This window comes from Triticum urartu, chromosome 6 (genome assembly GCF_003073215.2).
Source record: "Triticum urartu cultivar G1812 chromosome 6, Tu2.1, whole genome shotgun sequence".
NCBI classification, from domain to species: domain Eukaryota; kingdom Viridiplantae; phylum Streptophyta; class Magnoliopsida; order Poales; family Poaceae; genus Triticum; species Triticum urartu.
Window position 1 is genome coordinate 122,617,949 of NC_053027.1, and position 72,089 is coordinate 122,690,037.

Here is a 72,089-nt window from a genome sequence, read left to right on the forward strand (position 1 = left end):
TGCCCCTCTACGGCAGGTCTTGGCTCCAGAAATTCTTATTATTGATATAAAAAATCCTCGCTAAGTTTTGTTCCATTCCGAGTGAGGGAGTCCTGGACTAAGGGGTCCTCGGGCGTCCGGCCTGTTATCCATGGGCCGGACTGATGGGTTGTGAAGACATGAAGGTCGAAGACTGTACCTGTGTCTGGATTGGACTCTCCTTGGCGTGGAAGGCAAGCTTGGCAACCGACTATGAAGATTCCTTCTTATGTAACCGACTCTATGTAACCCCAGATTCCCCCCCCCCCCCGGTGTCTATATAAACTGGAGGGGTTAGTCCGGAAAGGACAGATATTCATTACCATAGTCATACAGGTTAGACTTCTAGGGTTTAGTCATTAAAATCTCGTGGTAGATCAACTCTTGTAACACTCATATTCATCAAGATCAATCAAGCAGGACGTAGGGTATTACCTCCATAGAGAGGGCCCAACCTGGGTAAACATCGTGTCCCCCGTCTCCTGTTACCATCGATCCTAGACGCACAGTTCGGGACCCCCTACCCGAGATCCGCCGGTTTTGACACCGACATTGGTGCTTTCATTGAGAGTTCCACTGTGTCGTCGACGAAAGGCTCGTTGGCTCGCCTTGTCCTTAAAGACAACATCACCTCCGGGGGAGCTCTGGCCCCGGGCCAAACCCTCTGGTAGAGCGGCTTTACTATGATCGCCCATTCGACCGTTGAGCCGACGATGACCTCTCGGGCCACCGAAAACCACCTTCGCATCAACTCCGAGCACTCCAAGCAGATGGATCCGATAGAGTTTTCGTCTTTGAATGAACTCCTAGATCGCATTGCCGCTTTGGGAATAGCCACATACTACGATTGGATCGGGCCTAAAACCGATCAAGGAGAAATCGAGACCCTACCGATCACCCACCAGATCGTGGTAGTCGTGGAGCAGGACGGCGAGTCTTCTTCTATACCAAAGATGGATTATGTTCGGATCGCCGATCAGGAAGAGCTGGATACCCACCCGCGAAAGGATGCGACCAGCCCTCTGAACATAGCATCGGACAGCGGTCCTAAACAATCAGAAGATATTCTGGAACCCAGACTGTTAAGCCCAGAAGGTCGTCAGACTCTGGATAATCGGTCAGGTCGGGGTTCAGATTTAATTCCACCCACCCACCCGGATATAGACGCTCTCATGAGCATAAAACAGCAGTCTCAAGAAACGGTCCATCACTTCTGGGCCAGATTCCTCCTTGTCAAGAACAAGGTAAAAGATTGCCGTGACGAGGACGCAATATCAGCGTTCTGCAACAATTGCGCGGACGAAGGAATCCTCAACGCCATTAATCGCCGCCGCATACTAAAACTCGTTGACTTAGCAACCATCATACAAAATTACAGCACGATGGAGAGCACCTGGAAAACTCAGGCAGCTCACTGGGAACCGTCAGTCCCAACTCAACTCCCCCTATAGGCGAAAAGGGCGCACCCTCACGGCACGCCTAGTCCAACAGTCAAGAAACACAAAACCACTATGCGGCACGGCACCGTTCTGGTGGGGTGGCTCGATGGCCCATGCAAAATACATACAACGCCAGATACCGTGGCAACCCACAGCCTTAGAGCATGCTGGATACTATCACAGGTAGCCAAGAGCGGTGAGGACATCCTTATCAAGGACGACCCATAACGGCATCCCCCAGGGGATGATAACTCAAGAGTATTGACGGTCTTTGAGACATTCGCTTCAAACAACAAGCGCAAAAGGGCGCTTCGTGAGCTCACCGAAGTCTGCCAAATTGCTGCGATAAACCCCTGGAATGACACGGCTATAACATTCAACGCCGGTGACGAACCAAAGTACAGAACAGTACGAGCGCCAGCCGTGTTAGTCCTTAGTCCCATCGTGGATGGGTTTCGACTTACCAAGGTCCTCATGGACGGCGGCAGCGGACTAAACCTCATCTATGAGGACACACTCCATAAAATGGAAATAGACAGGAGCCGCATCATGCAAAGTAATACAACCTTCCGAGGAATGATTCCCAGTCGGGAGGCGCGGTGCGCGGGCAAAATCACACTTGACGTAGTATTCGGCACGCTGGAAAACTATCGGTCCGAAGAAATAACTTTCCAAGTGGCCCCTTTTAGGAGCGGATATCACGCCCTGTTGGGGCGGGATGCTTTTACACGCTTTTAGGCCATACCCCATTACGGGTATATGAAGCTCAAAATGCCCGGACCAAACGGTATAATCACTCTCGTTAGTGATCTGGACATAGCACTCCACGCTGAAAACAAAACCGCATCCCTGGCCCTAGAAGAGCTATCCGAAGCCCTCGCGGCCGACGAATTAACCGCACTATGCTCCACGGTGGACAGGGACGACGTGATCCTCGACAAACGTCCTAAATCCACATCCTTCAAACCACTAGAAGAAATAGTCAAATTCCAGGTCCACCCAACGGACCCCAAGAAGACAACATCTATCGGAGCTCAACTGAACCCAACAGTTGACACCGCACTACGAGAATTCCTGCGTGAAAACTGGGACATATTCGTGTGGCACCTTTCAGATATGCCAGGGATCCCACGCGAGCTAGCCAAACATAGCCTCAATATATTAAAGGGGTTTAAACCGGTCAAGCAATCATTGCGGCGCTTTTCCGAACCCAAGCGAAAAGCCATGGGGGAGGAGCTGGCCAAACTCATCTAGGTCGGATTCATTAGAGAAATCAAACACCCGGACTGGCTGGCAAACCTGGTGATGGTACCAAAGAAGGACAAATCCTGGCGCCTATGCATCGATTTCAAAGACCTGAACAAGGCTTGCCCTAAGGACCCCTTCCCCCTCCCCCGCATTGATCAAATCATCGACGCCACCGCAAGACACGAGTCGCTGTGTTTCCATGATGCATATTCCGGATACCAACAAATCAAAATGAAGGAGTCCGATCAAGCCGCAACAGCATTTATCACCCCATATGGACCATTCTGCTTCAACACCATGCCCTTTGGGCTCAAGAACGCCGGCACCACATACCAACGCATGATTCAAACATGCCTGGAGAAATAGATCGGCAAAATAGTAGAAGCTTACGTCGATGACGTCATCATAAAAAACCAGGCACGTCGAAACACTAATAGACGACTTACGTCTTACATTTGATAACCTCCCGGCTTATGACATTAAGCTCAACCCGGAAAAGTGTGTCTTTGGTGTCCCTGCTGGAAAACTACTGGGCTTCATCGTTTCCAATAGAGGAATCGAAGCTAACCCAGCCAAAATCCGAGCTTTGTCACAATTGGCTAAGCCAACAGACCTTAAACAAGTTCAAAAGCTTGTGGGTTGCGTAGCAGCTCTAAGTCGCTTTATCTCCAGATTGGGAGAAAAGGCACTGCCACTCTATCGCCTTCTACGGCGAACCGACCACTTTGAGTGGACGGACGCGGCAACAGCCGGACTGGAGGAAATAAAAACCCTTCTTGTGAGCAATCCAATCCTGGCCGCACCAAACGTCGGCGAACTGATGTTATTATACATATCGGCAACACACCAGGTGGTGATCGTCGTACTCGTCATTGAACGAGAATAGGACGGACATAAATTCCTGCTTCAGAAGCCAGTACACTATGTATATACTGTCCTTACACCATGCAAATCCCGGTACCCTCATTATCAAAAAATAGCATATGCGGTCTTCATGGAATCCCGAAAGCTCTGTAACTACTTCCAGGAGTGTTCGATCACGGTGGCCTCCGAAGTACCACTCAATGACATCATAAACAACCGCGAGGCTACGGGCCGGATTGCCAAATGGGCCATTGAACTCCTCCCATTTGACATTATATATAAACCACGTCGAGCTATCAAATCCCAAGTACTGGCTGACTTCATCGTTGAATGGACAGAGGCCGAACTCCCTAAAGAGTACGACACATACTCCAATTGGGTCATGTACTTCGGCGGCTCCAAAATGCTGGCAGGGTTAGGAGCGGGCGTCGTTTTAACGTCCGCTACTGGATACATCATCCAATACATTCTCCAAATACTATACACAGACTCCAATAACGCAGCCGAATACGAGGCCTTATTACATGGTCTCCGGATGGCTGTCTCCATGGGAATACAACGCCTAGAAGTACGCGGGGACTCCAACCTTGCAATATCTCAAATAAACGGAGATTTCGATGCTAAAGATCTGAAGATGGTAGCATATCATAACGCAGTCATAAAAATGTCGGCCCGGTTTGAGGGACACGAGTTCCATCATGTGGCTCGAGAAAGTAATCAAGCGGCGGATGTTCTTGCTCGTATCGGCGCTAAGTGCGACCCCATCCCACCTAATATTTTCCTGGAAAGGCTCTTTAAGCCATCCGTGCTGTGACTCAGCCAAAAATAATCCAAGATCCCGGAAACACCAACGTCGTCGGGGGCTCAGCCATCGAAATAACACCGTCGGCGCATCTCATCATGGCAGTCATTGCCCCATGGACCGAACCCTTCCTGGCCTACCTCAACAAGAAAGAGCTTCCTGAGGACCAGAACGAGGCCCGCTGCATTGTCCGGCGTTCAAAGGCCTACATGGTTCATGATGGAGAGCTCTACAAGAAAAGCACCACCAGAGTCCTTCAACGATGTATATCTGAGGAAGAGGGGCGGCAACTCTTGGCTGAAATTCATGTCGGACTCGGCGGTCACCACACCGCAGCTCGGGCCCTTGTTAGCAAGGCCTTCCGTACAGGGTTTTATTGGCCGACGGCCCGAGCAGATGCACTGGTCCTTGTCCAACGTTGCGTCGGATGCCAACTCTTTGCCAATCAAAGCCATATGCCCCCCACCGCCTTACAAACAATCCCCATCACTTGGACTTTTGTGGTCTAGGGACTCGATATGGTTGGACCCCGTAAAGGGGGAAGCCATAAGAAAAAATATCTACTGGTTATGGTGGACAAATTCACTAAATGGATAGAGGCTAAGCCGGTAAAAACGGCTGAGTCCGGCCCGGTGATAGACTTCATATCCGGTGTTGTGCACCGTTATGGTGTCCCACACAGCATCATCACTGACAATGGCTCCAATTTCACTGCCGACGAGGTAAAAACCTGGTGTACTAATCTGGGTATTAAACTCGATTACGCCTCTATCTACCACCCACAAACCAACGGGCAAGTCAAACGAGCCAACGGTCTTATTATGAGCGGCATCAAGCCCAGACTAGTGCGATCTTTGAAAGAATCAGACAAGCACTGGGTTGAGGACCTCGACTCCGTACTTTGGGGGCTGCGGACCACGCCCAACCGCACTACCGGATACACACCTTTCTTCATGGTGTATGGCGCAGAGGCTGTATTGCCCTACGACATTATTCACGACTCACCTCGAGTGCGTATGTACGAAGAGAGAGAAGCCGAGCTCGATCGGCGGGATGGCCTAGATGCCCTGGAGGAGGAACGTGATGTCGCAAAAGCCCGTTCAGCATTTTACCAACAGCAGGCTCGAAGATATCAAAGCAGAGAAGTACGGGCCAAGACTTACAACGTTGGCGAACTCGTTCTACGCCTGCCGGAGAAGAAAAAGGACAAACTCAAGCCCAAATGGGAGGGTCCCTTCATAATTGACGAAGTTCTCACCGGAGGAGTGTACCGTCTTCGCGATGCATCAGACAATCGCCTCGAGCCGAACCCCTGGAATGCGGCCAGACTCTAGAGATTCTATGCCTAGCGCCAAACCCCTTGTTCATCTCCTCCTCCCCTGTAGTTTCCATTATTTTTTCTCTCTTTTTCGATTATTTTCTTCTTTCTTGCTTTAACTCTTTGGTATGGCTAGACCGCACACCATCGACACATACATCTCTAAATATGTATGTCACTTGTACCTGGGGGCTTCTCGGATAGAAGTTCGTGTCATTCTTTGAGCATTAAGCTCCTCACATATGAGTTTTTTCATATGTACCTTTTCTTTGCCACTATATGCATCGATATGACTTAAGTTTTGGCCATGCTGGGTTGCCTGGCTCCTGTGCTTATGCCCTACATTCCCGTTAGTTCGGCTAGGGCATAAAGGGAGCACCTCTGCGATTGTTACTGTCGGGTCATCCGGATGTGTACCTCAGACTGGGTGAAGCCGAAAGCTAGCGTTCTTAAGGGAATATTCGGTCAGTGAACTAAAGATGTTTTCTAAACTCACTCCATTGTGCACCCCTAGAAGTTATACAAACTGTGGTGCTCGCATCACAATTCGGACATGTACATTAAATGCATGCACACCCAGGGAAAGGAACCCTTAATGGAACTATTCTCTCTGGAAGATGTTTCTTACGATATCAATGTAATATAACATAGCTAGCCGGATACAACTTGTCTGTTCAAGCAACTATGACCCTTATGCCTAGTTTTCTAGGCTTGCCCCGGCCTATTCGGCTACGACGGTATTCAGAAACACTCTGCACCTTCGGGTCCGGAGGTTCAAGCGAAAAGGTCTGTCATGACAAATGATATACAATTCAGCTAGATGAGGAAAGTACACAGTCACTTGGACTCGAACACCTCTTCCTCTATACCTTCCAACAGGCAGTCTAACTTACAATCCTGTTGGGAATATTTGGAGGCCACCTCTACTTGGTCATATACTATACTAACAGGAATTTCTTCCCCATTCGGCCCTACCTGTCCGACACGAGCCATGTGATTAGGATCCAGCTTGGTATATCGCGTCTTCACCATGGCCTAGGCCTCTCGCGCACCCTCTCGGCAGGCAGATATCTTCCACAGCCGGATACGCCGCCGCGCTCCCTTGAACAGCTCTACCAGCTTCTCCATGCTTCCTAGAGGGGAGTCGGATGGCCATAAAGCCTTGGTTACACTCCGCATAGCCTGCTGAGCTTGCTCGTGCAACTACGACAGCCCTTGCAGAAGATCATTTGATGATCCGGACACCTCCTCTTCGGGGCGGTTCGTTAATACACCTGCAATTATAGCTATATCAGCTACCGTTACCTCCAAACTGCTATAAGATAAAAGCGGCCACGTACTGAATATGCCGCCTCACAGCTTCTTGTTCTCCTTCACAGAGTCAGCTAGCTGCACTCGCACATCTTTTAGTTCTTCGCCCAGTTTGATGTTGGAATCCTAGAGTTTCTTTTTCTCTTCAACGACTTTTGTCAATACACGCTCGCCCGCTGCTAGTAGCTTTTTGGCTCCGTGTTCTTTGCTTCGAGCGGCATCTAGCTGCTCTCGTACTTGGTCTAACGACCCAACACAAATATTAGAACCCAGATTCACACTATCGGTGTATCATTATGAATTTTCGATAGAGGAAAATATTACCGGGAGATGCCTTGTATTTCTCCAGTTCGGCATTGGCAGCAAGCAGCTGGCGCTGACACTTTTCTAGTTCCTGAGCTAGCTGGGTATTCCTCTCCGTAAGCACCTGGTTGTACATTGATCCTTAAATCAGTTGTTTCAACTCCTTTAAGTCTCGGGGGCTACTGGCATATGGTTATCATAGTCAGACAAAGCTAATTTACCTGCACATCTTTCAAATGTTCCTTTGTGGCCCTGTTAATCCCATCTCGAGCAGCCCGGATGTATGCATCGGCTGAGTTGAAGGCATTAAACGACTTTTCTGAAAAGCCAGGGTCTTGTAAAATGGCCCGATGGCGCCGGTGATTCATGGCACTCTCCACTTCCGAGTTGGTGACAGATACATCATTCGAGTCCTCGGCTAGAGGACAGTCCGGCGTCGCCCCTGCATTAGCCCCTGTCTGCACGATAGGATTTGAATCCCGGTTGCGGGAAGTACGGCCGCTCGAACCTCCGGATATAGTCCGGCGCACCTTCCTCCTGACACGTGGAAAACGGGAAGGTCACGGTTGGACGTGACTGCTCAGGTGCGGGTTGGCGAATTCATACCTCTTCGACGAAGGCACGGCCGTGTCTTCGTTTGCTTTCCTCTTGGAAGGCTTGCCTGACGCGGGAGCCGATCTCTCCGAAATCGCCGAGCATCTCCCCTGTGAAGCATGATACAGTGCGGTGGGTGAGGCGGAATAAGTGTACTCTTTTAGAGAAGGTGTTTCTTAATTATTTACATGTGAGGCAGGAAGAAGGCCAAGATAGTCGGCGGTGATGGCCACTTCTGTGCCGTCATAGCTTGTCTGGTAAAACACTCCCCCCTCAAACACCACAAATATATCCGGATCCTCTTCAAACCCAGGATCTAGCTCCCGGTTGTGGATCTCCGGCTGTGGGGCAGGACTATGAAGTCCTTCCGTGACCTTCTGCCAGTGCTGTCATAAACAGAATTGAAATTTATCAAAAGTAATCCGGAAGGGGAATGAGTGGAATAGAGGGGTCAAAGCTTACCCAATTGGGAGGGTCATACATAGAATATCCATCTCTGCGCTTAATGCGAAGAAACTCCTCTTCCTCCCCTTTAAACAGCTCGGCCAATATTTTGGCCAGAGCGGTGGGGGTATCCGGACCCTTCCGACCATAGCGGGAGGCATCATCCTCTCCATTATAGTGCCACATGGGCAGCCTCTGTATTGTAGTGGATGAACCCCACGCACTATGGAGATCGCCATTACCTCGATTATTGTGTGAGCAAGCATCTTTATCTTGCTCATAAGCTAGCAAACTTCTGCGCTGTCATCCTCTTCAAGACTCCAAGGACACCAACTATGGCGTTTCTTCAGCGGAACACTCGCAAATTCAGGAAGACCCTTTCGAACTGGGTCGGGAAGCGCGACGTCCTCAATATAGAACCATTCGGAAGGCCATTCTTCGGACGCCCTCCTTGATGTGCCAGACAGATATCCGGTATCAGCGATACGCCATACTTCGGCTCTGCCCACTTCAAATATTGACCCCTCGTGATTATGCGGGACAAGACAAAACAACTTCCTCCACAGCTCGAAATGAGCCTTGATACCCAGGAATAGTTCACATAACGCGACGTAACTCGTAATGTGCAGAATGGAGGCAGGGGTGAAGTTGTGCAGCTGGAGGCCATAGTATTCCAGAAGCCCTCAGAGGAACGGATAAATGGGAAATCCAACGCCCCTTAGCAGGTAGGGGACGAAACATACTCGCTCTCCCTCGGATGGATTGGGGAAGTCCTCTGCCTGAATCTCACCGTTGAAGGAATCTAGCCCCGCTCGAACATGAACTAGATCTGCGGGGGGAAGAAATCCCTGTGTCTGCAGCTTCGTCAATTGACTGTGCGACACTAAACACCTCTCCCACTGGCCTTTCTCTGGGCTGAAACGGGTGGAGGAGTTGGGGGCGCTAGCCATGCTGGAATGGTTTCTCCTAAGAAGTTTCCGGGGATTTCCTCTACGTGGTGCTAAATGGATCTACGATCCAATCTCTTTAATAGGTGCTCTTCCTTGCATGGACGGGGTGTTATCTACAAAAATACCCTGACCTTCCACCTTCGCTTGACACGTGGGAGGCGAAGTTATTTAACGCGCAGAAGCCGAGGGGAGCGACATTGAACCGATGGCCGAATACATCACCTGAAGATCATTAAAGGAGGAAGCCGCCTTGCAATGCCGAAGACAATTTGTGTGCCGAACACCTCGCTATTGAAGACTGGTTCGGGGGCTACTGAGGGAGTCCTGGACTAAGGGGTCCTCGGGCGTCCGGCCTATTATCCATGGGTCGGACTGATGGGCTGTGAAGACATGAAGGCCGAAGACTGTACCTGTGTCCGGATTGGACTCTCCTTGGCGTGGAAGGCAAGCTTGCAACCGACTATGAAGATTCCTTCTTATGTAACCGACTCTATGTAACCCTAGATCCCCCCCCCGATGTCTATATAAATCGGAGGGGTTAGTCCGGAAAGGACAGATATTCATTACCATAGTCATACAGGTTAGACTTCTAGGGTTTAGCCATTACGATCTCGTGGTAGATCAACTCTTGTAACACTCATATTCATCAAGATCAATCAAGCAGGACATAGGGTATTACCTCCATAGAGAGGGCCCGAACCTGGGTAAACATCGTGTCCCCCGTCTCCTGTTACCATCGATCCTAAACGCACAGTTCGGGACCCCCTACCCGAGATCCGCCGGTTTTGACACCGACACCGAGAACTTTTATTTCTACACAAAAACAACACCATGGTAGTTTTGCTGAAAACAGCGTCAGTCCGGGGTTAGTTTCATTCAAATCATGCAAATTAGAGTCCAAAACAAGAGGAAAAGCATTAGGAAAAGTAGATACGTTGGAGACGTATCAGCATCTCTCTCAAGAACATAAGATATGGTGGGTAAACAAATTATTATCGGGCAATTGATAGAATAATGCATAGTTATGATGTTATTCATGGCATGATAAGTACATAGGCATTACGTCCATGACAAGTAGACTGAAACAATTCAGCATCTACTACTATTACTCTAGTTCGAGAGTGCTTTTATGATTGCCTCTCTAGGTATTAAGTTCATGACAAACAAAGTAATGCATGAAGCATGGTGACATAATGTAGATAGAATAAAACAATCAATATGATCAAACCCCGTCGTCTTATCCGTAGTAGCAATAATACAATACGTGCCCTGCTACCCCTACTGTCACAGAGTGAGGACACCGCAAGATTGAACCTACCACAAAGCACCTCTCCCACTAAAGATAAATCAATCTAGTTGGCCAAACCAAACAGATAGATCAGATAGATATACAAAGCTATAACAGTCACACACAATAAAGTTCAAAAATAACTTACTTTCAATGAACAATTTGATCATAAAACTAACAATTCATCGGATCCCAACAAATGCACCGCAAAAAGATTACATCGAATCGATCTCCGAATAGAACAATGTACTGAAGATCAAAGAGAGAGAGAGAGAGAGCCATCTAGCTACTTCTATGGACCCATAATTCCTGTAGAAACTACTCAAACATCATCAGAGGTGCAGCAAGGTTGATGTAGAAGCCCTCCATGATCAATTCCCCCTCCTGCAGTGTGCCAACGGAGGTCTCCAAATGGGATCGCAAAATAACAAAGGCTTGCAGTGGAAGAATAATTTTTTTGGGTCTCGCTCTGCGGGTTTTGGAATATTTGGGAATTTATAGCACTGGCATTAGGTCAGACGGAGGCACAAGGGGCCCACAAGACATCAAGGCGTGCTTTGTTGTCTTGTTGAATCCTCGTCTAGATTCTGGTCCTGCCCCGAAGCTTCTAGGGTCCCACCTGGTCCGTAAAAAATCATCAAAAAATTCGTCATGTTTGGACTCCGTTTGGTAGGGATTTTATGTAAACCCAATAACATGCAGAAAATAGCTACTAGCACTAGGCACTGGGTTAATAGGTTAATTAGTTCCCAAAATGATATAAAATAGCATATAAAGCATACAAGATTGATAATATAATATTATGAAACAATCAAAAATTATAGATACGTCGGAGACGTATCACACTGCTTTCGAAGCAGCTATATATTCCACTTCACATGTAGATCCTGCTACCACACTCTGCTTGGAGCTACTCCAATTGACTGCTCCACCATTCAAAAGAAATACGAATTCAGTTTGAGACTTATACTCATCCGGATTAGTATCAAAGCTAGCATCGACGTAACCCTTTACGATGAGCTCTTTATCACCTCTATAAATGAGAAACATTTTCTTAGTTCTTTCTAGGCACTTAAGGATATTTTTGACTGTTGTCCAGTGTTCCACTCCTAGATCACTCTGGTACCTACCAGCCATACTTATGGCAAGTCACACGTCAGGTCTAGTGCACAACATGGCATACATGATAGAGCCTATGGCTGAGGCATAGGGGGCGACTCCCATCCTTTCTCTATATTTTGCCACGGTTGGGCATTGAGTCTTACTCAACTTCATACCTTGCAACATGGGCAAGAACCCCTTCTTTGACTGGTCCATTTCAGCATTTCAAAATTCTTCAAAACTTTGTCAAGGTATGTACTTTGTGAAAGTCCTATCAGGCGTCTTGATCTATCTCTATAGATGTTAATGCCCAATATATAAGATGCTTCACCGAGGTCTTTCATTGAAAAGCTATTGTTCAAATAACCCTTTACACTTCCCAAAAGTTCTATATCATTTCCAATCAATAATATGCCATCCACATACAGTATTAGAAATGCTACAGAGCTCCCACTCACTTTATTGTAAATATAAGCTTCTCCATAAACTTGTATAAATCCAAAAGCTTTGATCACCTCATCGAAGATTTTAACTCCGAGATGCTTGCACCAGTCCATAAGTGGATCGCTGGAGCTTGCATACCTTATTAGCATCCTTAGGATCGACAAAACCTTTGGGTTGCATCATATACAACTCTTCATTAAGGAGACCATTAAAGAACACAATTTTGACATCCACCTGCCAGATTTCATAATAAAAAAATGCAGCAATTGCCAACATAATCCTAACAGACTTCAGCATCGCTACAGGTGGGAAAGTCTCATCGTAGTCAACCCTTTTAACTTGTCAAAAACCCTTTGCAACAAGTAGAATTTATAGATGGTGACTTTGGCATCAGCGTATGTCTTCTTCTTAAAGATCCATTTGTTCTCAATGGCCTTACAGTCATCAGGTAAGTCCACCAAAGTCCATACTTGGTTTTCGTACATTGATCCTTTCTCATATTTCATGGCCTTAAGCCATTTTGTTGGAATCCAGGCTCGTCATTGCTTCTTCATAGTTTGTAGGTTCACCGTTGTCCAACAACATGACTTCCAGGATAGGATTACCATACCATTCAGGGGCCGTATGTGTCCTGGTTGACCTACAAAGTTTTGTAGTAGTTTGATTTGAAGTGTCATGATTATCATCATTAGCTTCCTCTCTGCCTGGTGTAGGCATCACATGAACTTCTTTCCATGGTGCGCTACTCTCCAATTTGAGTGAAGGTTCAGTAACCTCATCAAGTTCTACCTTCCTCCCACTCACTTCTTTCGAGAGAAACTCCTTCTCTAGAAAGGATCCATTCTTGGAAACAAAGATGTTGCCCTCAGATCTGTGATAGAAGGCATACTGAATGGTTTCTTTAGGGTATCATATGAAGACACACTTCTCCGCTCTGGGTACGAGCTTATCTGGCTGAATCATCTTGACATAAGCGTCAGACCCCCAAACTTTAAGAAACAACAGGTTAGGTTTCTTGCTAAACCATGATTCATACAGTGTTGTCTCAATGGATCTAGACGGTGCCCTATCTAAAGTGAATGCAGCTGTCTCTAATGCATAACCCCAAACTGATAGTGGCAAATCAGTCAGAGACATCATAGAACGCACCATATCTAATAGAGTACGATTACAACGTTCTAACACACCATTACGTTGTGGTGTTCCAGGTGGCATTAGTTATGAGACAATTCCACATTTTCTTAAATGCATACCAAACTCGTAACTCAGATATTCACCTCCATGATCAGATCGTACAAATTTTATCCTCTTGTCATGATGATTCTCCACTTCACTCTGAAACTCCTTAAACTTTTCAAATGTTTCAGACTTGTGTTTCATTAAGTAAATATACTCATATCTACTTAAATCATCTGTGAAGGTTAGGAAATAATGATATCTGCCGCATGCTTTGACACTCATTGGATGGCATACATCGGTCTATATTACTTCCAACAAGTCACTTGCCCACTCCATTGTGCCGGAAAATGTGGTTTTAGTCATCTTGCCCATGAGGCATGGTTCATATGCATCAAATGATTCAAAGTCAAGTGATTCAAAAGTCCATGTGTATGGAGTTTCTTCAGGTGCTTTACACCAATATGACCTGAGCGGCAGTGCCACAAGTATGTGGTACTATCATCATTCATTTTGCATCTTTTGGCATCATTGTTATGAACAAGTGTATCACCTATGATCGAGATTCAACCAGAATAAACCATTCATATTGGGTGCATGACCTTAAAATATATTATTCATATAAATAGAATAATCATTACTCTTGGATTTAAATGAATAACTGTCTCGCAATAAACAAGATCCAGATATAATGTTCATGCTCAACGCGGGCACCAAATAATAATTATTGAGATTTAAACTAACCCTGAAGGTAGATGCAGAGGGAGCGTGCCGACGGCGATCACATTAACCTTGGAGCCATTTCCAACACGCATCATCATACTTTCATTGAGTTGTGTGATATGCAAAAGAAGAAAGATGTGGATGATGATGTTGTTAAATTGAAGCTATTTCTGTTCTCACTTCCAGATAGAGCTAAAACTTAGTTTTCATCTTTGCCTAAAAATAGTATTGATTAATGGAACAAGTGTAAAGATGCTTTTATTTCCAAGTATTTTCCTCCCACTAAGATCATCTCCCTTAGGAATGATATTATGAATTTTAAGCAACTTGATCATGAACATGTTGCACAATCATGGGAGAGGATAAAATTGATGATAAGAAATTGCCCTACGCATGGTTTCAGTTTATGGATGATTATACATAAAATTTATGCCAGATTGAATTTTACTTCTAGAAATCTTTTAGATTCAGCCGCGGGAGGTACTTTTATGGAAATAACATTAGGAGAAGCTACTAAACTCCTAGATAATATTATGGCTAATTATTCTCAATGCCACACCGAAAGATCCTCTACTAGTAAAAAAGTGCATGGATTGAAGAAATTAATGTTTTGAGTGGAAAGATGGATGAGCTTATGAAATTGTTTGCTAGTAAAAGTGCTCCTATTGATCCTAATGATATACCTTTGTCTACTTTTATTGATAATAATAATGAATCTATGGATGCGAATTTCGTTGGTAGGAACAATTTTGGTAATAACGCGTATAGAGGTAATTTCGACCCTAGGCCGTTTCCTAGTAATTCCACTAATAATTATGGTAATTCCTACAACAATTCTTATGGAAATTATAATGAGATGCCATTTGATCTTGAGAACAATATTAAAGAATTTATTAGTTCTCAAAAGAATTTCAATGCTTTGGTTGAAGAAAAATTGCTTAAGATTGATGATTTGGCTAGGAACATGGATAGAATTTCTCTTGAGATTGATTCTTTAAAAATTAGATCTATTCCATCAAAGCATGATATTAATGATTCTCTAAAAGCTATGATGATTTCTATTGACGAATGTAAAGAAAGTACCGCTAGGATGCGTGCTAAGAGAGATTGGTTTGTAAAAGCATGTTCTTCGATTTCTCATGAAAACAATGATGAAGATCTAAAGTGATTGATGTGAATCCTATAGAATCTTTGTTTTCTAATATAAATCTGTATAAAGATGGGACTGGAGATTATTCTACTTTATCTAGAAGGCGTCCCAATGATTCGGAGTTTAGAGATCTTGATGCAAAAATTGGTAAAAGTGGGGTTGGAGAGATCAAAACTTTAAGTAGCAATGAACCCACTCTTTTGGATTTTAAGGATTTTAATTATGATAATTGTTCTTTGATAGATTGTATTTCCTTGTTGCAATCCATGTTGAATTCTCCTCATGCTTATAATCAAAATAAAGCTTTTACTAAACATATTGTTGATGCTATGATGAAATCTTTTGAAGAAAAACTTGAGTTGGAAGTTTCTATCCCTAGAAATATTTATGATGAGTGGGAACCTACCATTAAGATTAAAATTAAAGATTATGAGTGCCATGCTTTTGTGTGATTTGGGTGCTAGCGGTTTCCACGATTCTGAAAACATTATGTGATGTGCTAGGTTTCCGTGAACTTTATGATTGTTCTTTAAATTTGCATCTTGCGGATTCCACTATTATGAAACCTATGGGAAGGATTAATGATGTTCTTATTATTGAAAATAGGAATTATGTGCCCATAGATTTCATTTTTCTTGATATAAATTGCAATCCTATATGTCCTATTATTCTTGGTAGACCTTTTCTTAGAACGATTGGTGCAATTATTGATATGAAAGAAGGAAACATTTTCAACTTTCATTAAGAAAGGACATGGAACACTTTCCTAGAAATAAAATTAAGTTTCCATATGAATCTGCTATGATATCTACTTATGTATTGCATACCAAAGATGACAATACCTAGATCTATTACAATATGCCTAGCTAGGGGCATTAAACAATAGCGCTTGTTGGGAGGAAACCCAATTTTATTTTTGTTCTTACTTTTTTTGTTCTATTTTCAATAAAATTTTCATCTTGCCTCTGGTTAGATGTGTTTTTATGTTTTAATTAGTGTTTGTGCCAAGTAAGACCTTTGGGATGGCTTGCGGTGATAGTTGGTTTGATCTTGCTGAAAAACAGAAACTTTTGCGCCCAGTAAAATAATTTTCATTTTTAACAGAAGAGCGATAAAATACTGATTCTTTTCGCACAAGGTTGACATACAAATTTCCTCTGTTTTCCTAATGTTTCAGAATTTTTGGAGTTACAGAAGTACCCGAGATTTGCAGATTTCTACAGTCTGTTCTGTTTTTGACAGATTCTGTTTTCTATGTGTTGTTTGCTTATTTTGATGAATCTATGGGCAGTGTCAGGGGGTATGAACCATGGAGAAGTTATAATACAGTATATATTACACCAATATAAATAAAGAATAAGTTCACAACAGTAACAAAAGTGGTGATTTATTTTCTTATACTAATGAATCTCAAGAGTTCTCTATTGAGTTTTGTGTTGTGAAGTTTTCAAGTTTTTGGTATAGATTTGATGGACTATGGAATAAGGAGTGGCAAGAGCCTAAGCTTGGGGATGCCCAAGGCATCCCAAGGTAATATTCAAGGACAACCAAGAGCCTAAGCTTGGGGATGCCCCGGAAGGCATCCCCTCAGACGTCTTCGTCTATCGGTAAATTTACTTGAGGCTGTATTTTTAGTCACCACATGATATGAGTTTTGCTTGGAGCGTCTTGTATAATATGAGTCTTTGCTTTTTAGTTTGCCACAATCATCCTTGCTGTACACACCTTTTGAGAGGGACATGCATGAATCGTGATTTATTAGAATACTCTATGTGCTTCACTTATATCTTTTGAGCTAGGCAATTTTGCTCTAGTGCTTCACTTATATCTTTTTAGAGCACGACGGTGGCTTTATTTTATAGAAATTATTGAATTCTCTTGTGTCACTTATATTATTTTGAGAGTCTCTCTAAACAACATGGTAATTTTCTTTGGTTATGAATTTAGTCCTAATATGATGGGCATCCAAGAGGGATATAATAAAAACTTTCATATAAAGTGCATTGTGTTAAAGTTTTGTTCTAGTGCTTCACTTATATCTATGAGAAGTTTGATTCCTTATGATTGTTTTGAGATATAAAGATGGTAATATTGAGTCATCAAGTGAGTGATTGTGGATTGGTAGAAATACTTGTGTTAAAGTTTGTGATTCCCGTAGCATGCACGTATGGTGAACCGTTATGTGATGAAGTCGGAGCATGATTTATTTATTGATTTTCTTCCTTATGAGTGGCGGTCAGGGACGAGCGATGGTATTTTCCTACCAATCTATCCCCCTAGGAGCATGCTTCTATTACTTTGTTTTGATAACTAATAAATTTGTGCAATAAGTATGTGAGTTCTTTATGACTAATGTTGATTCCACAGATTATGCACTCTCACCCTTCGACCATTGCTAGCCTCTCTGGTACCGCGCAACTTTCGCTGGTGCATTAAACCCACCGTCACCTTCCTCAAAACAGCCACCATAGCTACCTATTATGGCATTTCCATAGCCATTCCGAGATATATTGCCATGCAACTTCCACTGTTCCGTTTATTATGACACGCTTCATCATTGTCATATTGCTTTGCATGATCATGTAGTTGACATCATATTTGTGGCAAAGCCACCTTTCATTTTTATACATGTCACTCTTGAGTCATTGCACATCCTGGTACACCGCCGGAGGCATTCATATAGTCATATTTTTGTTCTAGAAAGTTGTAATTCTTGAGTTGTAAGTAAATAAAAGTGTGATGATCATCATTATTAGAGCATTGTCCCATGTGAGGAAAGGATGAAGGAAGCTATGATTCCCTCCCAAGTTGGGATGAGTCTCCGGACTTTACAAAAAAAATAAAAGAGGCCAAAGAAGCCCACACAAAAAAAGAGAAAAGAGAGAAGGGACAATGTTACTATCCATTTTCCACACTTGTGCTTCAAAGTAGCATCATGATCTTCGTGATAGAGAGTCTCCTATGTTATCACTTTCATATACTAGTGAGAAATTTGCATTATAGAACTTGGCTTGTACATTCCAATGATGGGATTCCTCAAATTTCCCTAGGTCTTCGTGAGCAAGCAAGTTGGATGCACACCCACTTAGTTTCTTTTTGAGCTTCCATACACTTATAGCTCTAATGCATCCATTGCATGGCAATCCCTACTCACTCACATTGATATCTATTGATGGGCATCTCCATAGCCCATTGATACGCCTAGTTGATGTGAGACTATCTCCTTCTTTTTGTCTTCTCCACAACCACCATATTCTATTCCACCAATAGTGTTATATCCATGGCTCACGCTCATGTATTGCGTGAAAGTTGAAAAAGTTTGAGAGCATAAAAAGTACGAAACAATTGCTTGGCTTGTCATCGGGGTTGTGCATGATTTAATACTTTGTGTGATGAAGATGGAGCATAGCCAGACTATATGATTTTGTAGGGATAACTTTCTTTGGCCAAGTTATTTTGAGAAGACATGATTGCTTTGTTAGTATGCTTAAAGTATTATTGTTTTTATATCAATATTAAACTTTTGTTTTGAATTTTATGGATTTGAATATTCATGCCACAATAAAGAAATTACATGGATAAATATGTTAGGTAGCATTCCACATAAAAAAATTCTGTTTTTATCATTTACCTACTCGAGGACAAGCAGGAATTGAGCTTGGAGATGCTTGATAGGTCTCCAACGTATCTATAATTTATATTATTGTTCCATGCTATTATATTATCTATTTGGGATGTTATATATGCATTATTATGCTATTTTATATTATTTTTGGGACTAACCTATTAACCTAGAGCCCAGTGCCAGTTTCTGTTTTTCCTTGTTTTTGAGTTTCGCAGAAAAGGAATGTCAAACAGAATAAAACTTTGCAATGATTTTTCTTGAACCAGAAGACACCCGTAGGACTTGGAATCCAAATCAGAAGACCCGCGAGGTGGCGGCAAGGGTGGAGGGCGCGCCCTAGGGGGTGCTGTCGGCGTTCTGGGAACGGGGGTCCCCAGACTTGCCTGCCTGCGACCTGCGGCGTGGCTCAAAGGGGGGCCCAGCACGGCCCATCTTCACCAACACAAACTCAAGACCCTCGCGAGGGGCCAAGCCTCGTGGGGCGGAAGACACGGAGCTTCCTCAGGCACGGCCTCGTCAGGCTGGCTCACGAGGAGGCGGAGAGATCAAGGCGGGGTACCTCACGAGGTGCCCGTGACGCAAGCCATGACGACTCAGGGCGCCAGGCGGGTGCCAGCCCACGCAGCGTCCTCCTTTCCTCTTTGGTGCAAAGGGGGCAAGCGCAGCCGCGGGGTACCAAGGCATCAGGCAAAGGTTGCCGTTTCAGTGCAACGAGACCAAGACCAGGAGGACTACGAGACGGAGGTCACCGTGGAGCCCAAGACGGCGTCATCACCAGAGCTTTGCGCAGGTGAAGACTACTTTTGTCAGGATAGTTGATACTCGCTGTCCCCCTTCAAATTAGCCCGCCATTGTTGGCTCCCTTCCCGCTCAATATTTGGGGAGAGGACCAGGGCCACTATAAATAGGACCAGCCACCCGCGTAGCAAGGGGTTCGGCTCAGTCTCCTCCAAGGGCTCGACAAGTAGAGAGGTGGTAAAGACAGAGAGAGAGATAGAGAAAGGTGGCTGAACTCCTCCCAGCAGTTCATCGCCCCAGCCAAGAACAGACCCTCGCGAGGCTGTTCTTCCTTGTACTGTCCATTATCATCAGCCCAAGAGGCAATCCACCACACCACACACTGGAGTAGGGTATTACACCACAACGGTGGCCCGAACCAGTATAAACCCTGTGTCCCTCGTGTTGTTCTTTTCGTAGCTTTGATCCTAGCGTGGCGGAGGGGTGCAGGGAGGTAGGAGGCGAAATCTCCACGCGCACCCCAGTGTTCGAACCTCAAGGGTCTGCCGGAACCCGAAATCCGACATTTGGCGCGCCAGGTAGGGGTGCGCCGGAGTTCGTCTTCCACCGCTCCGTTCTCCTCCGACCATCGCGCCCATGTCTGACGCACGTCGGGCCCGCACGGAGCGCCGGGCCGCCCTTGCTTCCCACGTTGCCCAGACGGCCGTGTCGGCGGGCGCCCTCGCCATTCCCCGTCACCTGCCGTCCACGCCGCCACCGGCCCGGCGGGGGACGAGCGGCAAGCATCGTCGCGGCATCTGTCCGTGCAGCAAGACGGCCGCGCCGCAACTCACTCGCTCACCCCAGCTGGTTCTTCGTCCCGCGCGCTCCGCGCGCCCACGGAGCCCCGCGACCTCTTCCCCGCCTATCACGCTGCACCAGCACCCCCAGTCGTCGCGGCCCTCTTGGGCGGCTCGCAGGCGCCGCCTACAAGTTACCACGCCAAGCCGTTCATCCGCCGGGTCAGCGCCGCCTCCACACGGCAGGGGGCTCCCCTGGATTGGGCGGCGCCCGAGACCAGCCTGAGCTTCAGCCCGGAGGACCACCCCTCCAACTCGGCCGACTCGGGCGCGCTCCCCATGCTGTGCACCCCCACCATCTGCCAGGTGGCCGTCACCAGAACTTTTATCGATGGCGGGGCGGGCCTGAGCGTGCTCTCAGTCGAGGCCTTCAATCTCCTCTGCATATCCCTGGAACGGTTGCAGCCCAGCCGGCCCTTCTCAGGCGTTGGGGGCAGGTCGTCCAGCTCCTTGGGGCAGATCCGGCTCCCGGTGACCTTCGGCACCTACGACAACTTCCGCACGGAGCTGGTCGACTTCGACATCGCCCCCATCGGCCTCCCCTACAACGCCATCCTCGGCTATCCAGCGCTGGCCCAGTTCATGGCCGCGACGCACCCGGCGTACAACCTCATGAAGATGCCCGGGAGCAGCGGTGACCTCACCGTGCATGAGGATACTGGTGACGCTCTGCGGGTGCTCAAGCTCGTCTTTAGGACAACAGCGTCAGCATAGCCTGCCGACTCGGGGGCCCCCGAGCCCAAGGGGGCTGCACCCGCCAAGAAGAAGCAGTTGTTCACCCAGGACAAGGCAGAAACCAAGCAGGTGCCCGTCGATGAGGACGGGTCCACCAACGCCACTTTCACCATAGGCACCCACCTCAAACCCGAGCAGGAGGAGGCCCTAGTCGCGTTCATGCACGCAAACAAGAAGGTATTCGCTTGGGAGCCGGACCAGTTGGCAGGGATCCCCAGGAGCGTAATCGAGCATCACCTCAACGTGTGCCCCAACGTGCGCCCTGTGAAGCAGAAGGCCAGGCGGCGGTCCATAGAAAAGCAGGCCTTCATCGTCCAAGAGACCCGCAAATTAGAGGCCGCTGGGGTCATTCGCGAGGTCCGATACCCAGATTGGTTGGCCAACCCTGTCGTTGTGCCGAAGAAGGGAGGGAAGGAATGCATGTGTGTCGACTTCACCAACCTCAACAAAGCGTGCCCGCAAGATCCGTTCCCGCTCCCCCGCATCGACCAGATCGTTGATTCCACCGCGGAATGCGACCTGTTGTGCTTCCTGGATGCCTTCTCCGGGTATCACCAGATCAAGATGGCGGTGGAAGACGTCGAGAAGACGGCCTTCCTAACCCCGTGCGGGGTGTACTGCTACACCTGCATGCCATTCGGGTTGCGTAACACAGGGGCGACCTTTCAGCGGCTGATGCATATCACCTTGGGCCCGCAGCTCGGGAAGAATGTTGAAGCTTATGTCGATGACATCGTGGTAAAATCTCGGGAGGCTAGGACCTTGATACAAGACCTGGAGGAAACCTTCGCGAGCCTCAACGCAGTGAACCTACGGCTCAACCGAGAGAAGTGTGTGTTCGGAGTCCCCTCGGGCAAGCTCTTGGGTTTCCTCGTGTCCCACCGAGGCATCGAGGCTAACCCGGAGAAGGTCAAGGCAGTGGAAGACATGAGCCCGCCAAAGACCCTCAGAGAAATGCAGAAGCTCACGGGGCGCGTGACCGCGCTAGGGCGCTTCATCTCCAAGCTGGGGGAACGAGCCCTGCCCTTCTTCCAGCTAATGAAGAAAAAGGGGCCCTTCGAGTGGACTGAAGAGGCCGACAAGGCATTCCAAGATCTCAAGAGATACCTGACCAGCCCACCGGTCATGGTGGCCCCGCGCCCTCAGGAGCCCCTGGTGCTCTACCTTGCCGCCACTCCCTACTCCGCCAGCGCAGCCTTGGTAGCAGTCAGAGAGGAGCGCCGGATCAAAACCTCAGCAGCAGCCCGGGATAAGGCAGAACAGGGACAAGGAAGGCCCACAGAAACCGCCATCGTGGCCGAGGAGGATCAGCCGCCGCAGAGGGGCGCACTAGAGGCGGAAGAGGCCCCTCTTCCAGACGGCCAGTCTCAGGAGGCCCCATTGCCCCAAGGGGCGCCACGGTCTCCGAAGGGAGCCACCTGCACTGACGCACTCCACCTTGTTGAGCACCCGGTGTACTTCGCCAGCACAGTGCTGCGGGATGCAAGGGCACGGTACCCCATGCCTCAAAAACTCCTCCTCACGTTACTGGTGGCTTCGCGCAAACTGCGGCACTATTTTCAGGGTCACCCCATCAAGGTCGTCTCGTCATACCCCCTGGAGAGGGTGCTCAGGAGCCCCAATTCAGCTGGGAGGGTCGCTGAGTGGAACATAGAGCTGCAAGCGTTTCAGCTTGAATTCAGCACGACCAGAGTCATCAAGGGAGCAGTGTTGGCAGATTTTGTGGCGGAATGGACGGAGGCGCCAGGCCTCAAGGCTGGCGAGGATTGGTCCCTGTCCCCGGGAAGCGAGGGGCCAGAAGGCTGGGTTGTGTACTTCGATGGGGCGTTCTCCAGACACGGCGCAAGGGCTGGGGCGGTGCTTATATCGCCCACCCAGGACAAGCTCTATTACGCCGTGCAGCTTTGTTTCCAGCAAGGCGAGAAGGTCTCCAACAACATAGCGGAATATGAAGGCTTAATAGCGGGCATGAAGGCCGCAGCTGCCCTGGGGGTGAAACGCCTCACCATCAAGGGCGATTCGCAGCTCCTTGTCAATTCCTCCAACAAGGTGTACGAGTCGAAGGATGAGCACATGGAGGCCTAGCTTGCAGAGGTCTGCAGGATGGAGAAGCTATTCTGGGGGTTGGAGTTGCAGCATGTGCCCCGTGGCACCAATCAGGAAGCCGATGACATCGCCAAACGCGCGTCCAGGCGGTTACCTCAGGAGCCTGGCGTTTTCGAGGAGCGGCTCTTCAAGCCTTCAGCCTTACCGTCATTATCAAACACGGCTCAGCCCAGGGAGGAGCTCCCTCAGCCACCTGCCTCAGGAGCTCCGGCTTGTGGCCCGGCCTCGGGAGCACGCCTGCTCCTGACAATGGAACCTCAGGAGGGATGTTGGATCACGGAGCTTCGGAGCTACCTAACGCAAGGGACCCTGCCGGAGAAGGAGGAGCAAGCAGAGCGAGTGGCGCGCCAGGCCACGGCATACTGCATCAAAGATGGGGAGCTCTACCGAAAGCGACCAAACGATGTATCCCTGCGCTGCATCTCCAGGGAGCAAGGGAGGGAACTACTGGAAGATATACACGGAGGAGACTGCGGACATCATTCGTCATCACGGACCCTCGTTGGCAAGGCGTTCTGCAGTGGGTTTTACTGGCCCACCGCGCTCAATGGCGCCATTGAACTAGTGAAGGCTTGTGAGGCCTGCCAGTTCCACGCCAAGCAGATCCATCAGCCGGCAGGGGGCTTGTAGACTATTCCCCTTTCGTGGCCATTTGCAGTCTGGGGGCTCGACATCTTGGGTCCGTTTCCTCGGGCGCCAGGGGGCTACCGCTACCTTTACGTTGCCGTGGACAAATTCACCAAGTGGGCTGAAGTGGAGGCTGTCCGCACCATTCATGCGGGTTCTGCAGTCAAGTTCATCAAGGGCATCGTGAGCCGGTTCGGGGTGCCGAATCACATCATCACAGACAACGGTTCACAGTTCACCAGTAACCTCTTCAAAACATACTGTGCTAACCTTGGAACGCAGATATGCTACGCTTCAGTGGCGCACCCCCGGAGCAACGGCCAGGCCGAGCGAGCCAACACGGAGGTCCTGAGGGGCCTCAAGACCAGGACGTTCAAGAAGAAGCTGGAGGCTTGCGGCAGAGGTTGGTACGACGAACTGCAGTCTGTGTTGTGGTCCATCCGCACCACCGTGACCAAGTCGACTGGAGAGACCCCATTCTTCCTGGTCTACGGAGCAGAAGCAGTCCTCCCTCACGAGGTCAGACGTCGCTCCGCGCGGGTCCTGGCGTTCGACGAGGCGCAGTAGGGCGCCATGCGGGGGACGAACCTCGTGCTGGGGGAGGAGCGTCGCCGGGAAGCCGCGCTGCGAGCGACGAGGTACCAACAAGCACTGCGGCGATATCACTGCCGCAACATCCGCCCCAGGACTCTTGAGGTAGGAGACCTAGTGCTCAGGCGGGTTCTCTCCAGGGAGGGATTGCACAAGCTCTCTCCCATGTGGGAGGGCCCGTTCAAGGTTGTTCATGTTTCCAGGCCCGGCTCCGCGCGCTTGGAGACTCAAGAGGGAGTGCCGGTCCAGAATGCATGGAACATCCAACACCTCCGGAGGTTCTACCCCTGAAAAGGCCCGGAGCCTGTGAAGCAAGGCGAGTGCTTGTGAAGCTATCGCATTTCGGAAAAGGCCCGGAGCCTGTGAAGCAAGCCGAGTGCCTGTGAAGCTATTGCGTTTCAGAAAAGGCCCGGAGCCTGTGAAGCAAGGCGAGTGCCTGTGAAGCTATCGCATTTCGGAAAAGGCCTGGAGCCTGTGAAGCAAGGCGAGTGCCTGTGAAGCTATCGCGTTTTGGAAAAGGCCCGGACCCTGTGAAGAAGGCCAACGCCTGTGAAGCTCGCCGCCCGTGACACTCTCACGTAATAATGAGTTGGGGCTGTACACGCCCCGGAGTCTCAGGAGCGCCGGCCTCAGGCCCTGGGGATCCCTCCCACGCCCAGTGGCAGCACTTAGCTCCGCGCTGGTGAGAAGACGTCGAAGACTAGACTAGGTGCCGGACGCGGCTTTTCATTTGCTTTCCGCAGTTGGCTTGTTCCTCTTCGTTTGGAGTTTTGTTGAAGTTGTTGCCGTCTTTGGCTTGCGGTTCTTCGGCTTTTCGCTCTCCTGCCTCAGTTTCTCTTGTGCAAGGCCTCGCGAGGGGGAGAGCCGGGCGCCCTCGCGAGTGTTCCTATCCTATTCACTCAAAGAGTTCGCGACCTGGGCCCCTTACAGGAGCACCCCTCCAGTCCGTGCCCCACGGGCACCGCGACACAAACAAAGGGCCTGGGTCGGTCGCCCCCCACGCCCGGCGCCGGGAACTATCCATGCTCGAGCACATAGCTGGAAGGTACGGTAACGACAGCAAAATGATGATTAATAAGCAATAACCCAAACACGCCCCCGCGGGGCTCCACACTATTGTCTTTGTTACGCAGGAAAAAGGGAAGAGGAAGAACAAATCCGGCGCGGCTCGCCTCACACCGGCCCGCGGGGAAGGCCCGAGCTGCCTTCGGAGCTCAGGCGGACTCCCTCTCACGCTTCACCAGGGCGCGGCGGCGGGCGGACATGTTACCACCCCCAAGCAGATACGACAGCGTGGAGGCTGATCGCGGCCACCGCTAGAGGAGTCGCCGCCTGAAGAAGAACCGGAGAAGCTTGGGGAACCCCGAACGCCGCCAGCCGTGCGAGCGCTGCTCTCTCCACCATCACCGGAGCTGGGTTCCCAGCCGCGGTCGTCACCCTCGGGGCAACACCCTGCGCGGCGACCATCTTCCCCAAACACCCTCACGTAGAGGGTGGCGTCTCCGTCGAACTTGAAGTGTAGGGTGCACCGACAGCTCAGGCCACGCGCGCGGGCAAACGTCTGCCAACCGCGGGCCAGGGATAGGCTCCCCGCCCGCGGAGGCCTCCAGAGAGACCCATGAGGCCCGGCTGCAGCAGCCGTCGGCCTGGAGCCAGAGGCCGCCCGGGGCGCTGGCCGGGAGCTCGCCGAGGAGGAAGCGAGGAAGCGGAAGCCGGGTGCTAGCCGGCTCCGTCGACCACACGATGAACTCCGGCAGCACTTCAGCAGCACGAACGCGCGGCCTGGGGGGACGCGCAGCCGGAGCGCGCCCCCGGCTGCAGCAATCCGCCCGTCGCCGTGCTGAAGATTGCCTCCACGGCCGCGGGGAGCCACCGCGGTGGCCACAGGATGCTTGCGAGGGCGCCCTCGGCCGTGCTTGGGTGTGGGAGAGGCGGGCTCAACCCGGCAAGCCTTCCCCTTCTCGGCGGCTGAGAACCTCCTCGACGGGGCCATGAAGAAAAAAGAGAAGCAAGGGGGGATGAACTGGAAGGGCGAGTGCCGGTCCATACTTATGGCTGGCGATGGCCAACCAACGGCCCCCACGATCGCAGGTAATTACGACCTGCTTTGCATGCAAGGGCTTGTCCAATCCATGCAGTTGCCGAGGCGCCGTGGGGAAGTGGAGACGCCCACGTCCAATCAACCGCCACGCGGCGCCCAAGGCCGCAGGCTGTTAGGGCCCGCGGTGCTTTGCTCTTGCCCTTCCGCCTCCCTGCACGGACAAGTCCGGGCGCGCCTTGGGCCCGGGGGCTACTGTCGGCGTTCTGGGAATGGGGGTCCCCAGACTTGCCTGCCTACGGCCTGCGGCATGGCTCAAAGGGGGGCCCAGCACGGCCCATCTTCACCAACACGAACTCAAGACCCTCGCGAGGGGCCAAGCCTCGCGGGGCGGACGACACGGAGCTTCCTCAGGCACGGCCTCGTCAGGCTGGCTCACGAGGAGGCGGAGAGATCAAGGCGGGGTACCTCACGAGGTGCCCGTGATGCAAGCCATGACGACTCAGGGCGCCAGGCGGGTGCCAGCCCGCGCAGCGTCCCCCTTTCCTCTTTGGTGCAAAGGGGGCAAGCGCAGCCGCGGGGTACCGAGGCATCAGGCAAAGGTTGCCGTTTCGGTGCAACGAGACCAAGACCAGGAGGACTACGAGACGGAGGTCATCATGGAGCCCAAGACGGCGTCATCACCAGAGCTTTGCGCAGGCGAAGACTACTTTTGTCAGGATAGTTGATACTTGCTGTCCCCCTTCAAATTAGCCCGCCATTGTTGGCTCCCTTCCCGCTCAATATTTGGGGAGAGGACCAGGGCCACTATAAATAGGACCAGCCACCCGCGTAGCAAGGGGTTCGGCTTAGTCTCCTCCAAGGGCTCGACAAGTAGAGAGGTGGTAAAGAGAGAGAGAGAGAGAGATAGAGAAAGGTGGTTGAACTCCTCCCAGCAGTTCATCGCCCCAGCCAAGAACAGACCCTCGCGAGGCTGTTCTTCCTTGTACTGTCCATTATCATCAGCCCAAGAGGCAATCCACCACACCACACACTGGAGTAGGGTATTACACCACAACGGTGGCCCGAACCAGTATAAACCCTGTGTCCCTCGTGTTGTTCTTTTCGTAGCTTTGATCCTAGCGTGGCGGAGGGGTGCAGGGAGGTAGAAGGCGAAATCTCCGCGCGCACCCCAGTGTTCGAACCTCAAGGGTCTGCCGGAACCTGAAATCCGACAGGTGCCCCTACCTTGTGGCCCCCTCGGGAGTCCCCTGACCTAGCTCTTTGTCCTACAAATTCACATATATTCCAGAATCCTCAAGGAGAGCCACGAAAATACTTCTCCACCGATGCAACCTTCTGTTCCCGTGAGATCCCATATTGGGGCCTTTTCTAGCAATCTACCGGAGGGGGATTCGATCATGGATGGCTTCTACATCAACCCTATTGCCCTTCCGATGCAGCGTGAGTAGTTTACTTCAGACCTACGGGTCCATAGCTAGTATCTAGATGGCTTCTTCTCTCTCTTTGATTCTCAATACCATGTTCTCATCGATGTTCTTGGAGATCTATCCGATGTAATCTTCTTTTGCGGTGTGTTTGTCGAGATCCGATGAATTGTGGATTTATGATCAGATTATATATGAGTATTATTTGAATCTTCTCTAAATTCTTATATGCATTATTTGATATATTTGTATTTCTCTTCGAATTATTGATTTGGTTTGGCCAACTAGATTGGTATTTCTTGCAATGGGAGAGGTGCTCAATTTTGGGTTCAATCTTGCATGACTTCACCCAGTGACAAAGTAGGGGTAGCAAGACACATATTGTATTGTTGCCATCAAGGATAAAAAGATGGGGTTTTCATCATATTGCTTGAGTTTATCCCTCTACATCATGTCATCTTACTTAAGGCGTTACTCCGTTCTTTATGAACTTAATACTCTAGATGCATGCTGGATAGCGGTCGATGTGTGGAGTAATAGTAGTAGATGCAGGCAGGAGTCGGTCTACTTGACACAGATGTGATGCCTATATGCATAATCATTGGCTTGTATATCGTCATAACTTTGCACTTTTCTATCAATTGCTCGACGGTAATTTGTTCACCCACCGTATGATTTGCCTTCATGAGAGAAGCCTCTAGTGAAACCTATGGCCCCCGGGTCTATTTTCTATCATATTTGTTTCTGATCTACTATTTTGCAATCTTTTATTTTCAGATCTATACACCAAAAAACCCAAAAATATTTAGTTATATTTTATTTAGTTTTATCTATCTCTATCAGATCTCACCTTTGCAATTGACCGTGAAGGGATTGACACCCCCTTTATCGTGTTGCGTGCAAGTGTTTGATTGTTTGTGCAGGTGCATAGATTGGGGACTTGCTTGTGCCTCCTACTGGATTGATACCTTGGTTCTCTAACTGAGGGAAATACTTATCTCTACTTTGATATATCACCCTTTCCTCTTCAAGGGAAAAACCAACGCAAGCTCAAGAAGTAGCAGTAATCCTACCCGACATTCGCACGATGATTAGCTGATCTTCTTAATTAGTTATTGCATACGGTTCGGGCAGAGTAAATGTGTGTGATTTTGTGCTATCATACACGTTCTATAATCGTGAACTGTTTGTGATGGGTTGTGCATCGTAAACGTAGCACCACAGAATACCAACACACACGAGTAGCAAGGATGGAGCGTTTGGGATATTAGATATATCCCAAATAGTTGTATGAAGAATCGCGTTTGGGATAGGTGCGGGCATCGCATACGCTTTGTTCTGAAAAACGTATGCATTCCTACTCCCTATCCCCGACAGTTTCTAGGTCGTGTGGGAAAGGCCCCCCTATCACCCACACTCACTAGGCGACGGTTTAAAATGCCATTACGGAAAGGGGTTAAAAACCGTTTGTATAGCAGCTCGCTGTACCAGTGTTTATTGGGCAATCAAGAATATTAATTTTAATCTTAAGGAAGCAAGAAAGAAAGATTGCTAGATATACATGCTCAAGGAGAACTTCGCAACAGTGCTTACGAGAGTGGCAGGTTATTAAAGAAAAGGTTAAGATGTGGTATGATCGTGAGGAATTGAAATGAACTTTCACTACGAGGGACAAGGTCCTCCTATTTAATTCTCATCTAAAGTTTTTTCAAGGAAAACTCAGGTTCCATTGGGAAGGTCCTTATGAGATAGAAGAAGTATACAACTCCGGGGCTATCTGGTTAAAAGGAGGGAAAGATGGACCCTGAATCGTGAACGGGCAACGCTTGAAGCCATACCTTGCAGATGAGCAAAAAGAAGAACGGAAAGTAGAGGAGGTAAGTTTTCTCACGATCAAGCAGGCCGAAGCCCTTTGGAAAGAGCAGTGGGTGTGAAATAGCAACTCAACATAGTGGCTGTAAATATAGGATTAGAGTTTATATTTTTGTTTTGAAAAAACCCTCTTAATCTTGAGTCTGAATTTTTGGAATTTTCGTCTATAGTTGGAGGCTTTGTCACTGCTACTTGTGAGCTGCGTTGGAATTTCCTCGAAAAGAAGAGAATGATGCAGTATAGTAGAGATAAGTATTTCCCTCAGTTATGAAACCAAGTTTATCAATCCATTAGAAGAACCAAGCAACACTATGTAAACAATGCCTACACACAAACAATAAATACTTGCATCCAACGCGTAGAGGGGTTGTCAATCCTTCGGCGGTTATGAGCAAGATTAAAAGATAATAGTTTTTGATAGATAGATATGACAAAAATACAAAATAAAATAAATAAAAGAAAATACTCAATTACATAATATATCTTAAAATTTCTATATGTCCACTTATTTGTGGATGACAGAAGTATGCACATATGTGATTTTATTTAATATTTTATAAAACTCACAAAATACATTTTCACGTGAGTTTTTCTATAACTACTTCCTTCGTTCTATAATGTAAAACATTTTTTGACACTAGTCCTATATTACCGGACGGTGGGACTACTTGATTCGTTACAAGGCTAACAAGTACGTTCTATCCCCATCCTCATGGTGCGTCTAACTTTGTCGGAGGGTGTGTGGAGGCGTGTCTCCGTCGAATCTCGCGGGATTCGGTCGGTGCTTGTCTTTGCTGGATTTGTTTAAGTCCAGTCTTCGTTCGTCTTCGTTTGGGTGTTTACATGTTTGATCCTTCCGACCTACGACTTTTATCATTGATGATGGTTGCTACTCTGGTACACTGTTCATATGTGGTCTTAGCATGACGACTTCCCGACTGTCTACTACAATAAGATCGGCCGACTCCAACGAGAGAAGGGCAATGACGGCAGCGCGCCTTCGGCTCGCTCCAGTGCTTATAATCGTCGTTAAGGGCCTGTTTGGTTCCAATAAGTCATCTGACTTATAAGTCGGGTTACTTAAAACCAGTGACTTATAAATCACACCCGTTTGGTTGTCACCTAATTTATAAGTCATCTGACCACACCTTTTCACCTTATTTTTGTATGTAAAGGTGGTGGGACCCATGCAAAAAGGGGTGACTTATAAGTTTTAAGTTGGGGTGAAGCAACTTATGACTTATAAGTTGGGGTGACTTATAAGTTAAGTCTGTTTGGCAAAATAAGTCACTTTTTTCACTTTTCAACTTATAAGTTGGTGACTTATTTGAAACCAAGCAGAGCCTAAGTGGCTCAAGGACCTGGTTATAATTTTTATTACCTGACATTTTTTGTATTGTCGTGATTGAAAATCAATAGATCAAAAGTTTCTAAAAAAACAAGTAAGCCAGTACGCATACCACAGCTCCAGATTTCAAGAAAGGCAGACCAGATCTCAAGAAGAGAGGTGAAACAAGAAGATCGACCAACTATGCAATTACGCTCATCATCCGCGAAACTTCCGCAGCAGCAGCAACAAACAGAGGAGGCCACAGCGGAAGGCACCGCAGCGCATCCGGTCCAACGCGGAGGCCGATGCACGTCACGTGAAGGCGCCTCCACGCATTAACCTTGTGTCAGACGCCCTCACGTGGAGGCCACCAGCAGGCCGGCCCCATGGCCCGCCACCTCGGATCCCGCCACGTGTGCGCGCCATGGATTCTCTACGCGAAAGGGCGTACGTGCACACGTGCGGCGCTGCACATGCGGACGTGCCTGCGTGCGTGCGACGAAAGATAAAGGGGAGAAAGAGGAAAATGTTCGGGCCGGGTTGGAACTCGGGGTTGGGATCTCCATGGACCATCACTTGCTAAAGCTAACCCACTCCAGTCTCTCCATTTCCATTACCACCGTGCGGCGCCTCTCGAGCTCACCGCACAGCCACTGGCCGTGTAGGCAATTCGAGCCGTGTGGCCCGCGCGTCATGGACTAGTGCCCGAGATCAGTGGGTGAAGTGTTCTGACTGAAGGTAAAAATATTCGGATTCGGCGTCCGTACAATTTGAATAGCTTTCCGGTACACTGGAGCAAATTTGACCGGGGTTTAGGGACCGACAAAGCGGTGTTTAGAACCGTGAAAGATCGCCGGTTAGAATAGAAAATACAGGGGTGGGTCGACTTGGGTTTGTGGTGTGAGCGAGCCTGTGACAGCCCAAGCTGGATTAATGATTACACATATGGCTACAATCGCAAGCAAGAAACAACATCCGTTGCTTAGACACCACTCTTGAGATCATTAAAAAGAAACACGCACACACCGCGCTTCCGGCGAATCAAATTAGCAGCCAGTCCTAGTTCAGGTCAAATCCTAGGAGATGGAAGGAACGCGAGTTTGAGGGGCGTAGGCTTTGGAGCCTTGCCGTTGCACGTATGCACGCACGCGGCTTCGGTTTTGAGGGGGTGCATGCTGCTAGGAAGAATCGACAAGAACTATAGTTAGTATAAAAAGGATTTAGCCTGCGTTCTCTTTTACTTGTCATCTTCTTGTACGCCTGCACAATCTCCAAAATAGTTTCGGTATTTCGGCTACCACTCTCCCTAACTGAATGCTACTAGTGGTAAAATTCATAGTACTAGTTGTCAAAAGAAAAAGAGCAGTACTAAAAATATATCAAGATACTTGTATATTAGGAGCCAAAGCTTATCAAAGTAGGCATAAAAAATTTCGAAACCGATACCAGAAAGTATACATAGATATAGAAATAAAAAGATGTTAAATGTATTAATCTCTTTGGGCCATTTGATCACAGTCTGATCAGCGTAATGTTCAGCTGCTTGTCATGTTAGTTTCCTGGAAACTTGGTTGAAGAAAGAAATGTTAATTAAAAAAGGACAACTCACTGGAACTAAGCGTCAGGCATTATAGTATGGAAGCAAAGAGTCTCCCTGTAGCAGTATAGCTTCCCAGATTAATTATCATAAATCAGCATTAAACATCGTCATCGAGTACCACAAAAAAGGTAATAAACTGTCTTTTCCCTGAAATCAGCGAACTGAACCAACCTACATGAACTGATCAATAGAAAGAAGTTGTTACATAGCGAGATAGCGATAATGGCCAATTGGCCATGACACAACTTAAGGCTCTTGCAAATGCACCAATTACAGACAATATCAAAAAGTATCAGAGATGAAACCGAGCAAACCTTGTTTCTCTTAGAACTAGCTATCACCAAATATTTTGTTTCACCTCCAGAATTGAAAGGTCAGTCAGACATTTTAAGGTGGAGCTGTCCATCAGCTCACCTCTGCAGGGATAGTGGACCAATATCTGCAAGGAAGTAAAGGTTCTTTTTCGATGAATCATTAGAAAAAACATACACGGCTCGGATCAACCAGAAGAGTACCATCTTAAACTTCTAAATGGACTATACACATCTACATATAATTGATTCTTTGCAAAACCTCATCGGATCCACACCTGGGACAAGCCATTTCGTGCCTCACTGAATCCACGCCTGGAACAAGCCAAGCTAGATATTGGAATCTGTAACCCTTGCATGTGAAAACTAAACATAGACAACATACCCAATGTAGTGCAAACTGCAAAAGGCAGTAACTAGGCCACAGCAATTACCAGGAAAAAGGTTTCATAGCACAAAGTACATAATAATAGTCCATACTCCATAACAAGACTCTGTTGATCCACAGAAAGTAATTGTAGCCTGTCACTTAGGATACCCATTCAAAATTAACAAAGATATAAACCACACATATTTGTGCTCGGAACAAGAACAGTCGAAGAGTAAAACAGAATGTAGATTCCCCAAAAGTTACAGAGTGCGCTTCCGTAACAGATTTGAGCTACTATAGCTCACCATTTGAGATATAATACTCGGGTAAAACAACACCTAGCCTGTGGCAAACACGATGGATGGGGCAAAGCCCAAGGCAGTAATTTGTTAGTGGAGACCGCAGATTTATATTGTATGCATGGGTTGCCCAAGAAAGGCCATCCCCTCCCCCCCCCACATAAGGCTCCAAACAAGGAATCAACGCGTCCTTGGGGACTGCATTTGTTTAGAGGGGTGAGCTCAATAGCCAAGGCTAGAGATTTGAGCTTTGGTCATAAGTTAAAAAGTTGGCACAAGGGTTGGGAAACACTAGAAACAGCATCCACGTTCTCCTCACCTCCCCACCTCCCTTTCTTTCCTTTAGATTTGTTTTTGTGTGCTTTGTTGGTTCCCTGTGTACATCAGTACATGTCATGCACATCAGCCCAATCTCCAAGAGATGCAGCAGATTTTAATGCTAAAACTTCAGACCTTGCCGTTTGCATGCCGCCCGGAACCAGCATCTGTGAAATATATCTTGATTCATTCTTGAAGAAATAAACATTTCTTGTTTACAAGGAAAATTAAAGTGACTGAAATTTTACAAGAAACACTTACCGGCATCAATCAGGCTTACCAGCTAACTGTAATGATCTGTTTTATTTTGCATGGTATTTTCAGATTTTCATAATTTCTCCAGAGAAGAGCCACCGTTGTAACTTATTAGTGCACACAGTAATTCAACCTGATACTGAAATTACAAAATAGATTGAAAACTTATGTTCATGCAGGTAATTTACCTGTAGAAAACTGTAATCAATGTCATGGGCTCACGCAGATACTTATTAGTTGACTTTTTCTCTGAGAAGTAAAAGCCACTTTATGCTATAAATTGGAAATTTTAGAAGGATCAACTTTACCACAGAGTGCATGGGCAACCCATACGAAATGATTTTGCAGCTCCTTAGAATGGGTAATTATATTTTGTGAAACAACTTTCCTTTTTGAAATATGACATCCCGGCACCTACAAGGCTACAACGGCAATTCAGGAACATGTTCTTAATATGATGCACAAAGTAACTACACATGCCTATCACTACTCCTTCATAAAGCAAGGCTCCTCGCATGATAGTTCCATATATTAAGGAGTCAAATGTCAAAAGCTCTAGCAATGCAAGTATATAACCCCCTTCTTCTGGCTGGTCTAATCCTTCTTAGCCCACTAAACACCCCATCTCTCATTCTTCACAAGCTACACGTACTCTCTTCGTCAAAGCTCCCCACTCCTCTTCCAACAAAGAACACATAGAACACCGAAGGCTTTACACCGACATACATAATCATGGTGAGAATTCCCACCTTTTTCATGCTTCCTCATTTAAGTTCATCTTTTAGTGATGCAAAGATCGTTTGGAGTTTTGCAGCATCAGCAGGCAATGTGGAAGCCAGCATGGTTAGAGGCCCTCAGCACAGAGAAGTTCTTCGTGGCATGCCCCTTCCATGAGCACGCCAAGAAGAACGAGAAGAACATATGCTGCCTTGACTGCTGCACCAGCATCTGCCCACACTGTGTGTCGACACACCGGGTACACCGGCTCCTGCAGGTCCGGCGATATGTCTACCATGACGTCGTTCGGCTGGAGGACCTTGAGAAGCTTATTGACTGTTCCGGTGTTCAGGTAATATGCATAGTCTACACAGTATGCATGTGAGTCTGATAATTGTTGTCTGAGATGCATGCATGCTCATAATTCTGTATCTACATGGTGCAGTCATACACGATTAACAGCTCTAAGGTCGTTTTCCTGAAGAAGAGACCACAGAATAGGCAATTTAAGGGGTCAGGGAATATTTGCACCTCCTGCGACAGGAGCCTTCAAGAGCCCTATTTCTACTGCTCTCTGGATTGCAAGGTGATTTAGTAGAACTCGCGATCTAGTGTTATTCCATGTGATTACATGCAATTTAATTCTGATTGCTGAGAAATAATGTAGTTATATTGAGTTGAATTATGATGACTAACAAAATAATTATATTCGACTGAATTACGATGGCTGATAGAATCGCAGAATATAATTCATACTAAATGAGAGAAGCAGCACAATTTTGATCTAGATTCTAAAAGGTACTTAGCTACAATAGCATCTGACCTCATTTGCCATGCAATATCCCATATCAGAGTATTTAGCTACCTGAAGAATCTGATTGGAGAATCAGCTGGTAGAAGCACTATAAAGTAAAAATATATGAAAATTAATGTTAGCAAATTCAAAAATATGTTCAGATAGGCATTAAATGCATTTAAAGCGAACTGTCAATTTCTGGACATACATATGAAAACTACCTGTCAAGTTCACTCATATGCATCCTTTTCAGGTTGAGTACATATTACGGAAGAAGAAAGACTTGTCAGCATACCTGCGTCCATGCAAGACCTTGCAGCTTGGTCCTGACTTCTTCATTCCTCATGACGCTGATGATGAGACAACCCAATCAACACTTGTTGATGCTGATGAGCCTATGGGATCATCAGACTCCGATAATTTGAGCATACCATACACAAATTTTGTCCGGAAGAAGCGCAGCGGACCATATATCTGTGCACGATCTGCAAACCGGGTCTCTGACGATGACATGGCCACAAACATGAGCAGAAGGAAAGGGGTGCCTCAACGATCACCTTTGTGCTAATAAAAATAAAACACTAAATAGTCTTTTTTTTTTACTTCTTTGATGCTCTTTATCTCTTGGACTAAGCCGGTGCACTACTGACAGAATTTTGTCTTGATGGAACCATGTAATTTCAATGTACATCACCAGAGGCAATTGTACCCAAATTCTTCAGGTAGATGCACCAGTTCATATATATGTACGCCTTAACATGGTTCATATTATTCCTTTATCTATTAGTTTTTCTAAATGTTGTTATTGATCAAATACCAAATGCACTCAACAATTTCTGTGTAGGTCATTAATTAAGATTTATGCCTAATTATGCAAGCGATCATGTTATCACTCTCAATTCTTGACACACCTAGAACCATGGTAAAAAAATCAATCAATACATGAGTTTAAATATTCAATAGACTAGTCCTAAGAGTGTATTTTTGGCTAAGCAGAGGGGTTGTTTTTGAATAAAGTTTACAATATTGCCTTACCTCCACAATCTGGATAAAGCAGAGGGGTTGTTTTGAAATGTAATGCTCTTTTTTGGCAGCCATAGCTAAATTTAATAGGTAATAACCTGCCAAAAAGAAGCATTCTGTTGTAATCATCATATTTACCACACAAGGAATCTACCGTAGATTTCTGTGGAATCATGGGCAGTTGCAGTTTTTTTAACGAAATAGCAATTGACCTAAAGTATTTCATGTAATGGAAAACATATAGTGGTTAAATATTGTATTATTTATGACCAATATAAGATCAACGAATTTTCTAGTCTCATACTCTCATGTCAATCAACAATATTCTAAGCCCTGTTCTGAGCACTAGCAATTATTACACAAAAACACTAGGAAACAGATTCAGAGCTAAGCATAGCAGATTTAGTAAAATGATTAGTCATGAAACAACAGCGACGAAGGAAAAAAATAATAGGAAAATATTTTGAGATTATCTTCTACTACCCTGATTTCAGAAATGAAGTACTCTACTCAATTATTATCTTCTTTAAACTGAAAGCTCATGAAGCAATGTGAATCCATAACAAACATGCATTCTAGATGCTAAAAATGGAATCCTACAGACGTTTTCTTATTGTAAAAATATGCAAGCCTAGTTGATATATATTTTCATAGGCAATAGGTCTGTCAAACACAAAAAAGGTGCAATTGTCATCGCAAAAAAAGGTGCACCTGTACAGATCAAGAGACAGAAAGAGCAAAGTTTCTCCTACCAAACAGAAGTTTGCACTGATGGGGTGATGGTTTACCTTCCATTGCCCATTTCATGCCTACCTACGAAACGTCAGAAAAAAAAGGAAACATACTTCTCAACATTTTAGTAGTCATGCAATCAATCATATTGGTGCACAAAAACACTGGTTCGTCTTATTTGCTAACATATTCCTTTGGAAGGAAGGGTTAAGAAATAAAAGTTAAAAAAACTTTAAACCATTGGAAGTTGAGCAATTGCAGTTTAACTAATGAAGCCCTCAGTAATGCCTAGTCAGATCATCTCGAGATCAGCATGCGAGATTAATATTTTTTCCAAGCACCTCGTGATATGATTCGGCGCATATAGCTGGAAAGCTCGGGAAGTGCACTCGTGCGCGTCATCTACTAAATATTATAAGCATACTAAAGATAATCAAATGTCTACTTAAACAGTAAAATCTGTCATCCTCCAATGATGATGAATTATATAAAAAAGGGATTGGCCTAGTTACAGGTAAGGGAACTCTCTCTCCTTGACTTTGACTGGAGCTAACCATATTATTTTCCTTGGATTTTCTGGAACTGCTTAAGTTTTAACCACTTTAATTGCTTAGTACCTTCTATTGTGTTGTCTTGCCACAATACAGATGCATGAACCATCAAGTTTGGTTGTAGATCTCAAATTCATGCAAACTGGTAGGTTCAAAGTAAATAAAATTTAGTAACTGAGGACTGAGGTAACATGCAAGTTACAGAAGAACAAGTTCAGAAGTAACATTGAAATGTCAACTAAATGGTCATTGTCTTGTAGATGTCTCGTGATCCAGACTATTTAAACTGGCATTTAATGGAAAAAGAGAAGGAAGTAAGCAAATAAGTGACAGCTAGCCGATCGCTAAGCTAGCTAAGTTTCGTCAACCATTCTGATCAGATCAAATAGGCTTAATATGACTGAGTTAAGTAGTCATACTAGAACGAAATCATGTACTCAACAAGACAATAGTTTAATGGTAAAAACAATAGAATGACAACACAATTAGCAAATAAAGTAGACCAAATCTCGATATATGTCCCCGCAAAAAAAAAATCTCGATATATGTGTAATTTGATGCGCAAAACCAGCAGTGTTTCATTCGGTTCTTAACTTCTTATGATGGAAAAAAAAATATAAAGATTGATGGAAAAAGGAACTGGAACAACCACACGATTGAGAAATTTGGAGGTAGAAACAAGTTTGTGTAACCCTCAAGAACGAAAGATGAAACTCAATGTATTTGGCTTTTAAACACCAAAGTTCAACAAAGGCCGCAGCAGTATGTAACTACTAATTCAATAAATGTACGTTTCCAACTAGGGATGATACATAAACACATGTACCCCATCTCTAGTCAAATGATTCTAAGGAACGGATCAGATGTGAATTCAACTTAAAAGATGATGTGGAGTTGCAATTTAATCTGCCTGGCCAATGTACTAACCAAGGGCTCAGAATCAAGGCTTGCTCAAACGTGTTCTCTTTTTTCTGGGTGCAAAGAAATTTCTCGCCACGAACTGAGCCATTGGACGACCAACTGGATGCTTCATATTTCCTATATTAGGATGCAGCCGGACTTAAGCAACCCCAATGGTTCAACATATAGAGGGCAATGATGCATTATCATTAATTCGCAAAAAATAATTTGTTTAAAAATCTCAACAGTTTCTGGTTTATGCTCATTGACTTCCTCCATTGTTCCAAGATAAGATCCTTTTTGTATTGTCCCTACAACTTCCAGTTCCCAAATTCCACTTTGAATTCATGTCGGCAGAAACTGTTATGTATGGGCGGCGCGAGCAAGAAGATCCTGAATATATTTCTCCTGGGAGATGTAGAAGCCATCAGACGTCGAGGAGATCTCAATCCCAAGAAAATATCAAAGTGGACCAAGATCAGACATGAGGAACTGGTTGCAAAGGCGAGCCTTAACAAAGGCAATGTAGTCAGAGTCGTCATGAGGAACTGGTCGTATGTTTGGATGTGTGTGCTATGTCCTTCTTGCCCCGTGAGAACGCACCAAACTGACTGCTCAGTCGGTTGAGTGTGTTTTCCTTGGCTACAGCGATGAGCACAGGGGCTATCGCTGTTGGGATCATGTTGGTCGTCGCCTGCGCATTTCGCGTGATGTGACTTTTGACGAGTCTCGTTCTTACTACCCACGTCCTTCTTCCTCGAGCTTCTCTGTGGACGATATTTCTTTTCTTCTCCTTCCCGATACACCCCGTTATGTGCCTCATGTCCCACCTCTCATTCATTCTCAGTCACCACCGACACCATCTTCCTCCTCCTCCACCTCTCCACCATCATCTCCAGTCTGTCGCCCTCTCTCACCATTTGCTCTCCACTATACTCGCCGGCCTCGTACTGAGGATGTTTCCCCTGACGCGCCTTCCACCTCCGGTGCGCCTCCGCCTCCCCCGGTTCATAAACCTCCGTGCTCGGCCTCGCCCTCCGCCTGATCGCTATTCTCCTGCTCGGTACGGTCTCTCCGTTATTGCTGAGCCCACTTCCTATCAGACTGCCATGACTCAGCCTGAATGGCAGCTTGCGATGGCCGAAGAACTTGCTGCCCTTGAGCGCTCTGGCACATGGGATCTGGTTTCCCTTCCTTCCGGTGTTCGTCCCATCACCTGCAAGTGGGTCTACAAGATTAAGACTCGCTCCGATAGCTCTCTTGAGTGCTACAAAGCTCGGCTTGTGGCCCGTGGTTTTCAGCAGGAGCAGGGACGCGATTATGATGAGACATTCGCTCCCATGGCCCACATGACCACTGTCCGCATTCTCCTTGCTGTGGCTTCTGTTTGTCATTGGTCTATCTCTCAACTTGATGTTCAGAACGCTTTTCTCAATGGCGAGTTGCGTGAGGAGGTCTATATGCAGCCACCACCGGGGTACTATGCTCCTGATGGCATGGTCTATAGACTTCGCCGCTCCCTCTATGGTCTTAAACAGGCCCCTCGCGCCTGGTTCGAGTGTTTCGCCTCTATGGTGACTGCCGCTGGCTTCTTGCCCAGTGATCATGATCCCGCGTTGTTTGTTCACACATCTCCTCATGGTCGGACTCTTCTCCTTCTCTATGTTGATGACATGATCATCACTAGTGACGACTCTGACTACATTGCCTTTGTTAAGGCTCGCCTTCACGACCAGTTCCTCATGTCTGATCTTGGTCCACTTCGATATTTTCTTGGGATTGAGATCTCCTCGACCTCTGATGGCTTCTACATCTCCCAGGAGAAATATATTCAGGATCTTCTTGCTCGCGCCACTCTTGGTGATGAGCGCGTTGTTGTGACTCCTATGGAGCTCAACGTTCAGCTTCGTGCCTCTGACGGCGACCCTCTTCCTAATCCCACTCGCTATCGCACCTCGTTGGCAGCCTTGTCTATCTTGCTGTTATGCGTCCTGACATCTCCTACCCTGTCCACATCCTGAGTCAGTTTGTTTCAGCCCCCACCTCTCTCCGCTATAGTCATCTCCTCCGTGTTCTACGATATCTTCGTGGCACGATCTCTCATCGCCTTTTCTTTCCCCGCTCCAGCTCTCTCGAGCTCCAGGACTGCTCCGATGCTACCTGGGCTAGTGATCCCTCTGATCGACGCTCGCTATCTGCTTACTGTGTCTTTCTTGGTGGCTCTCTTATTGCCTGGAAGACCAAGAAACACTGCAGTTTCTTGCTCGAGTACAGAGGCTGAGTTGCGAGCAATGGCTATGTTGACGGGTGAGGTGATCTGGTTACGGTGGTTACTTGATGATTTTGGTGTGTCTGCTACTACCTCGACTCCCTTACTGTCAGGCAATACCGGTGCTATCAGTATTACACGTGACCCGGTGAAGCATGAGCTCACCAAGCACATCGGTGTGGATGCCCACTTTGTGCGTGCTGCTGTGCAGGATCAGACTCTCGCTCTTCACTATGTGCCTTCTGAGTTACAGTTGGCGGACTTCTTCACGAAGGCACAGACTCGAGCGCAGCATGCCTTTTTTCTCTCCAAACTCAGTGTTGTTGACCCACCATGAGTTTGAGGGGGGTGTTCGATGTGTATACTCTCCTTTCTGTATATCCCCATTGTATAAGGGGTTTTCTGCACTTTACCACACATGTATATGTATTGGCCTTTGGCCCTCAGTGAATACCAGTTGCTCATTATCCAACAGTACATAAGGTCACCATGGCAAGGAGATGAATTCCAAATTTTAGGATAAGATCACCAATCCCTCGGTTACATAGTTTATCATTTAAATTAGAAAGATATATTTTTGTTTGGGCCTTAAGGGAGAGATAAGATTTATGGCTTATTACTTTAGATTGGACTGTTAGGCCTCTATAAAGAAATAGAAGAGTCATTCTTCTATCCCCTTCCCATACCTCTCTCCTAAGCTCAGCAGAAATAATATTGTGATGTGGCTCTCTTCAAATTCATAACATTGATCGTCATCAACTGGAGCTCTTTGCATATAGGTTATGAAACCTAAAGACCAGTGATCATTGTGTCCTATCTTTCCATGATCATCAGGGAGCACTGATATATTTCCAAAATACGTTAAACATTCATGTACCTTTGCATTAAAAGAAGGTCGAACATTAGGGCATCTACTTGGTCAACCAGAATACCAAGAATGCACATTCTACTCCTACGCCGGCCAGCAGACATCATACAGGATCTACAGCACAATAATTACTGCCCAAGCATATAGGTGTTCTAAAAGTCAACCTAGTGTAACTTTTATTTAGATTAATATATATTTGGCTTTCGATATACTTCTATGTGGGCTTCGCAGGATGCCCTCTTGCATCCTTACGCCCAACAACCTGAACACCGAGAGGCCTAGCAAAGGCCATCTCCACAATTCACATCTGATAAATCAACCACACGAACTCATTGACTAAAAGCAGAGGTAATCACCTCAAAAAGTCAACTAGATTCACAAGTAATACATTTTTTTTGTTTCTGGGGATGCTCAGTCAACATATTACTAATAACCAAATAGCAGAGGATTGGTTGAAACCAGATTTGTGAAGATCTCTAGGCATGTTGACTGCAACCTTGGTAGGTACATTATTGGTCCATAGTTTTGCGAATAGTAAAACAAGGTTGGTTGATTAGATTTCCCCTAATAATTAGCCCGACCATGTTTACATATTTAACTAATACAGTTACTTGTCCTGCCATTATTTCCAAACAAATATGGACTACACTCATTAACAACTCTTTTTTTAAAACAGGGCAGAAAATATGCCTATATTTTTACGCGATTATCATGCACAAACATTTGAATCACTTCAAAGAGATTACGACTTTAAGGTGAACATGTAAGCTGAACGAAAGCCATGGCTATCGCTTTGATGCATCAATACTGAGAGCATGATAAGCCTCTGTACCTTGCTCGGTAAGTAACCAAGACTACAATATAAGCACACATCTTTTAGCTCCACACCAGTTTAACTGTATATATGGACATAACTGGTCAATTAATCTACAAGATAAATTACACCAGAGTAGAATAGTATATAACATAACATTTCAGCTGACACAGAATGTAAACGGTAGGAAAATCAAAATTTACCTGTCCCATAATGGGTGAACAGACATGCTTTTGCCCATGGACAAACTTACTGTACTCTGAACACCTGAATTTCATGCCTATGAGTTGCTAGCCAGGTTGACACATGAGGCCAAACGAACAAGGAACTGATCTAACTGTTAGAAAACGTGAGGAAGAGAGAATGACCGAACAGTTTTCTGTATTGAGGAGGAGAGAGATATATACAAGGTTACATGGGCCTGGGCCTCACTCTAGACTATGGGCCTGGGCCTGTACAAGACAAACACAACATATATACTTAACACCCCCCTTCAAACTTAAGGTGGGTCAGGAGCATCTGATACACCAAGTTTGAGAGTGTGAAACCTATGCTGATCTCTAGTTTGTGCCTTGGTGAAGAAATCTGCGACTTGAAGCTCTGATGGGACATATTGTAGCTTGACAGTGGATTGTTGACAATGAGATCGAGTGAAAAAGGCATCCACACCAATGTGTTTGGTCAACTCATGCTTGACTGGATCATTAGCAATCTGAATAGCAGCAGTGTTGTCACAAAGAAGAGGTGTTGGTGTATGACATAAGACACCAAGATCATCCAATAGCCAGCGAAGCCATACAATCTCTGCTGTAGTAGTAGAAAGAGCCCTAAGCTCTGCCTCGGCGCTGGAGCGAGACACAGCAGTTTGCTTCTTTGATTTCCATGCAATGAGAGATGTACCAAGAAATATGCAATAGCCAGTGACCGAGCGACGATCAATAGGATCACTCGCCCAAGTGGAATCAGAGTAAGCATGAAGCTGGAGCTGACTGGAATTAGCATAGAACAAGCGGCGAGATGTAGTTCCCCTTAAATACCTAAGGACTCGGAATAGGTGACCATGATGAACTGAGGTGGGAGCACAGACAAATTGACTGAGAATATGGACTGCATGTGCGATGTCAGGTCTGGTCACTGTGAGGTACACTAGACTGCCGACAATGTGACGATAGCGAGAGGGATCCTCAAGAGGAGTGCCATCAGTAGGACGAACTGCAGATGAAGCTCCATAGGTGTAGCGGCAATGCGCGTGTCAGTGAGACCTGAGCGAAGAATCAAATCCTGAGTGTACTTTTGCTGGGAGATATAGTAACCATCATCAGTATGCTCGACCTCAATCCCGAGAAAATAGCTGAGAGACCCCAAATCTGACATCTGGAATTGTTCACTCAATTTTTTCTTAACAAAATCAATATACCCAACATCATCTCCAGTGATCAACATGTCATCTACATAAAGTAGAAGCAATGTACGGCCATGCTCAGATGTATGAATGAAGAGTGCAGGGTCATGTTCACAAGGAGAAAAACCGGCAGCTTGAATCACAGAACTAAATCGCTCAAACCAGGCACGAGGGGCTTGCTTAAGCCCATAAAGAGCCTTTCGAAGACGACAAACATGACCTGATGGAACCTTGATACCTGGAGGTGGCTGCATATATACTTCCTCATGTAAATCACCATGAAGGAAGGCATTCTTCACATCCATGTGGGAAATTTTCCATGACCGAGTAGCAGCCACAGCAATTAGAGTTTGAACTGAAGTCATGTGAGCAACAGGAGCAAATGTCTCATCATAATCTTTCCCATGAGACTGTTGAAAACCTCTGGCAACAAGGCGAGCCTTGTAGCGTTCCACAGAACCATTTGACTTGGTTTTAACCTTATACACCCATTTGCAAGTGATAGGGACTGAACGAGGAGGTAATGGTACCAAATCCCATGTACCAGTACGCTCTAAGGCTGCAAGCTCCTCAGACATAGCCAATTGCCACTCAGGTGACACAACTGCCTCCTGATAGGTACTAGGCTCAGAAACAGCCCCTGCATATAAGTCCTTTTTGTATCGCGTTGCTAGAGAAGAGCCGTCAGTGCAAGGATCAGTAGTACTGGCTGGAGGAGTAGAAGACAAAGGCATAGATGACTGCGTGTCACATGGAACTTTAGAACGACGAGTGTAATGGAAAGTATTGACTGGAGGAGTAGAATAACGACGAGTGTAATGGAAAGGAAGACTATCTAGAGGTGGAGCTAGTGGAAGAGAGAAAGGAGCTGGTGAGGAAGGAGATGAAACATGTGGTGGAGATGGTTCTGATGTTAGGACAGAGGAAGGTTGTTCAGCTATGGACTCATCTAAAAAGATAGGTGGAAGTGAAAGAAACGAGGTAGACTCTAAAGAAGTTGAGGATGATGGTTTAGTGGAAGGGGAATAGAAGAAGGGTTGATCCTCAACAAAAGTGACATCGCGAGAAAAGCGAATGCGGCGAGCAGAAGAATCATAGCAACGGTAGCCCTTATGTTCAAGACTATATCCAAGGAAGACACACTGAGCAGACTGAGCAGTCAACTTGGTACGCTCACGAGGTGCTAAAAGAACATAACAAGTACAACCAAAGACATGGAGGTGGTCATACGTGGGAGGAGAACCAAACAAAACCTCACCAGGACACTTGCCTTCAAGGCGAGTAGAAGGTTGGAGATTGATAAGATAAACAGCAGTTGAGATAGCTTCACCCCAAAAATGAGTGGGGACAAAGGAAGAAATCAGAAGGGTACGAGCTGTCTCAACAATATGGCGATGCTTACGCTCAGCAACGCCATTCTGAGCATGGGCACCAGGGCATGAAAGCTGAGGGAGAGTACCCTCAGATGAGAGAAACTCGCGAAAAGCAGTAGATAGATACTCCCCCCCGGAGTCAGAACGAAAAACACGAACAACACTGGAAAACTGAGTATGGACCATATGTACAAAAGCCTTATATATAGAAAACAACTCAGAACGATGCTTCATAAAATAGACCCAAGTATGTCGAGAGTGATCATCAACAAATATGACATAATGTTTGTGGCTACCTTTCGAAACAAAGGGGGAAGGACCCCATACATCAGAGTGCACTAAATCAAAAGGATGACTAGAATGAGTAGTGCTGGAAGAGTATGGAAGTTGTATTTGTTTCCCTAGCTTACAACCCTTACAGTGAAAACCAGCATCTATGGAAACATGACCCAAAACACCTTGTCGAACAAGGGTAGATAAATGAGAACCACACAAGTGACCTAAGCGATGGTGCCACTGGGCAAAAGAAAACGACGAAGTGGATCTTGATCTTGATGCAGCCATCTGGAACGCGGATGTGGTGGAAGCTGAAGGAAGGCGTAAGGTGTCAAGGATGTAGAGGGATGTGGATCCTCTACGGCGATGGCCAGTTCCAATGACCCTCTTGCTCTGACGGTCCTGCACATAACAAAATGAGTCATCAAAACCAACAAAGTAGTTCATATCAGCAAGCTGGCCAACAGACATAAGATTCATGGACAGCTCTGGAGCAAAGGAGATGGCAGGAACAGAAAACTTGGATGTGCAAAGAGAACCCTGATGAGTAATAGAACAAGGTGTACCATCAGCAGTCTGAACAGAGGCACCATCCCGCACTGGCTGGCAAGACACAAGCTGAGAGTGATCAGAGGTCACATGGAAAGAAGCTCCAGAGTCCAGAACCCAAGGCTGGGTTGCAGCAACAGCGGGCTGAGAGAGAACAGATGTAGAAGCACCCCTCGCTTGCTGCTGATAAGGAGCTTGCTGCTGATAAGGAGCCTGGGGTGCACGACGCTGCTGATTGAGGGCCCGTCTAGCCTGAAACTCAGCTAACAGCTCTGGATGAAGCTTGAAACAACCATCTCTGTGGTGTCCTGCCTTCTTGCAGAACGAGCAGACGACAGTTGAAGGTGTGGCCTTGGAGGCACCTGGCCGTTGAGGAAAAGCCAGAACACTAGTGTGTAGAGTCTGCGCAGAAGTAGCCCCAAGAGAACGGAGATGAGTCTCCTCAGCGATCAAGCTAGCAAGTGCCTCTGTCAAGGTGGGAGGAGTCGTACGACCAAGCAATTGAGTGCGAATGTTCTCAAAGTCTGGCTTGAGACCCATCACAAACTGAAACATGAGAGTCTGATGGTCATACTTTTCCTTTGCTGCACATGACTCACAACCAGAATTACCCTTTGGAACCATGGAACCTAGCTGCCCAGTGATGCGAGTGAAAGCTCCATAGTACTCTTCTATGGACATGTCTTCTGCCTGCCGAGTGTTGTGTAAATTCTGCAACAAGGAGAAATGAAGTGCACTGCTGGGCTGAAGGTAGCGCTGCTCAAAGTACTTCCATATCTCTTTAGCTGAAGTGTGATGCTCAAGACTCATTCGGAGTGAGGGTTCAACACCCAGAATTAAAACTCCCATCACACCATCATCGATCTTTTGCCAAGACTTCCTTGCTGCATCATCATTTGGACTAGGTGGATCATCTGTCAGATGAGAAACAAAACCAGCTGTCCTCAAGACAGTCCGGGCAGAAAATGCCCATTCCCTGTAGTTTGAACCATCAAGCTTGATATCTATGATCAAAGAACCAAATCCGAAATCATTTCTTGCCATAGTGGTGAGCGGTCAGCAGCTGGAAACACCCAATCTGATAGCAGCTGCAGGCAGCAACAAGAGAAGAGCAGCAGACAGCCACAAACAGAAGCTGGATCTGGATCTCACTGGATAGAAGGTGGAGCTTGTTGGATCTTGCTGGATAGAAGGGGAACGCCTGGAGCTTGCTGTAGAGCAGGGAATTGCTGGAGATGGCTGCTGGAGAGCAGGGGAAGTATTCTCACAGAGTAGCTGTGAGGACACACAGAGGAGCTGTTGGAGAGCAGCTCCTACAGGTTGATGACGAAGATGGGATGGGGCAGCGATGTGGATGTCTCCTCACCAGACAGATCCGCCTGAATCACCTCACCGGCGGCGATTTCATGGGTGGCGGCTGAAAGAGGGACTAGGGTTTGGTCCTGGTCTGATACCATGTTAGAAAACGTGAGGAAGAGAGAATGACCGAACAGTTTTCTGTATTGAGGAGGAGAGAGATATATACAAGGTTACATGAGCCTGGGCCTCACTCTAGACTATGGGCCTAGGCCTGTACAAGACAAACACAACATATATACTTAACACTAACCAAAGCTTGCCCATGACAAACCAGCCATAGATTCCATCAAAGATTTGGCTTTCAATCTTTATGCCATCGTGTAAAGTTGCACAACAGCACTGTGAATCCAGTGGCCTGTTTGGGTACACTCTAAGTTGATTGGATCTCTCAATCCCGTCGAATGAACAGTGAAACTGAACTAAAATCCCTTCCAATCCAAAAGGTCAAATTGGAGTATGGTGTATCCAAGCAAGCTTGAAGGGGGGATGATATATGCATCGGAATCTAAATCCGCATCCTGACAATGACAAAATAAGCCAACATAGAAGATGATGACAGAGTACGTTCTAAGTGAATTCTCCAGGAAACACGACAAGTCAGTAATAAGTGCCTGTTCGGAACCTCTCCAATCACGAAACTCCGCTCGGCGCGAGGAGCTCAGTTTGAGCCACTCCCTGCAATTGTGCTGCCGCTCCCTCCGCTCCGGGAGCTGCAGTTGTGGAGCGGAGAGGATCCGAACAGGGCCTAAGTCAATATCTGTCAACTGAAATCATGTCTGCACCCCCAGAAAACAACATGCCATCGGTTCACTCTTATCCACTGCAACCAGCATAAGGCTCCACCGTGCCTTATTGCCATGGCCGGGTAAACTCTGAATTAGGCTCATCATCTGAATTCTGAGAGCCTACACACATTTCACTCATCAGCCACACTAACAGGCATCGTAAGTTCATGAACAGAGTCAGCACCTCATACCGTACAAACCTTAACATCGAGCACTCCACCTTTCCGGCACCAACCCTGGATAGCTGCGCTGCACTGCAACGCGCACAGCATTACGTCGACCACTTGGCGGGCAACCAACTATCCAGTTTCAGTAACGTAATGCCGACCTTCCCAACCTTTCCGGCACAACCCGAAGCAACCGCAAGATGCACGCGAAGCCCGAGCCACAGGCGCAGTGGATTATGATCTTTTTTTTTACAGAGGCGATGTGCATTTGTACTTGGAAATACTGGCCCAGTTCTCTGCGGCTTTGACTTACATAGGTGGAAAAAAAAACAGCCGAAGCCGGAAAGAACTCGATTCTAGCCGCTCCCCCGACGCCAAAGTCCGCCGCCGGGCCAGCGGAGGCCCTCCCGGCGCTGCCTCCCCCTCCCCCGCATCAGCTCGGTCGGCCTCCCCGTCCTCCACATTTTGTTTCCACCGTTCTACTTCGTTTTTTTTAAATCATATACGTCATCGCTTTATCTCACTGCCAGGTTGGCCCCACCTGGTCGAGTAGGGGGAGGACTTGGGAGCAGTTGAGCCAGGAACTTTTCCGAATAACCCCTTCCTCCTCGTCGTTGCCCTAGGCTTCTGATCCTCTCCGGCCATGGCGACCGCCGGCGATTCCGCCTCCCTCCCCCCCTCCGCCTCTCCCTTCTCATCCGCCCGCGCGCTCGAGTCGGTCCCCTTCTCCTCCGGGAACCCCCGCATCGAGGAGACCCGCGGCGTCGTCCTCCTCCACCCCGACCCACCCGCCGCTGCCGCTGCCGCGGCCGCCGCCTCCTCCTCGTCATCTCATCTTCCGGTAAGCCATCCCTGTTCTAGGGTTTTGTATTTTTGTCTGTTCGTGTATTGGGCGTTGTCACCTCTAACGCTCGCTCGCGCGGCGTGTTTGTAGGCAGAGAGGAAGCCGCAGGTGTTCGTGCCTGCGGTGCCCAACCACATGACCTACGCGGACTTCTGCCGATTCTGCGGCTCCTTCGTCCCCCACATGCTCGAGATGCGCATCGTCAGGTACCTCGCTTGTTCACCACTGCTTGCCTTCGCTTAGCTTCGCGCAGTTGCGTTGGCCCAAGGCCTCAATTGCATAGCTTGGTCCAATCCGAGTGGTTCTGAACTTCTGATAGGTTCAGTTTCCTCGATCCCATCGTTTGTTGTGCTGTATTAGACTTGTACCCTCAAAACTGGCCAACTTTGCATCTTTGATAGGGCTTGAGCTATTTTGATGTAAGCGCGGAATTGAGTATATTATTAATTGGTGCTCATAATGTAGGATTGATGGAGCGGAGGACCAGTATAGCGTTCTCATAAAGTTTGACACCCTGAGCTCCACCGATAGCTTCTACAAGCACTTCAATGGAAAGCAGTTCTCATCACTGGAGGTGTTGGTTTCTTCTAATTCTGCTGAATATATACTTGTTTTTTCTTCTGCTGTGATTAAATGTGTGCCATCGTGATTAATTGGAGATTGATGTGTTTGCAGGGTGATGTTTCTCGTGTACGTTTTGTGGAAGACGTGCACTACACTCAATTGATCGAGCATGCCCATAGCTCGATTACGAGCTCAGCTGAGCAGCCTACCTGCCCAGTATGTCTAGGTATGTGGAGATATTTTGAATTAATCTAGCTATGTATTAGAAAATTAGAATACCACATTTTGTTTATTGTCTGAAATAATTTTGTGCTGTTTTAGTTCTTTAAAATGATTATAATGTTTGCCTAACCACATTTCTGAATTATGCCATAATTCACTTAATATGAGAAAGAGACATGATTGCAGTGTGCTGATGTTAGGATGTAAACCACATCATGGACCTGTGTGTCATATAATAAATGTATGTCACATAAGTGAAACCTGATTTTGAAGCATGTATCCTTGCCATCTCTATTCCTCTAATAAACTTAAGTCACGTTAAGTTTTCACCTAATGCTAGTGCTGTTGAATATTTAAACCCCATTTGATCTGTGCTGACATGCATTATTTTAGCTTGTTTATGTCTTGTAACTGCTGTTAACCCCGGATGTGCAATTTTGTGATTCTCATGCATATACATTTAAAATGCAAGTATATGAGGCTAAGAAGGCAAGATGATCTCTTGCCTATGCTATGCTGTTGGCCTGTTGCCATATAGTTTTAAGCACTTTGGCAATGGGTGTCATATGCATCTTTACAACTGTTACATGTAAACTATCCACCACACCTTTTATGTTCAACTCATGATATATAGGTGTTACTCCCTTGAGATTGCCCCATGCCTATTTATTAGCTTCGTAGAACATATGTTTTCTTACTATTTACCTAAGCCCAAGCAATAGGATTTTGAATTTATGTTGACTGTGTTGTTTATTCGTTTCTATTTTCAATCAGAGCGACTTGACCAAGATCCTGGAGGCATTCTTACTACAATATGCAACCATTCTTTCCACTGTTCATGCATATCAAAATGGACAGACTCTTCGTGCCCAGTAAGAGCTTAATATGATATATTTAGTTTATGACTCTTACTATTTTATATTAGTTTACTAATTGGAATTATAATGTTTATATTATACCACTGTACTTGAAATTAACAGCGGAATTATAAAGACCTAACGGTGCTATCAACACCTGAATCCTGATGGAAACTTTGCTTTGCCAAGTTGATAGCGTTTTGAAATACAGCACTCAGCCACTCTGTTTCGTTCATCACTGTAGAATTTGGCCTTCCTCTGTTTTGTTTTCCCTTGGTCTAGGGAAGTCATGCAAGTTTTTTCCTATCAACGCAAAGAGTCCCTTTTGCTTATGTTTGAAAGTATCACACAGGTTTGTAGGTATTGTCAGCAGCAACCTGAGAAATCAATGTGTTCTGTTTGTGGAACTTCGGAAAATCTTTGGATTTGTCTAATCTGTGGTAATGTTGGCTGTGGAAGGTAAAATATTTCCTGTTCATTCTGTAAGTTGCAAATGTTACTAGTTAACTTATTAACTTTGATTGGTGCGGTCACAGGTACAAAGGTGGTCATGCTATTGAACACTGGAAAGAAACTGAACACTGCTATTCACTTGAATTAGAAACACAGAAGGTTTGGGATTATGCTGGTGACAACTATGTCCATCGTTTGATTCAGTCCAAAACAGATGGTAAACTGGTTGAGTACAATTGCTATGGTGGTCATGAAGCAGATGGTATCTGTTCAATATGCAGTGGTGATGCAGGAATGGATGAAGCTCTACTAAACAGTAAAGTTGAAGCTGTAATGTACTAAGTAAATAATCTTTGATATTATTAGCTATACCACCCTGGTATGTTTGTGCGTATCTTCTTTTATGACTTTGCACTTCTCTTCTTTTAGATTGTTGAAGAGTACAATGATCTCCTCACGTCTCAGCTTGACAAACAAAGAAATGTAAGTTTGTATGTTTTTGTGGCTGCTCCTTTATATTTATAAGACTACTACTTGACATATTGTTGACATATAGTATTTGAGAGGGTAAGGTAAATTCTGACTTTCTTTCTGGTGCTAATGTAGTACTATGAGTCACTTCTGTCAGAAGTCAAAGAGGAGAATGAGAAAGAAATATCTGCAGCCACTTCGAAAGCTGTGAGCATGATGAAACTCCAAAAGTTACAGGCAAAGCTTGATAAGTGCCTTGAAGAGAAAAGTTTTCTTGATGATGTGAGCACTATAGTATTTGTTGAAGCTAGGTCTAAATGTTAGAACTTAAAAATCAGTGATGTTGCATTACTCATAATTAACCTTTTCAGATCAATGCCAATCTTGTGAAAAATCAGGAGATGTGGAAAGAAAGGGTTCGGAAAGTTCAAGAAAGGTATCTTCTTCATTGCTTTTAGAATTATCACCAGAAAAATGGATGTACCTTCCAGAGCTAAAGCTAATGCTCATGATATTAATATGGGATTGCAGCTGTGAAAGTTTCATGCACAGCTATACATGACAATTTTTTAAATTTTGTTCCATATATTCTCATGAGTGACTAAAAAAAACTAGTCACTATGAATTGTTTTTTATTTTCACTTTTTGTGGCATTTTCTTCGGCCATCGCCCTGGCTGTTGAAATATCTAGATCATTAGGATTCAGAAAATAGTTGTAGTTCCTATTTTAGTGTCGATCTGAAGTGGCTAGATTTTATTTTCAGGGAACAAGCTGCACTTAAATTGAAAGATGAGAAGATTGAGAAGCTGGAGGCGGAGGTTAGTATGTTAAAGTAACTGCTGTGTTGGTTCAAATAGTAACCTGTGTCATGTTACGATACTGCATGTTCATCTTTAAACAAAAAGTTAATAACTGAATTGGCTTGCAAAATGTGACAATACAATCAATGCATCTATCAGCCGATGTTTGGTTTGATGAACACACACATTACTATGCTGTTTACGGTACACACCATTTCTTTCTGTTTTTTTTATAGTAGTATGCATAGTTGTTAGCCTACAGCTAACCCTTCCCCGTTGTCCTGTGACAGCTAAGAGATTTGATAGCCCATATCGAGTGCCAAAACGCTGTGGCAGCAGCTCCTGGATCAATCTCAAGTGATATACAAGGGGGCACAATTCTTCCTGGACCGTCTACACCATCCTCGAGCAGCAGCCCTGTTCGCCCCACAAAGGACAGGAAGCGGAATTGAGATCTGCTTACCCTGACTAGATTTAAAGGATCTGCTTACACTTTAGACTGTTAGGGTACATTCTTATCCCAATTCTCCACCCTTTGCTACTCTGTGATTTGTTCTCAAGTCCATGTCCATTGGGCTCTTATGAATAGAAAGTTACCTGTTGCCCATGGTGGCATTTGGTGTGGAAAAAAGTCACTGAGGCCTTGTTTGGTACTAGTGTATTTTAGGGAATTGGTGGGGATTATCCCGGTCAAACCCCTAAATCCCCACATATCCCAGAACACCATTTGGTTCTAGTGTATTTGACATGTTTCATCCCCACATTTCCCCACAAATCCCCAAACTCTAGTGCATTTTTCTCAATACCCAATACACTACTCCTACCTAGTGTATTGGGGATAAATGGGGATTTGAAGGGATTGGGTGAAGGTTGGGGTTTCACCCAATCCCTATGGGGATTATCCCCACCAATCCCCTCAAAAACCCTAGTACCAAACAAGGCCTGATGAGGGGAAGAGAAACCCGACGTTTGATTGGACATTTGCACATGAGTTTTTTCATTGTTCATGATGTTGATAAGATATTTGTGTGGAAAAAGTCACGCTGAGATTGTGTGGAAGACGAAAGATACCGGAGGATCATCCGAAGCTACATAGTTGATATTTTCAATGTGATTTTGGAAGAACATGCACGACAAGCCAAATGATGTATGCACGCACGCATACGTGCCGTGCGAATTGATTGTCGCCTTGTCGGTATGGTTGGACATTTCTAAATCAAATAGATGGCCCGGGTGACACATGTCTGAGCTAGGCAAAATAAGGTTTTCTTTTGACCAAAATTCACAGGACAAATTTGTATCCATTCGCTAGTGTTTTTTCCCCTTATGTATGCCCTGTGTTGATTCTCTAGTGTTTTTTTCTTTTTTCTTTTTTGCTGGAAGGTTCTCTAATGTATGACCCGCAGATGTGATTTTGTACTGCATTTCATAGAACACAATTCTATATATGCACCCAAAAGTGAAATCAAGCAGAAACGGTGAAAGAAGGGACCAAAACAATATGTCGTGCAGTTCCCTTCGTTAGAGCAACTTTAATTGGGCGACCTATTTCGTCCGCCGCCGTATGTTTAGGTCGGCGTGGACACAAAAGGCGGCCCAACGCGTCGACCCAAACGGACGCGCGTCCACATAGTGACCCATTCCCGGCCCAATTTTAAGCCGGATTTACGTCGGTGTTGGACACAAAACGAACGTGTGCGCGCGTCAACTCCTCTCTCCGGGCCCACCGGTCGGTGGCGTTCGCCACCATTTTCCCCAAAAACCCTCCCGCCCACACCAGCTATGGACGACAACCTTGATGCTGCCGCTGGCCTCGCCTCCCTCGCCTCGTTCAGCATGACGACCGCCCCCTTCCGGAAAGGCAAGCCTCGTGCCCCGTACAAGACCGCCGTCGCGCCCAAGACAAAGAAGGCGATGACGCCCGAATAGCGGCAAGGGAGTCGGCCAAGAGGAAGGGCCGGAGGCACGCCGCGGACAAGAGGGATGAGGCCGCCGCGCACGCCGTCGTCACCGCCGCGCGGTAGGAGGTCACAAACGCCCGCGTCGCGGCGACAACGAGGGAGGCGCTCTACATGCTAGAGTTAAACCCTAGCCAGCATGGTCTCGTCAACGCCGCCGTCGCCGCGGCCAGCACCGGCTCATCGGCCCTCGGATGGTGCTACCCGACTCGCCCCGCGCGTTGGCTTGCACCCCGATGTCCGGCTTCCACGTGTACCCGCAGGCCTCCCGCCTCTCCGGGGAGTGCTCGCCCGACGTGAGCGTGGTGGCGCCTTCCACGCCCGCGCCCATCGACCTCAACGCCACACCGGTGGCCGATGGCTCGTCATCCGGAGGCGCGAGGAAACACGCGCGACAGATGCCGACCGGCGTGCTCCCGGACGCCCGCAACCTGTTCGAGGGAATGCCATCCGCCGGCGATGAGGACTACATGCAAAACTTCATCTTCGATGGCGGTGCGCCGGCCGCTGGCTACGATCACGAGGAGACACAAAGCCAGGACGGCCACGGGGCGTTCAAGCCGGCCGCTGGCTATGATCCCGATCAGGCGGCCTTCATGCGTGATCAGGTCAGCATGGACCTGGACGGCTTCCCACTTGACCACGAGTTTCCGGACGACTACAGGCAAGAGGAAGAGGACGAGTGCGACATCGAAGTGGAGCCTTTGTTCGAGAACGAGCTCGCCAACCAAGCCGTCGGTCCGAAGCCGAAGCGCAAGAGCAAGCGCACGAAGGCATACACGGCGGCCAAGGACAAGCTTCTTTGCGAGTGTTGGCGAGAAATTGGACAAGACCCCAAGACGGGCTCCAAACAAAAGCATTCAACCTTTTGGATTTGTGTCCACCGGAAGTTTCATGAGCGCAAAAAGTTTCCGCCTTACCAAATTGTGAGCACGCGCGGGTGGGTGTCCATTTCGAGGCGATGGAGGGTGATCCAACAAGAGTGCAACAAGTTTTGTGCCACTCTTGAGAGCGTCAAGGCCCGCCCCGTGAGCGGCATTGATGTCTACTACACAACCTTCTTCTTGTAGATGTTGTTGGGCCTCCAAGTGCAGAGGTTTGTAGGACAGTAGCAAATTTCCCTCGAGTGGATGACCTAAGGTTTATCAATCCATAGGAGGCATAAGATGAAGATGGTCTCTCTCAAGCAACCCTGCAACCAAATAACAAAGAGTCTCTTGTGTCCCCAACACATCCAATACAATGGCAAATTGTATAGGTGCACTAGTTCGGCGAAGAGATGGTGATACAAGTGGTATATGGATGGTAGATAAAGGTTTTTGTAATCTGAAAATATAAAAATAGCAAGGTAACTAATGATAAAAGTGAGCACAAACGGTATCGCAATGCTAGGAAACAAGGCCTAGGGTTCATACTTTCACTAGTGCAAGTTCTCTCAACAATAATAACATAATTGGATCACATAACTATCCCTCAACATGCAACAAAGAGTCACTCCAAAGTCACTAATAGCGGAGAACAAACGAAGAGATTATGGTAGGGTACGAAACCACCTCAAAGTTATCCTTTCCAATCAATCCGTTGGGCTATTCCTATAAGTGTCACAAACAACCCGAGAGTTCGTACTAGAATAACACCTTAAGACACAAATTAACCAAAACCCTAATGTCACCTAGATACTCCAATGTCACCTCAAGTATCCGTGGGTATGATTATACGATATGCATCACACAATCTCAGATTCATCTATTCAACCAACACATAGAACCTCAAAGAGTGCCCCAAAGTTTCTACCGGGGAGTCAAGACGAAAACGTGTGCCAACCCCTATGCATATGTTCATGGGCGGAACCCGCAAGTTGATCACCAAAACATACATCAAGTGAATCAATAGAATACCCCATTGTCACCACGGGTATCCCACGCAAGACATACATCAAGTGTCCTCAAATCCTTAAAGACTCAATCCGATAAGATAACTTCAAAGGGAAAACTCAATCCATTACAAGATAATAGAGGGGGAGAAACATCATAAGATTCAACTATAATAGCAAAGCTCGCGATACATCAAGATCGTACCACCTCAAGAACACGAGAGAGAGAAAGAGATCAAACACATAGCTACTGGTACATACCCTCAGCCCTGAGGGAGAACTACTCCCTCCTCGTCATGGAGAGCACTGGGATGATAGAGATGGCCATCGGAGAAGGATTCCCCCTCCGGCAGGGTGCCGGAACGGGTCTAGATTGGTTTTCGGTGGCTACGGAGGCTTCTGGCGGCGGAACTCCCGATCTATTATGCTCCCCGAAGTTTTTAGGGTATATGGGTATATATGGGAGGAAGAAGTACATCGGTGGACCTCTGGGCTGTCCACGAGGCAGGGGGCGCGCCCCCCACCCTCGTGGGAAGCCTAGGACTCTCCTGGTCCAACTCCGATACTCCGTGGGCTTCTTCTGGTCCAAAAATAAGTTCAATTGGACTCCGCTTGATTTTCCTTTTCTGCGATACTCTAAAACAAGGAAAAAATAGAAACTTACACTGGGCTCTAGGTTAACAGGTTAATCCCAAAAATCATATAAAATAGCATATAAATGCATATAAAACATCCAAGGTTGATAATATAATAGCATGGAACAATAAAAAATTATAGATACGTTGGAGACGTATCAGCATCCCCAAGCTTAATTCATGTTCGTCCTCGAGTAGGTAAATGGTAAAAATTGAATTTTTGATGTGGACCTAACATATTTATCCATGTAGTTCTCTTTATTGTGGCAAGAATATTCAGATCCATAAGATTCAAGACAAAAGTTTAATATTAACATAAAAATAATAATACTTCAAGCATACTAACCAAGTAATGATGTCTTCTCAAAATAACATGGCCAAAGAAAGCTATCCCTACAAAATCATATAGTCTGGCTATGCTCTATCTTCACTACACAAAATATTTAAACCATGCACCCCCCCGATGACAAGCCAAGCAATTGTTTCATACTTTTGATGTTCTCAAACTTTTTCAACCTTCACGCAATACATGAGCGTGAGCCATGGACATAGCACTATAGGTGGAATAGAATGGTGGTTGTGGAGAAGACAAAAAGGAGTAGTCTCACATCAACTAGGCGTATCAACGGGCTATGGAGATGCCCATCAATAGATATCAATGTGAATGAGTAGGGATTGCCATGCAACGGATGCACTAGAGCTATGAATGTATGAAAGCTCAACAAAAGAAACTAGTGGGTGTGCATCCAACTCGCTTGCTCACGAAGACCTAGGGCATTTTGAGAAAGCCCATCATTGGAATATACAAGCCAAGTTCTATAATGAAAGATTCCCACTAGTATATGAAAGTAACGACATAGGAGACTCTCTATCATGAAGATCATGGTGCTACTTTGAAGCACAAGTGTGGTAAAAGTATAGTAGCATTGCCCCTTCTCTCTTTTTCTCTCATTTTTTGTTTTTTTATTTGGGCCTTTTCTCTTTTTTATGGCCTTTTTTAATTTTTTTTATTTGGGTCTTTTCTCTTTTTTTATGGTCTCTTTTTTCCGGAGTCTCATCCCGACTTGTGGGGAATCATAGTCTCCATCATCCTTTCCTCACTGGGACAATGCTCTAATAATTATGATCATCACACTTTTATTTACTTACAACTCGATACTTAGAACAAGATATGACTCTATATGAATGCCTCCGGTGGTGTACCGGGATGTGCAATGACTCAAGAGTGACATGTATGGAAGAATTATGAACAGTGGTTTTGCCACAAATATGATGTCAACTACATGATCATGCATAGCAATATGACAATGATGAAGCGTGTCATAATTTACGGAACGGTGGAAAGTTGCATGGCAATATATCTCGGAATGGCTATGAAAATGCCATAATAGATAGATATGGTGGCTGTTTTGAGGAAGGTAATGGTGGGTGATATGGTACCGGCGAAAATTGCACGGCACAAGAGAGGCTAGCAATGGTGGAAGGGTGAGAGTGCGTATAATCCATGGACTCAACATTAGTCATAAAGAACTCACATACTTATTGCAAAAATCTATTAGTTATCGAAACAAAGTATTACGCACATGCTCCTAGGGGGATAGATTGGTAGGAAAAGACCATCGCTTGTCCCCGACCGCCACTCATAAGGAAGACAATCAATTAATAAATCATGCTCCGACTTCATCACATAACGGTTCACCATACGTGCATGCTACAGGAATCACAAACTTCAACATAAGTATTCCTCAAATTCACAACTACTCAACTAGCATGACTCTAATATCACCATCTCCATATCTCAAAATAATCATCAAGTATCAAACTTCTCATAGTATTCAATGCACTTTATATGAAAGTTATTATTATATCCCTCTTGGATGCCCATCATATTATGACTAAATTCATAACCAAAGCAAATTACCATGCTGTTTAGGACTCTCAAAATAATATAAGTGAAGCATTAGAGATCAATTATTTCTATAGAATAAAACCACCACCGTGCTCTAAAAGATATAAGTGAAACACTAGGGCAAATGACAAACTACTCTGAAAGATGTAAGTGGAGATCAATGAGTAGTCGAATAATTATGCAACTATGTGAAGACTCTCTAACATTTAAGAATTTCAGATCTTGATACTTTATTAAAACAGCAAGCAAAACAAAATAAAATAAATTGACGCTCCAAGCAAAACACATATCATGTGGTGAATAAAAATATAGCTCCAAGTAAAGTTACCGATGAACGAAGACGAAAGAGGGGATGCCTTCCGGGGCATCCCCAAGCTTAGGCTCTTGGTTGTCCTTGAATATTACCTTGGGGTGCCTTGGGCATCCCCAAGCTTAGGCTCTTGCCACTCCTTATTCCATAGTCCATCGAATCTTTACCCAAAACTTGAAAACTTCACAACACAAAAATTAACAGAAAACTCGTAAACTCCGTTAGTATAAGAAAATAAATCGACACTTAGGTACTGTTGTGAACTAATTCTTGATATTTATTGGTGTTAAATCTACTTTATTCAAACTTCTCTATGGTTTATAAAATCTTTTACTAGCCACAGATTCATCAAAATAAGTAAACAACACATAGAAAACAGAATCTGTCAAAAACAGAACAGTCTGTTATAATCTGGATCAAACGTATACTTATGGAACCCCAAAAATTCTAAAATAAATTTCTGGACCTGAGGAATTTATCTATTAATCATCTGCAAAAAGAATTAACTAAATATCACTCTTCAATAAAAAAATGGCAGCAATTCTCGTGAGCGCTAAAGTTTCTGTTTTTTTACAGCAAGATCGCAAAGACTTTCCCCAAGTCTTCCCAAAGGTTCTACTTGGCACAACCACTAATTAAAGACAAAAGCACAACCATAACAAAGGCTAGATGAATTATTTATTAGTAAACAGGAGCAAAAAGCAAGGAACAAAAATAAAGTTGGGTTGCCTCCCAACAAGCGCTATCGTTTAACGCCCCTAGCTAGGCATGATGATTTCAATGATGCTCACATAAAAGATAAGAATTGAAACATAAAGAGAGCATCATGAAGAATATGACTAGCACATTTAAGTATAACCCACTTCCTGTGCATAGGGATTTTGTGAGCAAACAACTTGTGGGAACAAGAATCAACTTGCATAGGAAAGCAAAACAAGCATAACTTCAAGATTTTAAGCACATAGAGAGGAAACTTGATATTATTGCAATTCCTACAAGCATAAGTTCCTCCCTCATAATAATTTTCAGTAGCATCATGAATGAATTCAACAATATAACCAGCACCTAAAGTATTCTTTTCATGATCTACAAGCATAGAAAATTTACTACTCTCCACATAAGCAAGATTCTTCTCCTTCGGAATAGTGGAAGTATCATAAGAAACTCGAATACTATAAATTGTTTCCACATTAAAAGAGTAATGTTCAGAAAAAGGATAATCATAATCATGACAAGTTTTATAAATATAATCATCACTACTTTTTATAGCATATGTATCATCACAATGATTATCATAAGTAGCAACTTTGTTCTCATCATAATCGATTGAAACCTCTTCCAAGATTGTGGAATCATCACTAAATAAAGTCATGGCCTCTCCAAATCCACTTTCATCAATATAATCATCATAAGTAGGAGGCATGCTATCATCATTATAAATTTGCATATCAAAACTTGGGGGACTACAAATATCATCTTCATTAACACATAGCTTCCCCAAGCTTGGGACTAACATTAATTGCAGCAAACATATTCTCAAAAACATCATCTTCATCAAACATAGCATCCCCAAGCTTGGGCCTTTTCATATCATAAGCATAATCACTCTCATCATTAATAGTATGGATAGCACCAATAGTATAGCAATTATCATATTCTTCCAGGCAAGTGCCAAAAAGATTTTCAAGATCATAAGAAGTATCATTTTCTTCCACAATTATATTTTCATGAGGCACAATAGTAATAGGAGCAACATTATTTGGGAGAGATATCTTTTTACCTCTCTTCCCTTTCCTTTTCTTCTTCTTCTCCACCACATCATGTGTGGGTTCAATCCTCTTTTTGGAGCTCCTTATTAATGAGATTGGTTGAATAGGAGGCTCCTCCTTGTTACCTGATTCATCATAAGAAATAATAGGAGGGTATTGGGAAGTCTCTTCCCTTTCATTAGTATTATCTTCATCTTCTATTTGTTTTCTCTTTTTTATGTAGTTGGCAATATAAGGATTTTCAATACAATTCACCGCACAATACATATAAATTTCCTCTAGATCAAAGTGAAGAACTATCAAGGGCAAATTCAGGAATAAGGTTAGTTATACGTTTCATTTCTTCATAACCCAAGAGCAAACTAAGTTCATTATGATGTGCAAGGGAAATCAAGTCATCACTATTTTTGGACACGATACGATCATGAAACAATTTGCATTGGGTACTGAAATGATCATGTTCATTGCAAAGTTCACAAGTACGGCTAAGAAAATTTACATTTTTAGCACAAACTTCTAGCCTTTCTTGCAACCATTTAGTTTCTAAATGCTTATGCCTCTTGCAATATCTATCTTCCCTATTTGGTGTGTACTTGCAAACCCAATGCACTCCACAAAAATTGACATGTTTATAGGAGACATTTTCATCATAACTGGTGCAATCATCATTAGTACTATGGATATTCAAGGAGTTCATACTAAAAACATTGCAATCATGCTCATCATTCAAAGATTTAGTGCCAAACATTTTAATGCATTCTTCTTCTAACACTTTGGCATAATTTTCCTTTCCATCATACTCACGAAACATATTAAAAAGATGAAGCGTATGAGGCAAACTTAATTCCATTTTTAAAATTTCTTTTATAAACTAAACTAGTTATAAAACAAGAAACAAAAAAATCGATTGCAAGATCTAAAGATACACCTTCAAGCGCTAACCTCCCCGGCAACGGCGCCAGAAAAGAGCTTGATGTCTACTACACAACCTTTTTCTTGTAGACGTTGTTGGGACTCCAAGTGCAGAGGTTTGTAGGACAGTAGCAAATTTCCCTCAAGTGGATGACCTAAGGTTTTTCAATCCGTAGGAGGCGTAGGATGAAGATGGTCTCTCTCAAGCAACCCTACAACCAGATAACAAAGAGTCTCTTGTGTCCCCAACACACCCAATACAATGGTAAATTGTATAGGTGCACTAGTTCGGCGAAGAGATGGTGATACAAGTGGTATATGGATGGTATATAAAGGTTGTGTAATCTGAAAATATAAAAACAGCAAGGTAACTAATGATAAAAGTGAGCACAAACGGTATCGCAATGCTAGGAAACAAGGCCTAGGATTCATACTTTCACTAGTGCAAGTTCTCTCAACAATAATAACATAATTGGATCACATAACTATCCCTCAACATGCAACAAAGAGTCACTCCAAAGTCACTAATAGCGGAGAACAAACGAAGAGATTATGGTAGGGTACGATGAAGGAAATATGCCCTAGAGGCAATAATAAAGTTATTATTTATTTCCTTATTTCATGATAAATGTTTATTATTCATGCTAGAATTGTATTAACCGGAAACATAATACATGTGTGAATACATAGACAAACAGAGTGTCACTAGTATGCCTCTACTTGACTAGCTCGTTGATCGAAGATGGTTATGTTTCCTAGCCATAGACATGAGTTGTCATTTGATCAACGGGATCACATCATTAGGAGAATGATGTGATTGACTTGACCCATTCCATTAGCTTAGCACTTGATCGTTTAGTTTGTTGCCATTGCTTTCTTCATAACTTATACATGTTCCTATGACTATGAGATTATGCAACTCCCGTTTACCGGAGGAACACTTTGTGTGCTACCAAACGTCACAACATAACTGGGTGATTATAAAGGTACTCTACAGGTGTCTCTGAAGGTACTTGTTGGGTTGGCGTATTTCGAGATTAGGATCTGTCACTCTGATTGTCGGAGAGGTATCTCTAGGCCCTCTCGGTAATGCACATCACTTAAGCCTTGCAAGCATTGCAACTAATAAGTTAGTTGCGGAATGATGTATTACGGAACAAGTAAAAGAGACTTGCCGGTAATGAGATTGAACTAGGTATTGAGATACCGACGATCGAATCTCGGGCAAGTAACATACCGATGACAAAGGAAACAACGTATGTTGTTATGTGGTCTGACCGATAAAGATCTTCGTAGAATATGTGGGAGCCAATATGAGCATCCAGGTTCCGCTATTGGTTATTGACCGGAGACATGTCTCGGTCATGTCTGCATAGTTCTCGAACCCGTAGGGTCCGCATGCTTAAAGTTTCGGTGACGATTGTATTATGATTTTATGTGATTTGATGTACCGAAGGTAGTTCGGAGTCCCGGATGAGATCGGGGACATGACGAGGAGTCTCGAAATGGTCGAGACGCAAAGATCGATATATTGGACGACTATATTCGGACATCGGAAAGGTTCCGAGTGATTCGGGTATTTTCGGGGGTACCGAGGAGTTACGGGAATACGAGGAAGAAGTAATGGGCCTCATGGGCCAAGTGGTGGAAGAGAGGAGGCAGGGCGCGCGGCCCCCCTAGCCCAAACCGAATTGGACTAGGGGGCCGGCCCCCCTTTCCTCCTTTTCCTCCTTCTCCTTCCTTCTCCTTCAACTCCTTCCTTTCCTCCTCCTAGTAGGAGTAGGAAAGGGGAGTCCTACTCCTACTAGGAGGAGGACTCCTCCTCTTGGCGCGCCCATAGAGGGTCGGCCGGCCTCCCCCCTTGCTCCTTTATATACAGGGGCAGGGGGGCACCTCTAGACACAAGTTGATCAGTTGATCTCTCCCAGTCGTGTGCGGTGCCCCCCTCCACCATATTCCACCTCGGTCATATCGTAGCGGTGCTTAGGCGAAGCCCTATGTCGGTGGCAACATCATCACCGTCACCACGCCGTCGTGCTGACGGAACTCTCCCATCAAGCTCTGCTGGATCGGAGTTCGCGGGACGTCATCGAGCTGAACGTGTGCTGAACTCGGAGGTGCCGTACGTTCGGTACTTGGATCGGTCGGATCGTGAAGACGTACGACTACATCAACCGCGTTATGCTAACGCTTCCGCTTTCGGTCTACGAGGGTACGTGGACAACACTCTCCCCTCTCGTTGCTATGCATCACCATGATCTTGCGTGTGCGTAGGAATTTTTTTGAAATTACCACGTTCCCCAACAGTGGTATCAGAGCCTAGGTTTTATGCGTTGATGTTGTGCACGAGTAGAACACAAGTGAGTTGTGGGCGGTATAAGTCATACTGCTTACCAGCATGTCATACTTTGGTTCGACGGTATTGTTGGATGAAGCGGCCCGGACTGACATTACGCGTACGCTTACGCGAGACTGGTTCTACCGACGTGCTTTGCACACAGGTGGCTGGCGGGTGTCAGTTTCTCCAACTTTAGTTGAACCAAGTGTGGCTACGCCCGGTCCTTGCGAAGGTTAAAACAGCACCAACTTGACAAACTATCGTTGTGGTTTTGATGCGTAGGTAAGAACGGTTCTTGCTAAGCCCGTAGCAGCCACGTAAAACTTGAAACAACAAAGTAGAGGACATCTAACTTGTTTTTTCAGGGCATGTTGTGATGTGATATGGTCAAGACATGATGCTAAATTTTATTGTATGAGATGATCATGTTTTGTAACTGAGTTATCGGCAACTGGCAGGAGCCATATGGTTGTCGCTTTATTGTATGCAATGCAATTGCGCTGTAATGCTTTACTTTATCACTAAGCGGTAATGATAGTCGTGGAAGCATAAGATTGGCGAGACGACAACGATGCTACGATGGTGATCAAGGTGTCGCGCCGGTGACGATGGTGATCATGACAGTGCTTCATGTTGGGGAACGTGCAGAAAACAAAAATTTTCCTATGGTTTCACCAAGGTCCATCTATTAGTTCATCTAGCAACGAGTGATCGGATTGCATCTACATACCTTTGTAGATCACGCGTGGAAGCGTTCAAAGAACGGGGATGAGGAAGTCGTACTCGACGTGATCCAAATCACCGGAGATCCTAGCGCCGGACGAACGGCACCTCCGCGTTCAACACACGTATGGTGACGTCTCCTCCTTCTTGATCCAGCAAGGGGGGAGGAGAGGTTGATGAAGATCCAGCAGCACGACGGCGTGGTGGTGGATGCAGGGGTCACCGCAGCAGGGCTTCGCCGTTCTACTGCGAGAGGGAGAGGTGTAGCAGGGGAGAGGGAGGCGCCAAGACTCAAGGGTGCGGCTGCCCCTCCCTCCCCCCCTTTATATAGGCTCCCCTAGGGGGGCGCCGGCCCTAGGAGATGGGATCTCCTAGGGGGGGTGGCGGCCAAGGGTGGAGTAGCCCCCAAGGCAAGTGGGGCGCCCCCCACCCTAGGGTTTCCAACCCTAGGCGCAGGGGGTGGGCCAAGGGGGCGCACCAGCCCACTATGGGCTGGTTCCCCTCCCCACTTCAGCCCATGGGGCCCTCCGGGATGGGTGGCCCCACCCAGTGGACCCCCGGGACCCTTTCGGTGGTCCCGGTACAATACCGGTGACCCCTGAAACTCTCCCGATGGTCGAAACTGCACTTCCTATATATAATTCTTCACCTCTGGACCATTCCGGAACTCCTCGTGATGTCCGAGATCTCATCCGGGACTCCGAACAACTTTCGGGTTACTGCATATTCATATCTCTGCAACGCTAGCATCACCGAACCTTAAGTGTGTAGACCCTACGGGTTCGGGAGACATGTAGACATGACCGAGATGGCTCTCTGGTCAATAACCAACAAAGGGATCTGGATACCCATGTTGGCTCCCACATGCTCCTCGATGATCTCATCGGATGAACCACGATGTCGAGGATTCAAGCAACCCCGTATACAATTCCCTTTGTCAATCGGTATGTTACTTTCCCGAGATTCGATTGTCGGTATCCCAATACCTCGTTCAATCTCGTTATCGGCAAGTCACTTTACTCGTACCGTAATGCATGATCCCGTGACCAGACACTTGGTCACTTTGAGCTCATTATGATGATGCATTACCGAGTGGGCCCAGAGATACCTCTCCGTCATACGGAGTGACAAATCCCAGTCTTGATCCATGTCAACCCAACAGACACTTTCAGAGATACCCGTAGTATACCTTTATAGTCACCCAGTTACGTTGTGACGTTTGGTACACCCAAAGCAATCCTACGGTATCCGGGAGTTACACGATCTCATGGTCTAAGGAAAAGATACTTGACATTGGAAAAACTCTAGCAAACGAACTATACGATCTTGTGCTATGTTTAGGATCGGGTCTTGTCCATCACATCATTCTCCTAATGATGTGATCTCGTTATCAATGACATCCAATGTCCATAGTCAGGAAACCATGACTATCTATTGATCAACGAGCTAGTCAACTAGAGGCTTACTAGGGACATGTTGGTGTCTATGTATTCACACATGTATTACGATTTCCGGATAACACAATTATAGCATGAATAAAAGACAATTATCATGAACAAGGAAATATAATAATAATCCTTTTATTATTGCCTCTAGGGCATATTTCCAACAGTCTTCCACTTGCACTAGAGTCAATAATCTAGTTACATTGTGATGAATCGAACACCCATGGAATTCTGGTGTTGATCATGTTTTGCTCTAGGGAGAGGTTTAGTCAACGGATCTGCTACATTCAGGTCCGTATGTACTTTACAAATATCTATGTCTCCATTTTACATTTTCACGAATGGAGTTGAAGCGACGCTTGTTGTGCCTGGTCTTCTTGTGAAACCTGGGCTCCTTGGCAAGTGCAATAGCTCCAGCGTTGTCACAGAAGAGTTTGATCGGCCCCGACGCATTGGGTATGACTCCTAGGTCGGTGATGAACTCCTTCACCCAAATTGCTTCATGCGCTGCCTCCGAGGCTGCAATGTGTTGACACCTGATTTTGGCAAGATACAGATTGCAATGAATATGGTCTCGAGTGAATGAGTTTTCAGTATAAAAATATTCATGTCACCGAGTGGAACCACTTTGATGTTTCGCTTATATTCATTCGACTTTATCTTACGGACCGAAACTATACTCCGAGTGGCATAGTTCAATGTTCTGAGTGGTTTTTGGCCAATCACGTCTTCAAGATGACCTCGGATGAAGGAGCACTCTTAAGGAATTGTCTTCGTCTCGTCGAGGCAATCGATTTTGATATATAAGTCATCTCAATCCGAGTTCATATGCAAAAGTTAGAGGTAATATACTGCAGACTGAACCTCAACGGAAATATGGCGCGAGGTGCCAAACACTTGTCTGATAGGTTGCGCTAGTAATTCGGCCATCAATACGGCCTTGAATCGAAAAACCTTCAACATGGAAAAGTTTTATCTCGTTGAGCCGATCGATTTTCATATATAATTCGTCTCAATCCGAGATCATATGAGGCCTGGAGAGACAAATCAAGATCGGGCTTTGTTTTCAGTCGGAAATCCGAGTGAAAAGTTTACCATCTGAGTGAAAGTTTACGGTCGAGTGAAAGTTTACGGTCGAGTGAAATTTTACGGTCGAGTGAAAGTTTGCTGACCGGATGAACTTATTATTATCCAAGTGGAAATATAGTCATCCGAGTGAAAATATGATCATCCGAGTGAAATTGTCGTCCAGGTGAAAATATTCCGAGTGAAAAGATTACCATCGGGACGAAAACTTGCCGATTGAATAAGATAGTGCCTTCCGAGTGGAAATATAGTCATCCAAGTGGAAATATAGTCATCCGAGTGAAAGATTGTCTTCCGAGTGAAAAAGTCCAATCGGACGATCCGAGTGAAAGTATCTAATATCCGAGTGGATGAGCTCAAGTCCGAGTGAAATTGAACATGTGCTCGAAAGTTTATCAAAATGACCTTGGATGAAGAAGTGTTCAATACAGAAGTTGTGTGTATCATCAAGACGGTAAACTTTGATTTTGGAGTCATCATCATCAGAGATAATATATAGCCTACAAATTCACTACGATACTCGGATAATCCAGTCTACTGCAAGACCGAGTCCGACTGGAAGATAAAGATGACCTCGAAAAGTATTCAAGATGGCCTTATTTGAAAAAGTGATCAACATGAGAGTTGTTCGTATCGTTGAGGCGCACAAGTTTGATATTTGGGCCATCTCGATCGGAGATCATATGCAAGCCCGGCGGCCCGCGCAAGAAGGAAGACAGAGTTTGGGCCAGATTCAGACTGAATCCGAGTTGGAATAGAATTAGGACTCTAGGACGTGAATTGATGTAATTTTTCTTGTAAGGAAAGCCTAGATGAATCCTTTACTTGTACGGGAAGTCCAGCCGCCTCTTATATATGTTGGGGGTGACGGCCGATTGAATAACACACAATCGAACAAATCAATATACTACTTTTTCATCTACGTTTTATCTCTCCACCGTTTTTCTATCTCGTTCTTCGCTGTTCTTCGTGTTTGAGAGCTGCGAATCCCGAGGCTCTAGGGGCGAGCGAATCGACCTAGGGCAGCCCATAGCCGCCGCACTCCCTGATGGGGTCCCTCCCGGGGGTGTGGGGTTTTCGGGTCTGCAAAAGCGCCCGTCGACTGTCTTGCGTATCGCGCTATCGGTCGGGTCTCCTTTGACGTGAGCTGCGGTGCGTCACCCCCGGCGTCGAGGGTACATGTGACGTGTTCGTGTGTCAACACACTTTTTGGCGACTCCGCTAGGGAACGAAGATCAATCGTCATCATCCACCATGTCTGATATTCCCAAGCCATCTAAGGTAGACGCCGATAACATCATTAAGCCCAGTCTTGATGAGATATCGGCCGATCATCGCCAAGTTTATGAGGAGTACAAGAAGGCGCGTGAGGAGAAGGACTTGCAGGAGTTCCTTGCAAATTTCAAGAAGGATCGCCAAGGCAACATCACTCCGATTGAAGAAATCAAGTTCCCTCCTCTTCAAGCCGAGCAGGTGAAACCCTCTGTAAGTACTGCCTTTTCTCCTGAGCAGTGGGCTGAGATTGAAAGTCGTATTGCTGATGGTAACAATCTAGTCTATCAAACTTTTATAGAAAATACTAATGCTCAGAAGAATATATCTCAATCGTCTAGTGGTAATAATGGTGTAGCTGCTAGTGTGCAAAACCCTAATCTGGCTTTACCTATTGCATCGGTGCCTCCCGTGCCGATGACTTATTATCCTACCCAAACAAATTAGATTGTGGCTACACCCATTAATCCTATTATGAGCATGACAGGTTCGGTGGCAACGCCGAACCAAACTCTACCTACAGCTACAACCACTCGACCACTACCAAATTATGGGTCGACATACATGCCACAATTCCTACCCACAACTAGCAACCCTACTCCTTCTATGCCACTGCCAAAAGCTACATCGTCCACTATGGATGATGGTCTAGCTAATCTTAGAGAGGAGATGGCTAAGATGCTTCGAGAAAATTTTGGAGTTGAGTTACCTCGGAATCGGATTTACCAAAAGCCATACCCCGAGTACTTTGATGCCATCCAGTGCCCTCCGGGATATAAGATTCCAGATTTTGTTAAGTTTAGTGGAGAGGGCACAAAAACCACATGGGAGCATGTTAGTCAATACTTAGCACAACTAGGTGAAGCAGGCTCACTAAATGAGTTGAAAGTGCGTTTGTTTCCTTTATCTTTAACTGGTACTGCATTCTCATGGTTTTCTTCTTTACCACATGGTTCCATTCGGGTTTGGTCACAGCTAGAGCAGAAATTTCATGATCACTTTTATAGCGGCGACAATGAACTCAAGTTATCACATCTAACATCGGTTAAACAGAAGCATGATGAATCGGTCTCCGGTTACGTCAAGAGATTCAGAGAAACAAAAAACCGGTGTTTTAGTTTGGTGATAACCGAGAGAGACTTGGCAGACCTAGTGCTGAGTGGTTTGAGAACTAGAGAAAAGCTAGAAGGTTATGAGTTCTTAAATATCAACCAAGTCTTACAAAGGGCTTTGGCTCAGGAAAGCCGAAGCAAAGATCTCAAAGAAGTGCATAGATACAAAGCCGATCATCCAAAGATGAATATGGTGGAATATGATAGTGATCACTCGGACCATGAGGGTGATGTTTTTGCTACTGAATTTGTTTGTCCATCTAAGGCCAAACCCTTTACTTGCAATGATCTGAAACCGATTCATAAGAATCGTGATGAAGAGATGAAGTTTACTTTTAACATTGCTAAGTGTGATAGAATATTTGATGCTTTGCTGCAGGCTAAGATTATTAGAATATCTCATACTTTACCGCCGTTTGAAGAGCTAAAATGGCGTGCTTATTGCAAGTATCATAATTCTTTTTCTCATGCTACTAACGATTGCAATGTTTTTCGACGACAGATACAATCGGCCATTAATGACGGACGATTGAACTTTTCTGAGATGCAAGTTGATAAACAGCCTTTTCCAATGAATACCATGGATTTGGAAGGGAAGAAGCTACTCATTCGGCCGGAGGTAGCCGAATCTGCTAATAAAGCTAATGTCATTGTTGGTGAGCCCAGGAAAGACAAGGAGGACAACAAGGTCTTGGGGAGACAGGTTGTGCTTGGTAAGCAACCCGATGGCAAGGAAGTGATCAAAATCACCATCAAGAATCCTACACTCGGGGGGCAACTGCAAGTGCAAGAAAATGCTCGTGTGAGATTTGTCAGGCCCAAGAGTCCAGAAATTGGCAAGTGGAAAAGGAATGAAGTTAAAGTACAATGCAAGCGGATCAAGCCAACTTTTGATATGTTGCTGTCCAAGTACACCAACCAGTCGGCCGGTTCTAGCTTTAATCGGCCGACTCATATGAAGCGACCAAGGTCACCATCAGCTGATATGTTCAGTCAGTATATGAAACTGAGTGGACCGAGGGTGCCGTTTCCAGAAGAGCATACGCAATCTGTTTGGGATCGACTTAACTATTCATATAGAGGCCGACTGAACATTGGTAACTATCGGTCGGCTGGTCAAAACATGCGACCGGATGGAAATTATCCGAGTGTAAGAATGCACCCAGATGGAAGCTATCTGAGTGAAAAAATGTGGCCGAGTAGATTCCATCCGACTGAATTCCATCCGAGTGATATTCATCCGAGTGGATTCCATCAGAGTAAAAAGGTGCGCCCGAGTGGAAATTTCATGCATCTGGAAAGTCGAAAAGAATGGCGTGTTAAATCACCAAGTGTTGCAGTGGTTGAGTCGGGAAAAGGCAAGGAGAAAATGGATGCTGACTCACTTATCTTGGGCAGCGAAACATTCGCCATACAGCAGCCGATTGTGCATAGCAATCCGACTGAGCCGATACTTGCTATCGCGCCAAAGCACTCGGCTAATGACCATGAAGCAAGCACCAGCCGAGTAAAAACGAGAGATCCTAAATACACTCAGCCAAAGTGGTGTCCTCCAGGGCTAACAAAGACACAAAAGAGGAAACTATAGAGGTTAAGGAGTCGAGAGATGGCAGAACAGGAGGCCGAGAAACAAAGGGATAAGTTGTTCAATGACACTCGACCCATGGTTCTACCAAAACAAGTGTGGAGGCCTAAACAAA

General features: G+C 45.8%; 2 protein-coding genes across 2 annotated transcripts; both read left to right on the forward strand.

Annotated features, from left to right (window-relative positions):
- Nucleotides 1-34,481: 34,481 nt before the first annotated feature.
- LOC125517327 (protein RGF1 INDUCIBLE TRANSCRIPTION FACTOR 1) lies at nucleotides 34,482-36,564 on the forward strand. The gene is made up of 4 exons (XM_048682521.1): nucleotides 34,482-34,989; nucleotides 35,069-35,323; nucleotides 35,417-35,557; nucleotides 36,021-36,564. The coding sequence occupies exons 1-4, from the start codon at nucleotides 34,987-34,989 to the stop codon at nucleotides 36,333-36,335; spliced, it is 714 nt and encodes a 237-aa protein (XP_048538478.1). The 5' UTR covers nucleotides 34,482-34,986; the 3' UTR covers nucleotides 36,336-36,564.
- Nucleotides 36,565-49,367: 12,803 nt separating this feature from the next.
- On the forward strand, nucleotides 49,368-53,652 carry LOC125516786 (BRAP2 RING ZnF UBP domain-containing protein 2). Its single transcript, XM_048682100.1, has 12 exons — nucleotides 49,368-49,676; nucleotides 49,770-49,885; nucleotides 50,145-50,253; nucleotides 50,355-50,469; nucleotides 51,240-51,337; nucleotides 51,675-51,781; nucleotides 51,859-52,105; nucleotides 52,205-52,258; nucleotides 52,382-52,528; nucleotides 52,618-52,682; nucleotides 53,011-53,065; nucleotides 53,338-53,652. Exons 1-12 carry the CDS (start codon nucleotides 49,479-49,481, stop codon nucleotides 53,497-53,499), a joined length of 1,473 nt encoding a protein of 490 aa, XP_048538057.1. The 5' UTR covers nucleotides 49,368-49,478; the 3' UTR covers nucleotides 53,500-53,652.
- Nucleotides 53,653-72,089: the final 18,437 nt, after the last annotated feature.

Excerpts from the sequence above, each read along its gene's own strand:
- LOC125516786 (XM_048682100.1), top strand. The coding sequence starts at position 49,479 with ATGGCGACCGCCGGCGATTCCGCCTCCCTCCCCCCCTCCGCCTCTCCC. Across the intron at positions 51,338-51,674 it reads GGACAGACTCTTCGTGCCCA|GTTTGTAGGTATTGTCAGCA; the intron begins GTAAGAGCTTAA and ends AGTATCACACAG. Across the intron at positions 52,529-52,617 it reads AGAAAAGTTTTCTTGATGAT|ATCAATGCCAATCTTGTGAA; the intron begins GTGAGCACTATA and ends TAACCTTTTCAG.
- LOC125517327 (XM_048682521.1), top strand. Across the intron at positions 35,324-35,416 it reads TTGACTGTTCCGGTGTTCAG|TCATACACGATTAACAGCTC; the intron begins GTAATATGCATA and ends TACATGGTGCAG. Across the intron at positions 35,558-36,020 it reads ACTGCTCTCTGGATTGCAAG|GTTGAGTACATATTACGGAA; the intron begins GTGATTTAGTAG and ends CATCCTTTTCAG.